We start from the raw sequence: 72089 nt of genomic DNA on the forward strand, positions 1-72089 counted from the left end.
CTTCAGACGAGATAAATCTGCAAAAAAATGTAAAACCGTTTTTGGGGTTAATTTTTCTAAGTCTTTAATTTGAACTTAAAGGAGCCTTGGAGGCACACTGGTTAAAGTGCTTGACTGCTAACCAAAAGGTTGATGGTTCAAAACCACCAAGGGCTCCTTGGGAGAAAGATGTGGCAGTCTGCTTCTGTAAAGATTACTGCATTGGAAAGCCTATGGGGTTGCTATGAGTTGGAATCAACTCATAGAAGTGGGTTTGGTTTGTTTTAGTTTGGAATTTGAACTTAGGATTTGCCCACCAATATGCCCCGGTACTGTCACTGGGATTAAGAATAGATCTAGTTCTAGGTTCTACGCCAGAGTCCACCACTTGTGAAGTCGCTTGGATTATCAGGGCTTTGCAGAAAGGTAGGCCCAAGTTCAAATCTAACCTTTCTCTCTAACTCTGTGATATTTGGAGGTAGTATCTGAGTCTCATTTCCTGGAAGTAGGGATGACAATGTATAACTTACAGTGTTACTGTGCTGACTAATAGAAACAGCTTGGATGAAGCTCCCAGCAAGGAGCCTTGCTTTAGTTTTGTAATAAATGCCTTTGTGCCATTGCAATAGTGCTGCCTTTAGAATGTTAGATATACATGAAGGCCCACCTACTCTTTTTCAGCTTTACTGAGGTATAACTAAAATATGATAAACTGCACATATTTTGAGTGTACAATTTGGTGAGTTTCAATATACGTGTACACTTGAGAAAACCACCTGTGTTTACAGGTCACACCTGTTTCCATCTATAATCCTTTCCTCAAATTGTCCTTAGCTGAATCTTTCTACCCCACCTGTCATCACTTCCACTTAAATGGCATCTAGTATGCATAGGATCACATCAGAACTTTGGAGACAAGCCTTTAATTTACTTTGCTGTAATGTTTAGCTTTCAGCTTTGTCTATTCTGGGCTCTTTGTTATAGCAACTGGTCTGTTGTCATTCTTCAGTTGTGCCTTGTACTGGTGTCTTATTTTCCTTGCTAGTCTAGTGCCCTGCCCCCTTGCCCACCTCACCTATGAAAATCTTGCCCTTCCTTCAAAGATCAGCTGAAATCTCACACCATTTATGAAGGAGTCTCACCCATGTGAATTTTCTATCTCTGATTATCCTGACCACTTTGTACCACTCCTACTGTGTGTACTGTACAATGAAATGGTGTGGGAAAAGCTCCCAGCATAGTGCCTGGTATTGAATAGACATTCAATAAATGTTATTTAAAAAATGATAACAGTGAATCATTTGACTTCCTATTTTTTTCATGCACTCATTCAATAAACACTTATTAGCAATTTAAAAGGGTATATATTTTGTAAGGAGACCCTGGCTGGTGCAAACTGTTAATGTGCTCAGCTGCTAGCCTAAAGGTTGGAGATTTGAGTCCACCCAGAGGTACCTCAAAAGAAAGGCCTGGCATTCTACTTCCAAAAATTCAGTCACTGAAAACCCTATGGAGCACAATTCTGCTCGGATACACATGAGGTCTCCCTGAGTCGGAATTGACTTGATGGCAACCGTATTACATATATAAACTGCTGTTAGTTAAAGATGGAGGTGAGGGGTTCAGATGTAAAAGAAACAGTCTCTCCCCACAGAGACCATCGGGGTAGAAAAGTGAGCAGGGACAAAGCGAGCCCGATACGATGTGCTTAATAAAGATGAACATGAGGGTGACAGGAAGGAGCACCTGAGTTTCAGCTCCAGCTGATTGTTGCTAAGTGGGAAGGTATATCCAATATCAGATTTCTGATTTTTCAAGAAAAACTAGAAATCCAAATTTTTTAATATACTCTCAATTTGCAGGGTTGACATAAGTCTCTTAAACATGATTTTGACCAAACAAAATTATTTGGAGGGGTGGGTCCAGCGTACAAGATATCAGTTTATGAATTCTGCTTTACTGCCTCATCCAGTGCCACGGCGTACCAGTTGCCAGGGAGTCTATTCCAACTCATGGTGACCCCATGTGTGTCGGAGTAGATCTGTGCTCCCCAGGGCTTTCGATGGTTGATTTTTCGGAATTAGATTGCCAGGTCTTTCTTACCTCTGGGTGAACTCGAATCTCCAACATTTTGGTTTGCAGCTGAGCATGTTAGCCCTTTGTACCACCCAGGGACTCCATGCAATGACATATTCACTGTTAAATGAAAGGATCCTACTGTGTACAAGAAAACACCCTGGCCCTGGGAAAGATGTTACGCTGTGTATGATGTAGTCTGGGCAATGACCTTTCATCTGCTTTCCCACATCCTCTTTTGCGCCCTTACCCTCTAATGGCAGAGCATCTCAGGGCTCCATTGCATGTTTTCCACGGTGTACACCGTGCCCTACACATGCCCCAAACTAAAGCCAAGGGTCAGATGCCATGTAACACCATGTTTACGCACTGTTCTCTTACAGTAGAAAAATAGCTTCGTTGATGTCTCTATTAAAAAAAAAGAGGAACAAGATACACCAAGAACACAATTTTTCAAGAAATGGTAGAGACCATACTGCTTTGCAAAAGTTAAAATTATTTCTAAGTGTTTAGTGGGCAGTATGAGGTCCTGTTGTTGGTGTCATTAGGTGCTGTTGAGTCAGTTCCAACTCATAGTGACCCTATGTACAAGAGAAGGAAACACTGCCCAGCACTGTACTGCGCCATCCTCACTATCATTGTTATGCTTGAGCCCATTGTTGCAGCCACAGTGTCAATCCATCTCACTGAGGATCTTCCTCTTTTTTTGTGACCCTCTACTTTACCAAGAATGATGTCCTTCTCCAAGGACTGGTCCCTCTAGATAACATGTCTAAAGTACCTGAGACAAAGTCTTGCTATCCTTGCTTTTAAGAAGCATTCTGGCTGTACTTCTTCCAAGACAGATTTGAAGTTATTTATGGCCTTTTCCCTGGTCCTTATATTCATCAACACTCAGCTGAAGATAACAGAAACTAGCATTTTAAGAAGGAAATGATTGAATACAGGGAATTTGATGTTACAAAATGACAGGATCAACTCCCAGAAAGTAGCACAGAGCTGGTTTGACGCAGGGGGTCAGTTGTACCCCCACTATACTCAGGAAGCCCATGCCGCTTCTGGTACCATGTAGTCTTTGCTGTGATCTGGGGACCAGGAAGCCTTTGCCAGACTTCCACAGGTACATACCATGTTAGCTGAGATCTGTGGGTAAGGTGGCTGCCACCAGTTCAGAGCCCAGCCATGCCTATGAGCTCCACATCAGTGAAATAGAGACTTTGCATGCCATTGACTTCCCTCTCGGCTTACCTCATTTCTGACTTCAGATTTACATGGGGGCATCTTATTGGTTAAACTTGAATAATACCTGGAAACTTAGCTGCAAGGGATTCTGGGAAGTCTAGCTTTTTAGAATGCAATCTCATTTTTCATTCTTAAGTTTTTAGAAAATTATTTTTTTATTATTTAAATGTATATGTTTATAGTAAAATATAATTTAATATAATAAATATATATTTTTACTTACCAAATAATACACGGCTCCTGTATTGAAAAAGCAGGTTTTGAGTGAACCTACTTTCCGGGGCACTTAACATCCATAAAAATCCTTCTTTCCATGTTGTAAGCTTCAAAACAGCGACAAGAACAACAACTGCTTATTGGGATAGGAAAAAATCACATTCATCTATGCTGAAATAGTGCCGATTTGCTCCACTAAAGAGACCATCCTTGGGACAGCAGTGATAATTGGTGTCACCATTCAATTAAACTATGTTAAGCTATTTTCATAGATTCAACTTTTTTTTAGATAAAGACTTCTATTTTAGAATAGTTTTTGATTTGCAGAAAAATTATGAAGATAGTATAGAGAATTCTCCTTTACCTCACACTCAGTTGCCCCTATTATTAACCTCTGACGTTTGTATGGTACATTTGTTATAATTAATGAACCGATGATGGTACATTATTAATATCTAAAGGCCATCCTTTATTCAGATTTCTTTAGTTATTTACCTCTTGCCCTTTTTCTGCTCCAGCATCTGATCCGGGATACTGCATTTTATTTAATCATCACATCTCCTCAGGCTTCTCTTTTCTGTATCAGTTTTCAGACTTCCCTTGTTTTTAGTGACCTTGACAGTTTTGCAGTGTGTTGGTCAGTTATTTTTAGAATGTTCCTGAATTGAAATTTGTCTGATGTTTTTTCTATGATCAGATTGGGGTTATGGGATTTTGGGAAGGAAACTGCAGAGATGAAGTACCATTCTCATCCCATCATATCAGGTGGCCTGTACTGTCAACATGACTTATCACTGCTGTTGTTAACCTCCATCTCCTGCCTGAGGTAGTTCTTCTGTCTATTGCCCAAGCCAAACAGATTAGTTAAATAGGGATGCAGTGGTTAAGAGCTCAGCTGCTAGCCAAAAGGTCAGCAGTTCAAATCCACTAGCCACAGTTCTATTCTGGGTCACTTTGAGTTGGAATCAACTCAATGGGAATGTGTTTGGTTTTTGGTTTATAAGGATGAACACTCCCACATCACTCAGATTTTTCATGGTGAAACTCATCTCTGAGATCCCCCTGTACACAGTATTGCTCTTGGCTTCCTATATTGGTGGAGGGGAGCTTGGTCCTTTCTGCAAGAGAGCCCATAGTCCATAAGTCAGGAAACCAATGTGGGGCCTGAGAGTTTCTGAGTACATCTGTTCTCACTATGTACTCAAGAACTGAGAGAGAATCTCCCAGTGGATTTAGGGACCAACTGATTCCACTGTGAGACAAACTCAGGTCAAAACTCCCCTTATCGCAAAGCCCCCAGAAACCCCCACTATGACTAGTGGGCCACAGTGGTATTTAGTGGGCCACAGTGGTATTCTGTTCTAAGATCCTGGAAATTAACATTAGCTCAGATCCAATGTTTAACAATCTCCCAAATCTGGGTATTTCTGGGCATTTCCCTTTTTACCAATGTACTGTCACAGAAACAGAAGTTTTTAGGGTTCCGTGTCACCTAATCCCAGCTTTCTGCTGATCTCAGCCTGCGTAGGTAGTTCTATGCACACTCAGTGTCCCACTTGAAGTGCCTGCTATGTGTTTCTTTGCTATTCTGTCTCTGAATTTCTCTGAAGTCCCAAGAGCCCACACAGGCTTGGTGCAGGGGCATTCTGGAAATAGAAGTTATTGCCCCAGAAGCAACCCCCAACCAACTAATGGCAAATGGGAGACAGTGGATAAATGTCCCAGTCTCCCGTTCTGTGGAGATACAATTATGGAAGGCATCTATACACATCTCAGAGTTCCTGGCAAAGCTGAGCCCACATTGCTACATTGGAGATCTTGATAACTTACCCATTAGCTACTTTTCCTCTTTGCCATTCTCACTTTCCCCACCCCCTTATAGGAAGTGTTTCTAGGGATCACTTCTCAAATAAATTACCTCCTCTCTTGCAGACTTTGATATGAAGAGAACCTAGTAAATGGTCCCAAGTCCCTCTGGGGATTTCCACAAGGAAGATTAGACACGTGCTTGTGGTGTTACCTCAGTGCTCTTCTCTTAGGATACCCAAGCTCTTCCCCCCGCCACAGGGCTCTAATCTGTGAACTGCCTCAAATCTGAGAACTGAGTGAGATGCTATTACTCTCTAGAGTTTACTTTAAGTCTGTCTCTGTACACCAGAATGTGGAGTTTGGGTTATGTAGATCAAGAAGGACCTTGGTGGGATGCCTATTTATTTTGGTCCTAAGGGTCTCTTGATCAAACAACTACTGTCAAACATCCTTATAGTTCCATAAATCCCAACCACCACTCCATTCCTATTGGGTAGCAGACTGTCTATGCTCATGTCACCTCTGGCTATTATGTTCTGCTCCCTGGTCTTTGCCACTCCAGGGTCTCATCATCCCCAAAGAAATCAGGGAGTTCATTTCAATGGCAGCAACCTGAGAGCTCAACGACTAAATCACTTTGTAAGGAGGCTTACATTCTCCCTGTTGATGTATTTCTCAGAGTTGGGGACAGGTTAGTTGGTAGCTCTTGATAAGTTTATTTCAAACTTCTTACCCGCCTAAATCTTTGAGTTTCTTACTTTTTTTTTTACTCTACAAAGGGGTATCTGGTATCTCAATTTAGTAGATCGCCAGCGAGCTCAATCAAGTTTTATCTACTCTCCAGAACAAACAACTAGAACACTCTCAGTCACTTAAGGAAGCACACTGAACCCAGAATCTCTATTGGATTCCTACTGAAAAATTCAGACAAATATAAAATTGTGTGCTTTTTCTCCCCGGCTTGGCAAGTTCACAACCCATTCCCACCCATATTTACCTGGTACATGTCAATGTAATTAGGCCAATTTTATGTTTTTTTTTTTTCTTTTCTTTTCATGTAATCTTTCTCCTGGGATTTGGCTTTTAATCAGTTCTCATGGAATGATGAAACTTGATATTGGTTAAGGTTTGGTGACACAGGACATGAGGTTTGGCATCTCCTTGCAACATTATCACTTCAGGTCTGGCCATTACGGCAGGGCAGAACAGACCTGTTGGACAGGGAAGAAGCGCCTTCTTTTCAGTCTGGGAGGCTTAGGGAATTTTGGAGTTTGACGTACTTGGAGTATTTCGCATTTTCTTGGATACTACCAATCCAATTCTTAGAGTCCTATTTTTCCCAATAAGTACCTCCTGATTCATGGAATTTATCTGTGAAGCCACAAATTAAATTTATATAGTACGTTAGCAACAAATATGAGCAGTGTGTGCTTCTGTTAAGGCACTCAGAGAAACCTCTTGATTGTCTATCTGCCAGCACCGGGGGCTGAGAATTTAAAGTCCTCTCGCATTCTATTTTTAAGCTCTACTGTAGTTAGAATGGGAGCTCTGATGGTGCAGTGGTTGAGAGCTTGGTTGCTAACCAAAAGGTTGGCAATTTGAATCCACCAGCTGCTCCTTGGAAACCCTGTGGGGAAGCTCTGCTCTGTCCTACAGGGCCACTATGGGTCAGAATCAACTCCAAGGCAAGTTTTTTTTTCTTTTTATGGGTAGTTGGAATCAGTCAGTCATGGTTTCTGTATTTCTCATGTTTATCTTAATGTTTTGTGGTGGCTGCCACATTGTCCACCAAAGGCATGACTTTAATATTTACTTTACTCCAGATGACCACAGTTGATGATTGAAGGATATGTTTCCTCCCTCTAGACTGCTAGTGTCCTATCCTCTAACTGTAACCACTCCCTGAAACAGGTCCACTGAGCAATCCAGGATTCTCAGCCTTGAGTGCCTGTTGCTTATAACCACCGTTGGTACCACATACTATAGTGGTAAGGGTTTACTTTCAGATAACAGAAGCAACTCCATTTTAAACAGAAAGGGATTTAAATCAGGAATCAAATGATTATCATGTCATTCCAAGGGCTAGAGGAGCAGGGTTTAGGCTGGGCTTCCATAAACAACTCCTAGAAAAACGCTTCAAAATCGACCCACCTTTGTTATAATTAGGAAGCTGGTGAGTCAGGAAGCCATTGTGATAAATTCTGGGTGCCGGATATCATCATTGCAGTCATTACTTGGGAATCAGGAAGGTGAGGCTAGAACATGCATGCCTGTGATAATGGATTCCTTCCATCTACTGACTCCATCCTCCTTTAACTTATATTCTGAATCCGTTTCTTCACCAAGTGAATCTGATTGAAGGTACCAGAGTCAAATCTGGATGTTAGCTGCAGGGTAGTTTTGGAAATGCAAGTTTTATAGTCTTTCATGCTTTGCAATAGAGGAGCGAACACTGCGAGGAGGATAGTATCCATCCACTGTACCTACCTCTTCTGTCTTCTAGAACTCATTTATGTCTACTAGTCCACTCTCCTTACCAAAAGAGAGCAGATTTGCTGCAAACACTATTTGGTCTTTTTATAAACTTGATATCAGAGTCATCAGAGGTTTGATGAGAGTTTATTTATAAATGATCCTTTCTTTCAGTAGAAAAATCCTTTTTCTTAATTACAATTAGTTCAATAGCCAGGTGAGTGGTCTAGGGATCACGGATTTGATTTATGTTAGGAAAAATAACTAGCTAAAAAGAAGAAAATTAAAGCACTCATATTTCCATCCCAGGGAAAAGCACTTCATAATATTAATTTTTTTCTTCTTGCCATAACTTAAAAAAATTTTGTTCATAATTTGATTTTTTTTTCTTTTCACTAAACAATATACATTCAATGTCATAGTATGTCTGTAGTACAATATATGGATTAGAGGCCTAGGCTAGATTTGTATCTTAGATATATCATTTATTCAGTATATAATCTTGAACTTAGACTTTTTGTGCCTCAGTTTTCTTATCTGTAAAGTGGGAAGAATAAAAGTATAGAATGCAAAGAATTGTGAGAATTCAGTAAGAGACTACGGAAAGCACATAGTCCAGTCAGTATCTGGAATATAACACAATGCGGCACAATGCAATATATACACATATATATGATAAGTTTAATTATTGTCCTTATCCCATGTCAATAAATATTTATCTTTATTAGCCTTTTTAATGACTTAATGATCATTTGAGTTATATACCTTAATTTACATAACTAATAGGTATTTTGATTATTTCTCTGTTTTGGTTATAATGAGTATGAATTTGGTGACAACCTCCCTGAAGGGTACAAAGCAAATAGTAGGCCCCAATGCATACTATGTATATATGAATAAATTAATGCTTAATTAATAAATTGTGAAAATGCGTAATGAATAAATATTTGTGAACCCCTTTCAGTTGTACGTTATGATGAATTTTTAGAAATAGAACCTATGCACATTATCAGGTTTATTTATATCAATTGCTAGATTGTCACGGAAAGATTTTACCAATTTCCACTCCTTCTAGCCAGCCAAGATCCTCTCTGCTTCCCTGCCCAGAAGATAAGATTTCCTTACTCTCTCAAACAGACCATGTGTTAGCTGCAATAACCATGACACATTATTAAAGCTGACAACTTAAAGATTCTCCCTTTGATTTTCATCATATTGTTTCATTACTGCCAGAAAGAGCCAGCAGAATTTCTAATCTGTTGGGTTTTTTAGAGAGTTGTGTGACTCAGGGGAAATTAGTTGTATTTTCAGGTGTATATCTTCTCTAGGATCACAAGGTCTCTGATGGGTAAAATTAGGACTCTCATGAATTTCATTAACACAAAACCAAACTTGTAAAAAATGGATGCCAATAGTTGTGGCGTCTGAGGGAGCTATGTTCACCTACTGAGAGGTAAAATGATGAGTGTACTCTGACTTTTTGAATTATATGAGGAGTTTATAAGTATTTAAATTCACAAAAACATACAGCATTTACCTGTTTTTCCAAGTTGGATCTATGAATGATGGTAGCTTCATTGAGGTTCTAAACATTGGCATTTTGTTGGCATTTTTGTAATCATGGTGGTGGTGGTTGGGGGGTGGGGAGACTAGTTAATCTGAACAAGTTATCGTGTTCCCTCTAAAGGTGAGCCATAGGGCAGAGAGAAACACAATTGTTTTCATACTTCTCAACTAAAGCCGAAACCAAATCTCATGATGTTGAGTCGATTCCGACTCATAATGACTCTATAGAGCAGAGCAGGAATGCCCTATAGGGTTTCCAAGAGGGCTGGTGGATTCGAACTGTGAACCTTTGTGATTAGCAGGTGAACTCTTCACCACTGCACCAGGATTCCATACAAAAAAACCACCATGAAAATAATCTTTGCTATTGTCTGCAGATCAGCTGTGTCAGTATCCCCTAAATTCTTGTTAGAATTGCAGAATCTCAGGCCTACAGAATCTGAATCAGGATTTTAATACGACCTTCAGGAAATTCTTTGCACATCAATTTTGAGAAGCATTGTTTTAAGCTACTTACCAACAAATCTGTTTGACTTTACTAGTTGTCTTCTCTGTAACTTGGTAAATTACCATATACCTTTAAGCCTCCGTTTTGTCATCTGTGAAATGGAATTAATGGTATTTCTTTATAGGGCTGTTTACATAATTAAATAATGTTTAATGCAAGTTAAGTGCTCAGCTTGGAGGATAGCAGTACTATTATCTTGTATTATATATCTGGCACCATAGTACTCACAGCTACCACTAAGTGAAGAGCTACCTACACCCAATGCATTCTTTGCATTATTTCCCTGTAAAGTAAGTATGAAGGATTTCCATTTTACTGATAAGAACTGAGAGGCCAGAAGTGTTCAGTGACTTGTCCAAAGCCAGAAGCAACTAAATGAGGAACTGGGATTTAAACCCAAGTTTATAAGGCTCGAATCTCCACCCTCTTTTCTATTTCAGACTGAAAATTGCTCATTTTCTTTTATTATGGGGAGGATTCCTGCAATATCATTGAAGAATTTGCAATATCGTTAAAGAAAAACCACGATTCATATCCTCAGAGTGATGTTTCCTCCCTAGTCGTTGCTGTTTATCATGTAAACAACTAAAATTGGTTTCACTTGAAATACTGTTTATTTCCTCACCAGGGTTATTCAGGGTTGATGTCATACTCAACTCATTTGTGAATAACCTTAAAATTTGCAAATGAGTTACTGCAATCTGGCAATGCAATTAAAAGAACTAAGGAATGCTGCGGGCCTCTCATTACCAAAAAACCCACTGCTGTTGAGTGGATTCCGACTTATAGTGACCCTATAGAACAGAGTAGAACTGCTCTATAGAGTTTCCAAAGAGTGCCTCGTGGATTCGAACAGGTGACCTTTCGGTCAGCAGCCACAGCGCTTAACCACTACGGCACAAGATAGAGGGGCCTTTATATCAATAAAAAGAGATGTCTTATCAAGCGGAGAAGCAGGTAACATCATTTCATATAAGAAACTTAACAAAATTAAGTTTTTCATTCTGTTATAGCCTGGGAGCTAAAGGGATAGACAAGAAACAGAGTGCCAAGAAATAAAAAGGTGAGAGAAGGGACAAGGAGGTAAGAAAACCTGACCAGGCTAGTTGTGCTTTTATGAAAAGACCACTGTACATGGAAAAACAAACAAACAAACAAAAAACAGACTCTCAAATACCAACGGAAAGTATTTTATTTAACTAATATATAAATACTGTAGAAGAAAGACCATTGGAAGACCAACAAAACCAAAATCAAACCCAGTGCTGTCGAGTCGATTCCGACTCATAGCGACCCTATAGGACAGAGTAGAACTGCCCCATAGAGTTTCCAAGGAGCGCCTGGTGGATTCGAACTGCAGACCCTTTGGTTAGCAGCCGTAGCACTTAACCACTCTGCTACCAAGGTTTCCTTTGGCCAAGAGGCACAGAATAATTCTGTTCCTGAGGAACAGACAATGTAAGAAAGCAGACAAGATAAACACGGCAACACTAAATTTCGGTAAGGGTTGAAAAGAGGACTTAATTACACGGGTATTCTTGATAAAATATTCATCCTCTTCTTTTTGGGAAGATGATCTTTTAACTCAGTGTAGCATTTAATGAATGGAAGTAGGTGGAGTGCAGAAAAGAATGAGGAAGATAAAACTGCCTGTTATATACTACAACATGTGTTTTTAAATGAAACTATTAGAGGGTCATATTATGGAAACTCTATGGGGGCAGTTCTACTCTATCCTGTAGGGTCGCTATGAGTCGGAATCGACTCGACGGTACTGGGTTGGTTTTATTAGGAATATTAGGAGGTAAAACGTACGTGGCCAAGGTCTGAGCTTCTAGAGGGCTTTGAAGATAAGGAAAGTGTAAGAGGAAAAATTTCCTTCCGGCATTGTATAGGGTTGTGTTTGGAAGGAAAGAAAGAGAAGAGCCTTACAAACTAAGGAAGTGGTGGTGTGTAGGTTTTTACTCCCGTTTCTGAAATACCATAGATTATAAAATGCCCATCAATTTAATAACTTCTTTTGGGGAGTGAGTTAATAGGGAAGAGACATTAAAACTTATATGAAAGTAACGTTCATATAAGTTTTTAATACCATCCCCAAGTTTGGAAACGTTAAATTGAAGAAAAAGAAACAATCCAAAAAAAAAAAAACAAAAAAACCCCAACCCAACCCATTGCCTTGGAGTGGGCTGTGACTCACAGTGACCCTACAGAACAGAGTAGAACTGCCCCCATAGGGTTTCCAAGGAGCAGCTGGTGGATTCCAACCACTGACCTTTTGGTTAGCACCTGTAGCTTTGAACCACTGCACCACCAGGGCTCCACCGTATTGGTAAGTATGAAAATTAGAACTTCATGAGTAGAAAAGTTACAGCGAAAGCGGTGTTTTTGGTGAATCTACTTTTCACTTTGTCACCTTCCTTAAGATTTTACCAGTTGAAGATTCACTAGGTTTAATGTGGTCATTCTTAAAATGTGAATTCCTTAGAGGGCAAAGCAAACTATTAGCAATTAGGCCTTAGTTTGGCTTGGTTTTATTATATTGCTCTTCCTCTGATACCTAGTTTACTTGAGCTCTGTGGGCGATGGATATTTTGACTGGTGGATACAGAATGACAGAGTTAATTTGGGAACAAGCAGTACCTTATGGCAATGCAGGCAGAAAAGGGCAGAGCCGTGGAAGCCTGGAATTGCATGAGGGTCCTGTGAAATTATTGTATACAGGAACGTGGAACACAAACAAAAATGAGATGCTGTCAAGACATACTGTGCTTCTGGCCAGCCTTGAACCTGACTTGCAAAACTCCAAAAGCACAGGACTGGTAATTTAGGGGGAACCAACCCTGGCGGGTCGCTACGAGTCAGAACCCACTGGACAGCAATGGGTTTGGTTTTGGTTTTAACCCTGGAGGCATAGTGGTTAAGAGGCTGCTAACCAAAAGGTCCGCAGTTAGAATCCACCAGGCGCTCCTTGGAAATCCTATGGAGCAGTTCTACTCGGTCCTATACAGTCACTGTGAGTCAGAATTGACTCCACTGCAGCGGGATTGGTTTGGTTTTTTGTAAAGTGTGCCTGAGATCCCTGCTCGGTGGTTAAAAGTTCGGCTGCTAATCAAAAAGTTAGCAGTTCCAATCCACTAGCTGCTCTTTGGATGCCATAAAGGGCAGTTCTACTCTGTCGAGGGTCGCTATGAGTCAGAATTGACTTGATGGCAACTTTTTTTTTTTTTTTTTTTTATCTTAAGGAGCGCCTGACCCAACTCAAAACCCAAACTACTGCCAACAAAAAAATTCCGACTCATAGTGACCCCACTGGGTTTCCAAGGCTGTAAATCTCTATGGAAGCAGACTGCCACATCTTTCTTCTGTGGAGTGGTTGGTGGTTTCCAATTACCGACCTTTTGGCTAGCAGTTGATGGCGTTAACCACTGTGCCACCAGCCTGTTGTACCTAACCCAAGCCATGGTATTTTCAATCACCTCATATGCATCCAAAAGCTGGACAATGAATAAGGAAGACCAAAAAAGTATTACGGTGTTGGTGAAGAATGCTGAACGTTTCTGGACTGCCAGAAAAACAAACAAATCTGTCTTGGAAGAAGGACAGCCAAAGTGCTCCTTGGAAGAGAGGATGGCAAGACTTCGTCTCATGTACTTGGGACATGTTACCAGGATGGACCAGTCCCTGGAGAAGGACATAATGCTTGGCATGAGAAACGGTCAGGTAAAAAAGAGAAAGACCCTCGGTGAGATGGATTGACACAGTGACTGCAACAGTGGGCTCAAACATAGCAACAATTGTGAGCATGGCGCAGGACTGGAGAGTGTTTCATTCTGTTGTATGTAGGGTCACTGTGAATGGGAATCAACTCAACGGCACCTAACAACAAGATGATTTTCCAAGGTATTTTCAATACTCATTTAAAATGCTGACGTAAGCGCTTTTACAGGGTTTCTTCTTACTTATAACTTTATTGAAGAACTTGCTTCTTACTGTGTTTTTTTCTCTGCTTAGTGGGTTTACACAGAAGTTGTTTGATTATAGTTCTACTTGGAAGAGATTGGGAAATGGTTCCATTTGGTGTTAAGAACCCATTCTAGAATTTGGATTTAAAAAACAAACTGGGCTCAAATCTTAATTTATGTTTCAGTAGCCTTGTAATTGTTAATAAATTATTTAAACTCTTCAAAATTGTTATATTATTTATGAAATAGAGACAGTAATAATAAAGATGCCAACCATATAGGATTATTATGAGGTTTTCTTAGTTTCCTAGCGCTGCTGTAACAGAATTACCACAAGTGGGTGGTTTTAAGGAACAGAAATTTACTGTCTCATGGTTCAGGAGGCTAGAAATAGGAATTCATGGCACTGGCTCTAAGGGAAGGCTCTGTCTCTGCTGGCTCTGGGGAAAATACTTGTCTCAGCTTCTGTAACGCCAGGGCTCCTCAGGCTTTTGGCAATCTCCATGTGGCATGTATCTTTCCTGCATTTGTGCTTGTTTGCTTCTGTGCCTGGTCTACTCTTTTTATACCTCAAAAGTGATTAGGTTTAAGACATGCCCTACATTGATATGGCCTCATTAACCTAACAAGGGAAACCCTATTCCCAATAAAATTATATCCTTATGTACAGGGGTACAGAGGTTAGGACTCCAACAGTTATTTTTGGGACCATAATTCAGTCCCTAACAAAGCTCAAATAAAGAGCTTCATATAATCACCTTATAAATGCATTATAAAACCCTCATGATAATTATTATTGTTATTAAAAATTATATCCGTGCTTCTTTTTCTTTATACATTTAATATAAATTTATAAAAATATATAAATTTATATTTTTTATATAAATTTACATACTATAATTCACCAATTTTAAGAGCATAATTTGATGAGTTTTTACAAATGCATGTAACTATGTAACTACCACCATGAGCAATACTTAGGACATTTCCATCACCTCGAAAAGTTCTCTTGGGCCTCTTGAATGTCATCTCGTAAACCCAAACCTGGGTCTACCAACCACTGATGTTGGTCTATCAACCACTGATGTGCTCTTGGCCAATGCAGATTAGTTTTGCTGGTCTAGAATTTTAGAATTTCATATAAATGGAATCATCAGTAGGTTCTTATTTGAGCCTGGTCTCATTTGCTCAGCATGATGTTTTTGAAATTTATTTATATTATGGCATATTTCCATGATTCATTTCTTCTCTCTCTCTCTTTTTTTTAATTGCTCAGTACTATTCCATTCTATGAATAGAACACAATTTGTTAAACCATTCAGCAGTTGAATAATATTGGGAGAATTTCTAGTGTTGAGTTTGTAGGAATAAAGTTGCTCTTAGCTTTGGAAAATGTACATTTAGCTTTATAAGAAACTGCCAAAATGTATGCCAAAGTAGCTGTACTGTTTTATAAGAGAGTACCAGTTACTTAAAATCTGAGATACTTGTATCATTTTCTCTTTTTAATTGTAGCCGTTCTAGTGGGATTGAAAATGCATCTCACTGTGATTTTAATTTGCATTTCCCTGATGAAACTTGGGCTTGTTTGCCCTTTCTATATCTTCTTTTATGAAATGTCTATGAAATCTTTTGCCCATTTCTTTTTCATGTGTTTTGTGTCTACTTATTATTGAGTTGTAAGAATTCTTTATATAGTCTGGCTATAAGTTATTGGTCAAATACATGTATTGCAAATATTTTTTCCAAGTCTGTGATTTACTTTTCATTTTCATAGAAGAGTTTTAAATTTTGATAAAATCGAAGTTATCATTTTATTTTTTATTTTATGGTTTATACTTTTTGTGTTCTCTCTAAGATCTAAGAAATCTCCACCACCCATCTGTCAGTTTGTCATACTTCCGTGGCTTGTGTGTTGCTATGATGCTGGAGTTATGCCACCGGTATTTCAGATACCAGTACGGTAACCCATGATGGACAGGTTTTAATGGATTTTCCAGACTAAGACTACAAAGAAAGCCCTGGCAATCTATTTTTGAAAATTAGCCAGTGAAAACCCTTTGGCACAGCACAGAGCAATGTTTTGTTCTGTTATACACATGGTCCCTGTGAGTCAGAGCTGACTTGATGGCAGCTAACAACAACACTAAGAAATCTTTGCGTTTCCTAGGTTACAAAGATTTCTTCTATTTTTTTCTAGGTGTTTTATATTTTTAACTTTTATATTCAAGCTTGTGACCCATTTCTACTGAATCTTTGTGAAATAAAGCTTGAGGTTCATTTTTTCCAGTTGTTTGAGCTGGGGTTTGGAAGCAGTTCCTTTGAATTCAAACCCCTGCAGAGAATTTGCATTTCTAACAAGTTCCCAGGCACTGCTAATGCTGGTTAGGCACCAGTTCTAAGGACCACCAGGAGGGCAGTGATTCTCAAAATTTTTTATAAATAAGAATCACCTGGGGGATCTTGTTAAAACATAGGTTCTGATTCTGCAAATTTTGCAAATGTAGGTTTTGAAACGCAAATTCTCAGCAGGAGGACCAAACCAGTACAGATCCCTGGTTCCAGCATATTTATTGAAAAGACTGTCTTTTCTTCATTGAATTATCTTGACACCTTTGTTGAAAATCAATTATCTTTCTATCTATCTATCATCTATCTACTTATCTATCTATCATCTATCTATCTACCTCTGTCTTTCTCTCTCTCTCATTATCTATCTTTCTGGGTTGTATTCTTTTTCACTGAGCTATAAGTTTTTGGGTTTTTTATGCCAATACCACATACTTTTCGTTACTGTAGCTTTATATTAAGTCTTAAAAAAAGCTAATGCAAATCCTTAAACTTTGTTCTTCTTTAACAAAATTGATTTGAAGGGGATATTAAGATTAATGATTTCTGAGGTCACTTTCACTGTTAAAGTCAAAATAATTAATTGCCATAAGATGGAAAATGTAAACTTTTAAATTAGTTAAAGTAACCTCTAGTAGGACTGGATTATCAGTGGGAAAAAAGAAATAAAAGACCTTTTTTTTTTTTTTTTTTAGGAAAGATAATAAATAAGGCTATAAATACAGAGGTGTAATCAGAAAAAAGATCAACCATACTTATGACAACAATTCTAAATGATGTAAATTTAACTACTCAAATAATGCATTTAGATAGAATAAAAAACAGACATATATTTATATGGTGTTTATAAGAGATGCATGAGGGAAAATGGTGATACAAAGAAGTTAAAAATTAAAACATGAGTCAAAATACACCAGAAAATGCCAATTAAAGAGATTGTAATTTAAGTATCAGAAAAATATGGATGCAAGTTGAGGCTGCATTAAGTGAAACTAATGATTAAAAGCACAATCCGTAATAAGAACACTTATCTTATACATTAAAAACTCCTTTCTAAAGAATTTTTGAGCCAAATAGAAAATCATCATGTGAAGAAAATAGTATTGAGAAAATCTATATATCTGAACTATAGTATTCAGCCAAATCTGTAGCCAGAGGAAAATTTATAGCTATAATCATATTCCTTAAGAATGCAATAAAATAATTACCTTGTCAATTTAAACTAGAGAATTAATAAAATGAAAATAAGTGAAGAAAAGATGGACAACAATAGAAATTATAACACGAGCCATTGAGTAACGCCATCCTCACTATTGGGATCACTGTGGCTTTCCCTGTATTTGTCACACATCTTTAAAGAGCCTCTGTATACATAGTGCGGTCTTCATTGTGGTGCTGTATGAAAGAAACTGGATTATTCTGTATTATCTGGAAACTCAGACTTGATCAATAATACTGTCATTAATATAGACACATTAAGGGCAACTTTTCTGCATAAGGTACTATCATATAAGTATAAAAAAAAACCATATGATAAAATTTTATATTAAAAATAGAATAATGAAAAGGACACTTATTTTGATATTAAAAGCCTAGTTTTGAGTCTGCCAATGACTAACTGGTGAGTCTAGAGTGGCCACTTAACATCTCTGATATTTAGTTTATGTATAGGCCAAATTAAGATAAAATGTAAGCCTCTACTCACCTATTGTGGGAATTAAAGAAAAAAAAGATGCATGGGAAAGCATTTGTTAAACTCTAAGGGATTACACTACAGTAAGGTATTGATGAACGTCACATTGTGAACCTACCTGATTTTAGGAACACAGATACAGTCTTAGAATGTTTGGGGATATTGATCTTCCTTTAGAAAAGGAGACAGAATACTTCCTGTGCGTTACTAGAACTCTGGTGAGTAGTATGCAGAGCATAAATGGTTTGCAGAAGTAAATTTACTCTCTCTCTCTCTCTATATATATCTAGGAACTCAAACTTGATAAATAATATCATCATTAACATAGACACATTGGGGGCAATTTTCCTGGAATGGGTACTATTATATGCAATATATAAATATATCATATACTAAAATAATGTATTAAAACATAGATTAGAATAATGAAAAGAACACTTATTTTGATATTAAAAGCCTAGATTTGAGTCTGCTAATGTATCTAAATACATACATATATATGTATACGTGTGTGTATATATATATGGTGTATATATATTTATATATATGTATATATGGTATGTATATATATTTATATATATGGTACATATATATTTATATATATGGAGTGAATATATATTTATGTATATATGGTGTGTATTTATATTTATATATACGGTGTATGTGTGTGTATATATAGTGTGTATATATAAAGGAAACCCTGGTGGCGTAGTGGTTAAGTGCTACGGCTGCTAACCAAAGGGTCGGCAGTTTGAATCCACCAGGTGCTCCTTGGAAACTCTATGGGGCAGTTCTACTCTGTCCTATAGGGTCGCTATGAGTCGGAATCGCCTTGACGGCACTGGGTTTATAGTGTGTACATATATTTATATATAGTGTATATATACTGTGTATATGTATTTATATATATGTACTGTATTTATATATATATACATATATATTTATGTATATGTATTGCCTTTAGATGTTTACAAGCATTTGCTTCTTCCCATCTCCTTTTTACTTGGTTGCTCTGTAATATGACTGAACGATGCCCTGAGGACAAGCGTTAATTTCAGTGGACTGAAGTCAGCATATCCCTTTTGGCACGTGCATATAAACATGTGTCCATACAATCATTTCCTTTCTTAGTCTCTACGGAGAGTGCAATCACAGGATACACAGTGACAGATGTGAGCATAATGAATGGTATGCACACATTCTCTCTGTGACTCCAGTATTACTCCCCCCAGCCCAGTGTTGACAAATTGGGGGTTTAGTGTAAATCATTCATTTTATCTCACACTATAAAGCACTCTGTCACCTTCCAAGAACTGATAGGTTGTAACATAACATTTTCAGCATCCTTGCCTTGAGCATGACTCTCCCAGCTCCCTCCATTCTGCTCCTCAAAATACAAGAAGATTGTAGGTCATCTCTTGCTTAAACAAGTCTGGCTTATCCAAGGGTATTTCCTGAGCTCTTACCTGTAAGTGTGCTATCATTTTATAAGGGTCTTGGGTGCTAAGGTGTGGACAGTTATATAATAATAGCAAATGGCTCTAAAGTCAAATTTATATCAGTTGCTATGAGTCAGAATCAACTTCAGGGCAATGGGTTTGGTTTTTTTGTGTGTGTGTGTGTGTGATAAAAAGTAAGAACATTAATGGTAACCTAAAGGATAGAGGTTCGAGTCCACCCAGTAGCACCTTGGAAGAAAGGTCTTGTGATCTACTTCCGAAAAATTATTCACTGAAAACCCCTTGAAGCACAGTTCTCCTCTGACATACATAGGGTCATCGTGTATGGTAACTGACTCAAGGGCAGCTGTTTATTTATTCATTTATTTATTTTTCTTAAGCTAGATTCAAGGATACAAGCTTGTATCCTTCCTACCTTTTCTTTTGGAAGACTGTTATACTCCCTCAGGTATACAAAGTGGACCAAACCTCACCAGTGCTCAAAGGAATCACTTTGGAATTCCAGCTATTTTTCTTTAACACCGCTTCACTCTCATTTAAACCCACCTTTCCAAACCTGTTTCTTTCTGACTCTATGACCCTTTTCTTTTTTTTTTTCAGTTTATTTTTTTAATTTTTCTTTTTTTAACTTTTATTGTGTTTTCAGAGAAAGTTCACAAATCAAGATGGTCTTTCACACAAAAATTTATATACACCTTGCTATATACTCCTAATTGCTCTCCCCCTAATGAGACAGCACACTCCTTCCCTCCACTCTCTCTTTTCATGTCCATTTGGTCAGCTTCTGACCCCCTCTGCCCTCTCATCACCCCTCCAGACAGGAGATGCCCATGTAGTCCATGACCTTTTTCTTGACTTTTGCCCCTCATTCCTGGCTCCAGTAATGAGACCACATCTTTTGGTTTTTAAATGTTGCATAACCCCAATTTTTAGTCATTCCTTTGGATTTCTGTGCTTCCAATTGTCTCTAGTCAGAAACTTCTTAATTTCAAATATTTTTCCAGTATCTTAACTAGAACAATCACATTCACCGACAATTTTCCTGAAAGATACAAAGTACTGAATATATTTCCTGAATATTTGATTTTTGTGTATCCTGGAAACTTGAGTGATAAGAAAGAGAGAGAGAGAAGAAGATTTCAGAGAGTCTCAATAAGTGCTAAGAAGAATTCTACAGCTGGCTCCAGAGGAAAAGACTGGTTGCTTGTCAGCTGGTACTGATGTCTGCAGCACACGTCGCAGAGGCACACCCTATAGTTGCAGGGTTAATTACTGACCTGTATGTGTGAATCAGACCTGGCCAATGAGTGAAGGAGAAAGTAAAAGCCAAATAATGTATGCAAGCCTCATATGTTGGCTATGGTGGTCAAGTGGGATTTCTATAGAATTGATACCTATCTACTGAACGTGAGCTGTGAGATCAGGGGTCTTGTCTTTATGTTTATGGCGCAGCCCCAGTACTTAGTAGGCACCCAATAAATATTTGTTCAATTACTTCCCTTACTAATATTAACTGTAGCTGGAAGGGTATTACAGCAACCTCATTGTGATGGGGAACACTGGTGGCCCAGTGATTAAGAACTCAGCTGCTAACCAAAAGGTCAGCAGTTCAAATCCACGAGCCACTACTTGGAAACCCTATGGGGCAGTTCTGCTCTGTCATATGGGGTCATTATGAGTCAGAATAGACTCGACGGCAACGGGTTTGGTTTGGTTTTGGTTCATTGTGACATGGGAAAGCTACTTCCTAAGTTTGGGTTGGGATGTCCAATTCATGACAACCATCTTTTGAGAAAATCAAATAAAAATTATTATTCAAATGAGGAATGTGGAAGGGAAGTCCTGAGACAAGCTCTCCAGGAAGGGGGATTCTGGTACACAGACAGTGAACAGGAAGTGCACAGGTGTTTTAAAAAGGAAAAATTTTACCAGCAGGAGATTTGAAAGAAGCTCTTGCTAGGCTTGAAATTTAAGTCAGCAAGTCTGTGTGTGTGTGTGTTTGTGTGTGTGGTAGAGAGACAGTTGTATTTTATTCTTGTGGAAGGAAGGATAACTTCTGATTGGCATCTGAGATAAACAAATTCTCCCTATTTGACCATTCTACAACACTTTTAAACTTCTCCATTCCCCTTCCCACAGCTCATGTGCTGTTCTTAAACACCATGGTCCTCAGTCTTTTTCACCCCAGGTTCCCTTTTGATAGCTAAAACTGTCACAGCATGCCTTAATATTTAAAAATAAAGTAAATAATGACTAAGAGCAAATTGAATCAATTACGGAAAACAGGCTGTCTTAGTCATCTAGTGCTGTTATAACAGGAATAACACAAGTGGATGGCTTTAACAAAGAGGAATTTATTCTCTCACAGTCCAGTAGGCTACAAATATGAATTCAGAGCGTCAGCTCCAAGGAAAGGCTTTCTTTTTTCTGTCAACTCTGGAGGAAGGTCCTTGTCATCGGTCTTCCCTTGGTATGGGAGCATCTCAGCGCAGGAAGCTCAGACCCAAAGGCAGTGCTCTGCTCTCAGCACTGCTTTCTTGGTGCTATGAGGTCCCCATGTCTCTCTGCTCACTTCTCTCTTTTATATCTTGAAAGAGATTGGCTTAATACACTACCTAGTCTTGTAGACCTCACCAATATAACTGCCACTAATCCATCTTATTACGTCATAGTGATAGGATTTACAACATATAGGGCAATCACATAAAATGGTGGACAATCACACAGTATACTCATATTGAGGTATTAATGAATGACAGGGGAATAAAATGTGACTACTTTCCCAAGGGACCAAAGTGTTGAAGTTCCAAATAGTGAAATTCTAGACATCAGTGACCTGACAGGAAAGGGTTTTCCTCAGCCGGAAGCTCTTTTCTGTATCTCAGATGTCACATAACATGGGAGGCCCTTACTTTTGTTCAGGACTGGAGATATAGTTCTCAGCCCTTCCCAAAGTTCCCCAGTCCTTCCGCTCTATCAACCACCTCCACCTCTGGCTTCCTCCACAAATAGACCTATTTTGAGGGTCTGTTAAAACTCTCTGATCCAGATTCCAGGCGGAGTTATGAAAGTTTCTTGGTACCCTACCCACTTTTTGTCTTCACACAGCTCTACCAGTTGGGTCCTCTGGCACCAGAAAAAATAATATGTGAGGTAGTCATGACTTCAATCCCCACCGTGTGAGAATTTTTAAATGACCGATGATTATAGAGCCCCATGATTTGATTCCAGTCTCCTCAAATGCTTTCTGTCAATATGCTAAATATTCAATTAGGAGACATGAAAGCCAGTTAAGATATGCTGTGAAAAGGCACCAGTATCCAGTTACAAAAACTAAAACCTCCTTGAGGCCAACTTCTAGGAAACTTCATATTTGCATTTTGTTTTTAATATATTTTTTGGCTTATTCTTTTGATTTGTTTTTTGTTACAGGAATAAAAATTTTATCTATCAATATATAGCAATATCTTCTTATTAGTAAAGACACTTACCCGCCAGAGTGGGAACCAAGGCAAGGCTGGCTCTGCAGGCTGCAAGGGGTAAAATAAACCTTGAGGTGGATTCTAGCTCTGCAGGCCAGTGTTCTGTTTTCCTGAACTAACCTGAGAGTTGTTGCCTCAATACTTTTGCACATGCCATTCCCTCTGCCTAGAATGCCCTTGCCATCACCATCTCTGTCTATTGGGCTCCTATTCATCCTTCAAAACCCAAACCAATTGTCATTTTCTCCATGAAGCCTTAAGGCATGAGCCAGGTCCATTACAACCATATGTCTGTTCTCTCCTCTTTGATCGGCTGACCTTTTTTTTTTTTTCCTCTCATTTTTCATTACCTCCTTATCAAAATCCGCTTTGGAGTATAGTTATTCGCAAACATGTCTTCTCTCCTCTATTAGTTCTTGAATTCCTTGGGAGTAGATATTATTTCTTTTTTATCCATATAAATTCTGTTGAATTTAAAACCCATAGAAAGGTTATTAGCATTTGTAGCCTCACAGTCATTGTGGATTTCCTTTTTTTTTTTTTTGTCAACAGACCTACTGTTTTTTTTTTTTAATTTTTTTTTGATTTGTGCTTTAGATAAAGGTTTACAGAGCAAACGAGTTTCTCATTAAACAATTAATACACATATTATTTTGTGACATTGGTTGCCAACCCCACGACATGCCAACATTCTCCCATTCTTGACCTTGGGTTCCCCATTATCAGCTTTCCTGTCCCCTTCTGCCTTCTCCTCCTTGCCCCTGGGATGGTGTGCCCATTTAGTCTCATTTTGTTTTATGGGCCTGCCTAATCTTTGGCTGAAGGGTGAACCTTAGGAGTGACTTCATTACTAAGCTTTATGGGTATCCAGGAGCCATACTTTCAGGGTTTCTCCAGTCTCTGTCAGATTAGTAAGTGAATTTTGTTCTACATTTTTCCCCAGCTCTGTCTGAGACCTTCTGTTGTGATCCTTGTCAGAGTAGTCAGGGGTGGTAGCCAGACACCGCCTAGTTGTGCTGGACTCAGTTGTGGTCCATTAGTCCTTGGACTAATCTTTCCCTCGTGTCTTTGGTTTTTTCACTCTCCCTTGCTCCAGACGGGGTGAGAGCAGTGGAGTATCTTAGATGTCTGCTCACAAGCTTTTAAGATCCCAGACGCTACTCACCAAAGTAGGATGTAGAACATTTTCTTTATAAACTATGTTAGGCCAATTGAGCTAGATGTTCACAGAGACCAATATCATGGATTTCTTTGTTTCTTCATAGGACATACAATCACTCTGGTACAATCTTCGGAAGCTGTGGTTAGTATCTGAACTGGGGAGTAGAATAAAGAAAGGAAGACATTTATAGTTTACAGTATTGTTAGAAACTGAACAAGGTGAGTACCGGGTTGAGTATAGGAGAGTAGTGATAGCCAACGTTTGTGTAACACTTGCCATGTGCCAGGCTCTGTTCTAAGCACTTTGCCTGTATTTTTCAACCCTCATGGTTTAAGAAGAAACCAAGACATAAAAAGAAAACATACCTTGCAGGAGGTCATAAAGCTGGTAAATCCCAGAGATGCACTCTGAGGCCAGGTGGCTTCGAAGTGTTTGCTTTTAACCTCTGCAATGTGTCATCAAGACATGAAGAGTCCTCTCGCCTATCCTTCATCACAATGCTTTCTTTTGGGAAATTTCCCAAGCAAAGAATGCTTAACATAATAATCTACAGTCCTTTCCAAGTTCTCCTCCTCTCCTTTTTGGAAGAAAACCCACTTACAAAGAGAGATTTTTCATTAAAGCATAGAGTATCATTAATGGGTAGGTCCATCAGGAAGGTATCTTTCCCTCGTGAAAGAAATAAAGACAGATTCCCATACTCTGATTCTTAGTCTGGTTTCTGGACCAGGAGCATTAGTCTTACCTGGGAACTTGTTAGAAATTCAGATTCTGGGACCTAACGCCAGACTTACTGAATCAGAAACTTTGGAGGCAGTGCCCAGAATCTGTGTTTTAACAAGCCCTCCAGGAGATTCTGATGCACAATATAAAAACTGAGAACCACTGCTCTAGTCCCCTAGGCCTTGACTTCGACTGCACACTGGAATCACCTGGGTTTAGAGAAATAGTGATGTGTAGGTCCCACCCCCAGCAATTCAGATTTAATTGGTAGGGTGTGGTCGTGGCATTGAAATTTTCTGAAAGATACCCAGGTGATTCAAACGCTGTGCCCGTTTGAGGATCACTGCTCTGTTTTGATATTTTGGCGGTCTACTTCCATAAAGATTATAGCCTTGGAAACCCTATGGGGCAGTTCTTCTCTGTCCTATAGGGTCGCTAGGAATCAGAATCAACTTGATGGCAGTAGGCAAGCAGATAGCAGGCACACAGGATAAACCTAAGACTTATTCATGGCTGTAACCACAGTGCCTAGAACAGTGCCTGGTAGTCAGTAGGAGATATTGAATGAGTGCATGTTACTTAGTATCATCATGCTTCATAAAGTATATAAAAAGTAATCCTTTGTAGTATTATAGCATTTTACAGTCTTTGAAGAATATTTAAAAAGTTTGTCCCAAATGAACCTAACCTCTCCTGAACCATTCTTTTGAGGTTTTGCTAAACAATTCCTTCTGCCTATAAGGGACTCTCCTTCTCCCCATCCAAACATTTCCTGGCTAAAACTCCTACTCGCCATTCAAGGCCAATCTCTCAGACTCCTCACCTGGGAAGCCTGCCCTGACCTGGAAAAGGTGTGCAGCAAATTTTCTCCAGGTTCATTCTTGACCATTGCTTGTCTCTATTGCCTTTTTTAATCACATGAATCAATTGACCACTTAACTTGACTGTTAATCCTCTCTGGCCTGTGTATTCCTTAGTGGAACGCACTGCCTCGTAACTCACCTGGCATCTCCAGCCACTGAGGCAGCGCTTGGCACACAATAGTTACTCAATAAACATTTGTCCAAAGGTTGAATTATTTCTTTCTACAGGATAGTCACACATTAGACAGTCCCCATGTCACCAAATCAAGCCCCCTTTGTCAGATAATAAAACAGTCTGCTCTGCCCAGTGGAGACTAGCAGTGCTGAGAGGTGCCGTGTTTAGCCACTGGCCATTCTTGGGTCCAGTATCTAAGCTCCGGGAAATGGATTGGCTGAAGCTTTTTGGTTCTGTCTGATTCTGTTCTCGTACAGATGAGCTGAAGCTTGTTAGATCTGACCATCTGTTGGGGCGAACTTTTTTCAGATGAGAGCATCTTGGGTCCCCATTTATATTTGCTGAGGTTAATAGACCTGACAACCTTTCTCCCTTCTCAGCAGGGAGCTTATCCTGGAGACACTGGGGAGGAGGCAGTTGAACTTTTCCACAGTTGTTCTGAAATGCATTCTCCCTACCTTAAGGCTCTTTCTTCTTCCTTCTTAATACTCTTATTTCTTATGGTCACAGCTTTCTATGACTCAGCTGAGAAGCTGTCTCATCTAATATAAAACCGTGATAGGCTGTAATACAACCTGGTGAAAGAGAACCATACAGCCCTCGGGTCCAATCCCAGTCACTGACATTAAGTAGTTAGTTGGCTGAACTTGGTCAAAAAAAAAAAAAAAAAGGTGACCTCTCTGAGCCTCAGTCTTCTCATTTCAAACTAACAGAGAATAAAAATATCTATCTTGCAATTTGTTGTAAGAGTGAAATAACATTTACAAAGGCACCTAACACAGCGTTTAATAAATACTCAACACTTCAGAGATTCTACAAGACTTTCACAGGCGTTTGATTTGATTCCCATAGCCCTGCTGCAGGTTGGATTTCCCAGGAAGCAGACTCTGAGATCGTTCCGTGTTATAGTTGTTAATGGCCACCTACCCCTTCCGACTCATGGCAACCCCAGGTGTGTCAGAGTAAAACTGTGCTCCACAGGGTTTTCAAGGTTGTGACCTTTAGATAGCAGATAGCAGGCCTGTCTTTAGAGATGCTTTTCTGGGTGGGTTAACCTACAACCTTTTAACTAGTCGCCTAGTGCTTAACCATTTGCGCCATCTACCTCTAGTTAGATTTGCAGGATATTTATTCCAAAGTATTCTTGGGATCAACACCTAGGGAGGAGGGGGAAGAAAGCAGGATGGGGCAGAGGGAGAAGACAAACTGGGATGCAGGTCCAATGTCAGCCTTGGCTGACTCCACAGGGAGCTCTGGACCTAGAAATTTCTAGAGAGTTTTCCTGAGTTGGGGCCAGAAGGACCAGGTCTTTATACCCCTGTATTCGTCACTGAGCAAGGGTGGTCTCTGCTCCTGATGGTCAAGGAGTCTTGAACGAGGGCACTGTCTATAGCTCAGGCAAGCCTGGAAGTAGCTGATAGCTGGAGGCTGCCCACCAACAGCTGCACGATAGTCCTTCTTTGAAGGGAGTTCTTGTTGACAAGTATCCCAGGCTTGAAGTGTCTTTCTTAAATAAATGAGGACATACGGTTCTTTCAAACGAGATAGAAAGAGAGAATGGAACCCAACCCTATTTTCTAAATTGGAGGACTTTCAAGAGTAAAAGGAACTTGTTTTACGAAGTACAATTTCTTTAAGGAAGATCCTTTAGCGCTTTTGCCTAAGTGGTCACCCTCAGCTTCCCAAGGATATGAGCGAGTCAACTGAGAATCCCATTTCTCCTTGTTAAAAACTATTAAAAAAAAAAACCAAAAAACTATTACTGATCCATAAATATGGGGTGAGCCCTGGAGAGAGCAGGGAGGTTTTCCTTCAGTCAAATATTTTCAGAGGTGCTCAAGAGTTAATTCATGGTGCCTGGTTTTGACGAGGCAGACCAATTAAGTCCGCTCACAGCAAGCAGCACTTCTGGAAGACAGGTCCTTGCTGGACTGTCCTGAAATGGATAATCAAATGCTAGCTACTCAGAAAAAGTCTCTCTGAGTCGAGGTCCAACCAGGAAGTCAGAAAACACCAAGTATTCTATACAGAATGGATTATGGTATTTTCTTTCTAAAAGCCTTAGTAATAAAGAGGTACAGGCATACTCTTTGAGAAGATTCCAGAAGGTCCATACACAGTAATCACTGTTGACACCTTGCTGTGTTTTCAGTTGTTTTCTATGGAGAAATATCAATCTTCTAAGGTATCATCAGTCTAGAGGTAATATCAGGTCCTATTTATGGTTCTAATTCTATTGTCTATGCTTCCCAAGTATTGGGGGACCTTTACCATCTCTTCTTCCCTCCCCTTACAAACCTCACTCAGTGATTTCCAGAATCTCTGTTGGGGGAGGAGTTTCAGGTATCAAAAACGAGTTCACAAAGCATTCTCACCTCTAATTCCACTTCAGGTCCATAGCTACTTCCCATCCTGGAGAGGGTGGGCCTGGACTTGAGAGATGCCGCTGAGCCTCACTGGACCACATGGAAATCTGCATCTCACACAGTTCATCTCTAGTAGGTTAAGGTGTACATTATAATTTTCCTAAGAGCCTTTGCTGATCTGGGACTGTTTGCCCTCAAATCCAGTCTTGCTTGTCCCAGGCCAATCCCCCAGAATGTGTCTCCTAAATTGGCTGACTTTCATCTGGACTCAGCCAGCAGGAAGCTCTGGCAGACTGGAGGATGGGAGGAAGGAAGAAGCCAGAGACATTATCTCTCTCCATGGCTCCAACTCAGCCTAGACAAGCCCCCGTCTTAGTTATCTACTGCTGCTATAACAGAAATACCACAAGAAAATGGCTTTATTAAACAGAAATTTATTTTCTGACAGTTTAGGAGGCTGGAAATCTGAATTCAGGGTGCCAGTTCTAGGAGAAAACTTTCTCTGTCAGCTCTGGAGGAAGGTCCTTGTCTCTTCTGAGCTTCTGCTCCTGAGCCATCTTCATGTGGCTTGGCATCTCTCTTCCCCCATCCCTGCTCTGCTCTCTTGTTTAATCTCTTTTGTATCTCAAAAGAGATTGACTCAAGATACACCCTACACTAATCCTGCTTATTAACATAATAAAGATGCTCCATTCCTGCATGGGATTATAAACACAGGCATAGAGGTTAGGATTTACAACACATATTCTGAGGGGACATAACTCAATCCATAACACCCCCATAGCTCTAGTGTCCCTTGGGTGGCCCAGTCCTTAGGCGCTAGTGTTACCATTGTCCCGCTTTATCCCTCCAGCCTGTGGGTAGATGTGGCTCCCTGATCTTCCTAATCTCTGGGTTGTGTCATTGTCTTGTGTTTTCACCCAGATCTTTTATCCCCTGTGCCACCAATTCCATCAATTTAGTTCTCTCCATTTACATTATTTATAGTAATTTCTCTTTTCCCGGTTGGACCTTGACTGGTATATACCCTCTCTGGATAGCCAAAATGTAACCTAATATTATTTTAATCCTTCATGCTAGCTCTTAGTTTTCCTGGGGACTCATCATATCAGAAAACAAAACAAAACAAAGAACAAAGCCACAGCCCTTGAGTTGACTGACTCGTAGTGATCCTATAGCTCGGAGTAGAACTGCCCTATAGGGGTTCCAAGGAGCAGCTGGTGGATTTTAACTGCTGGCCTTTTGGTTAGCGGCCGAATGCTTATCCACTGAACCACCAGATAACATTGTGTTAGCTGAGGCCATATTCACCCCCAGCTTTTCCCAGCTAGGTTTGCAGCAGAGGCTTGGTGAAGGCAAAATGTGAGGTCATTTCTCAGTCCTCGGAGGTTTCCTTCTCTTTGTCTGTAGACAAAAAAAAGGGAGATAGAAATTTGGGGGATGAGGGGGAGGTCACAGGAAGACCTTTAAGCGACATCAAACTGCTTCAAGGGATTGCTTAAAGGAAAATATGAAGAAATAATTCTGCATCGCTTAATGCTATAAAAGCACGCATGGTTTGGTGTTTCACAAACACTTAAGACACCGGGGATATGCTTAAATGAGCAAATAGTTTGAATTTGGTGTTTGTGTGTGTACTATTTTTAGTTACTTCTTTCTCAGTAATTGTTCAAGGCAATCTGTGCTTACCTTTTCTCCATAATATAATGAATACATTAAATGCTGTTCAGTAAACAAATAAATTAGAGTTCAGTTACTGGAAACTGCAAGTAATTATTAATGCAAAAGGGTTCTCATTATCTGTGGAGAACTATGGAAAAATGGGATTCTAAGAAGCTTATATAAAGTATCTAGCATAGTAGCCTCTTGGTAAGCATTCATTTCCCTCTCACATCAACTAAAAACATATTTTCCTTGTTTTTGCTTTGCTTACACCAATATTAAAATTGTTTTTGTATGTTCTAAGCACCATGTTTTAAGCACCATGGTGATGCAGTGGTCAAGAGCTACAGCGACCTATGGCTGCTAACCAAAAGTTTGGCAGTTCGAATGTACCAGCTGCTCGTTGGAAATCCTATGGGGCAGTTCTACCCTGTCCTATAAGGTCACTGTGAGTCAGAATCGACTCAATGGCAACGAGTTTGTTTATTTTTTTGGTTTAAGTGTCCTTTAGGAGTCCTTGGGTGGTGTAAATGGTTAAAGCCCTTGGCTGCTAGTCAAAAGGTTGGAGGCTTGATTCCATCCTGAGGTGCCTGGGAAGAAAGGCCTGGCTATGTACTTCCGAAAAATCAACCGTTGAAAATCCCACAGAGTGCAGTTCTACTCTGACACACACAGGCTTGCCATGAGTCGGAATCGACTTGATGACAACTGGTGGTCAATCACCCTTTGCCATGGCCTTTCTCACACTCATCTCTCCAGTAAAGAACTTGGATGGATGTAACCAGTCATTACTTCTGTGACTGTCATTTTCCTATTTCCTGGTGCATTGTGGTCTGCTTTTCCAGGCCATCTCCTTTGTGTCTATCACTTTGCAATAATCCGTTCTCCCTTCGGTCATCAGAAAAATCCCCTATAGCCTTTAAATATAAAACCAGTTAATGCAAATTGATCATAATACGATAGCTTGAATTTAGACATAAATGTTATATTTGAAATATGAGTGTGATTGTATTTTAGTAATGCACTTTCAGATTGATTGGTTTTCTATGCCTGGCTACCTGAGTCCCTGAATCCCCAACCACTCATTCTAGAGTCAAGATCCTTAAACGGGAATGTCTAACTTCCATCTCTCTGGGACTTCCTGAGGTTACAGGACACATAGAGTCTTGGGGGCAGAATTGCTCTTCTTTACTGATGAGTTTCTTGAGAACAGGTGCCGTATCTTCCATTTACTTTGTGTCAGGTCCCTTAGAAATGGATATTGCACAGCTAGAGTTTTATGAATACTCGCTGTCTTTGTGAGCTGATTTATGATGGCACTGGAGTTTGCTAACTGTGGAGACAGCCTCTGTGGTGTTAGACCCAGGCTTGGGGATTGTTCTCCTGGAAAGGCCATCAGATCAGCAGGACCTAGAATTGAGCTCCAGCTCCAGAGCCTAATCTTGGGCAGATAATTTAAGCTGTTTGAGTCTTGGTGCCTTTATCTGAAAAAATGAGAATAATAATATAGTCGATTAAGGATCAAATCTGATAATTATATACGAAAGAGTTGTATAAGCTATAGAGTACAGAACACATATAATCTGGTAATATTAATTCTCAGAGAGATAACTGTGAGATAAAATATTGGAGAAAGGACATATTGGCCAATATCTACCTAAATATTTGCAAATTTTTCAGACCTACTGCCTTGTGTCTCAAATTAGTCTATCCTATCTTGTCCTTATCCTGATCGAATTTATTGCTGTTAAGCTCCTCAATGTGGATCTCCTTCCACTTTGACTTGTGGCCCATAACTGCAACTTACATATAAACATCAATGAGTTCAAGGAAAGAAGAAGGTGGGTATGAAGTTTCACCTCTTCTGGTGCTCATCTACTCAAAATCCATCTACTTCCCCTCCCTCTCTTGAGTCCCTAAGGTAAAATACACCTAAAACTAAGAGGAAGAATAATCATAAAGAAAAAAAAAAAAATCATGATGAAAGGAAATAAAATAAATTTACAAATAATACATTGTAAAGAAAATGAAAGTAAAGAAAAAGATCCCAATTTTCTGCTTATATAAGTTTTTAAGTCAAACATATTGATTAGTTTTTTTCTTTCAAAAGTATAATTGACACACTTGGAACTACCTTAGGGTTTATGTTGTTGTTAGGTGCTGTCAATTTGACTTTCAACTCATACCACCACCATGTGACAGAGTGGAACTGCCCCATAGGGTTTTTTTTTTTAATCTTTGTGGAACCCTTGTGGTGTAGTGGTTAAGTGCTATGGCTGCTAACCAAAGGGTTGGCAGTTCGAATCCACCAGGCGCTCCTTGGAAACTCTATGGGGCAGTTCTACTCTGTCCTATAGGGTCGCTATGGGTCGGAATCGACTCAATGGCACTGGGTTTGGTTTGTTTTTTTTTAAATCTTTGTGGGAGCAGATCACAAGGTCTTTCTTACCTGGAGCCTCTGGGTGGGTTCACACTGGCAACTTCTCAGTTAGCCGTTGTTACTCTTGTTTATCAGATAAAATAAAAATTCACAGAATGACTTGCATGGACTTATACCTTAATGGAAACCCTGGTGGCGTAGTGGTTAAATGCTATGGCTGTTAACTAGAAGGTCAGCAGTTCGAATCCACCAGGCGCTCCTTAGTAACTCTGTGGGGCAGTTCTACTCTGTCCTACAGGGTCGCTATGAGTCGGAATCAACTCAATGGCAGTGGGTGGGTTTATACTTTAATATCTTTGTTTAATCGGCCAGTTGGTTTTTTGGTTTATCACATAACAAAGTCCCTCTCCTTGAGGGTAAATTATATGCATGGTAGGGAAGAGGGGAAGAGTAGAGGGTTTTAACACCTTTTAGAGGACCAAAACAAAAAATCCCAAAACCCATTTCCATGAAGTTGATCCTGACTCCTAGGACCCTATAGGATAGAGTAGAACTACCCCATAGGGTTTCCAAAGAGCAGCCGGTGGATTTCAATTGCTGATCTTTTGGTTAGCAGCCAAATGTTTAACACCCTGCACCACCAGGGCTCCTTTTAGAAGACCCAAGCCCATTGCCAATGAGTCAATTCTGACCCATAGTGACCCCCATAGGACAGAGTAGAACTGCCCCATACAGTTTCCAAAGAGCGCCTGGTGGATTTAAACTTCTGACCTTTTGGTTAGCAGCTGTAGCTCTTAACCACAAGACCACCAGGATTTCCTTTTATTTGGAAAATGGAGCCGAGAACATGCAAAAGATGATTGAAATAAGCAAAAGTGAACTGAAATTTCACTGTAGTTTCAACATAGTTTGTGCAGAGTGTGTGGTTACCAATCTCCTAGAGAATGAGTGGGAAAGCATAAAAAATTACACCTGCAAAACTGGGAGCTCTTGGGGGTCCAAGCTGTGGGCAAGTGAGTAAGTGAAGTTCTCGGGTGTCTGGGAGCATGTGAACTCATTGTGTATAGCAGGAGGGAAGGGGGCTGCATGGGCATCACCATTTGTGGAAACCCCCATTACATTCACCAGCTGCAGAACACTCTGTGTATTCCTGAAGGGCCAAATTTACACTCCATTAAAATAAACTTAAGTGAATCAACCAGAGATCGTTTTCAAAGGAAGCTCCCTCCCATGTCAACAATCCATAAATCAAACCAATCTACCTGCAAACAAGGAAGAAAAATGTCTCAGCTGGTAATTACCAAGATAAATCAGGCCTAGAAACGATTGTGATCGATGAATTGGACAAACAAGATCCCTGAGAAGTTACCAGAAAATGCATTTATATTTGTTTCCCATTCTCCCTTTAACATGTATTCAGTGGGAAGAGTCCTTCCCCTACTCCTGGATGGAAACCCAGGTAGGCTCCAAGATTTTTCCTGTCCCTCTTAGGCAATGGAGCCCTGGTGGCACAGTGGTTAAGAGCTACAGCGAGTTACGGCTGTTAACCAAAAACGTTGGTAGTTGGAATCCACCAGCCATTCCTCGGAAACCCTATTCAGCAGTTCTGCTCTGGCCGATTGGATCACTATGAGTCGGGATCCACTTGATGGCAATGGATTTCTTAGGTAATAAAGTTTCACAGTACCTTAAAGTCAGGGCTGTTGTCTCATGTTAGGTGTTAAAAATAATCGGCTACAAATAGTGACCCAAGGTCAGAACTTGATCTAGTCTTAGATCATCTCCTACCTCAGGCGGAAGACTGCGGGGAGTGTAGGGCTCTTTCCAGCTTCGCCTTCTCCTGGGTTTGCTAGCTGCTGACTCATTTCACCACAACTCCCATCTCCAAAACCTAGAGAATGGACTAATCCATCCCTCCTCCTTAGTGACTTCTTCTTGCTAAAAGTCAGATATCTTGATGCCTGGTTTCTCTTGGTTACCATCTGGAGTTGGGATAAAGGCAACTAGGGTTTAAAGCACCTGCCAAGCGGCTTTGAACAAGACCCAGGTTTCTGGAAAATTATCTTGAGGATGGAGAGGGAAATACTAATTGGGAACCAGAGAATTCCCAGGATCAAGATTCTTTTAAAAACAACTGTGGGCCTATAATCCTTCATGGAATTCCATATCTGATCCCTGGGTATCGGGCACATTTGATCTATGGGCAGGTGGGACTTGAGTTAGCTGTCAGATTCAGCCCCCAACTGCCTATGATTGCTTTAGCCTTCTAAGACCTAAAGCCCTTTGTTCCCCAACTGCAGGAAAACATACCAAGCTCAACTGGGTGAAATTAAAGACCCCCTCACAAAGCATATGGTGCAGTGGTTAAGAACTACAGCTGGTAACCAAAGGGTTGGCAGTTTGAATCCGTCAGGTGCTCCTTAGAAACTCTATGGGGCAGTACTACTCTGTCCTATAGGGTCACTATAAGTCAGAATCTACTCGATAGCAAAGGGTTTTTTTTTTTTTTTTTTCTTGCAAGGCAGAGGCTTGCACACCCTCTTCCTTATTGGGACGTGGGAGGTGAGACAGAGTAAATTTCTGTCCAAATACATTATCTTCCTAAATCCACTCTCTCTGCTTTTCTATCCTCTTTGTGGGCCAGTTATCTAGTTGTTTCTCACTCAAGACTGTTTCACAACTCACTTTTCCAAGTGCCACGCATTCATTGTCTTCTTCCTTAGCTAGAGCTGAGTTACATTTTCTAAGTACTGTCTTAAGACTGACCAGCTTTCAGCTTTGCATTGGCTGTGACAAACCTTTTTAGTGTTGGTCAAGAGCAGGTTGGATTTTACTCAGTCTGCTTAAACTCCCTAAATATATAGCAAAGCAAGAATTTCTCAGACTCAGTAATTCCTACACTGTGTATCCAATTGGAATGGCTTATGTTTCTTTATCTCAGTGGCACATGGCAGAGTAAATCAATGGTCTTTCTTTCCCAAGACAGATGTTGTCACCAACAAAGTGAGGTGGGCTTCAGATCTATCTGTTCCTAGAGACAAAGCAACCTGACTTTATTGCATTATCTGGTTTCCCCACAGAGAAATCAGCTCGTGCCTGCTCTAACAGGAGCAGTGCTGGAGGCCCCAGAAATCATTCATCTCCCTGCCAGGGCTGAATTTACCCCCGAAAGGGCTTTTTAGCAATTGTATGAGCATTCAGGGAGCTCTTTGTTGACAAATTCTCCAAAAAAGAATGCCTGTGGCCCTCTAGACATTTTTCAGTATTTATTAATGTCTTGCCAAGTCACGGTGTCTAAATTTCTCCTAACTAGATCAATATCAGATGTTTCGAGGGGCTATCTGTAATGTTGTTAAGGGAAGGGATGGTATCAAAAGGGAATGGAGGCGGGGGGGCGGTTGGGGCTGGTATCGTGTGACTGGGCACCTGGCTCCCTGCTGATACTCTCTCAGATGTGTACCATCTCTAGACATCTCTATTTTATGGTAAAACATGACAGACCCAATTCATAGCATCTATGTAGGTCCATTCGGTCTATGCTTGATAGCTATTTTATATCATTTTAACACTCTCTCATGCAATTATCCTCCACCATCTTCCCCTCGCCCCCAATTTGGGATATATTTGATGGAACAGGAGAAACATTTTCTTCAACTAAACCATCTTTGGGTTTGGGTTCTTTTCTTTCCGTTATGGTGACTTAATGTATCTGAGACTCAGTTTCCCCATCTGTAAAATGGGGATAATATTAACTGTCTTGCAGGATTGGGAGTGTGAAAACCACATAACTGTTTGTTAAATTCTAGAATGTTGCTCAGTAAATATTTATTCAATGAATGGTAGATTAGGTTATGAGCTATTTCAGAACACATTTGCCAGGGTAGGCAGCCTCTGGCCAGGGGACTACGCATCATTGCTATAGTCCAGCCTTCTCCTTTTAGTGATGCTCAAAGAAAGCATGGCTTGCCAAGGTTAGTTACACAGCAAAATTGGGATAGATAAAAACTCCAAGCCATTTGGCCTTGCCCCATACTCACCACACACACCCCTTCTTCCATCACATCTTATCACTTGTTGAACACCATGAATTTAAAATGTCATTATTTTTCACCTTATCTCACTAATTAATAGGAACCCTATGGGAGATGTTCCAAATAATTCAATACGTTTAAAACCAATTATAAAACACATTTTACTAAAAGGTTGCTGAAGGGAAAAAATAGAATTTAAAAGTTCTGTGATTGTCGTGAATGCAAACAGTACCCGCTTAGACACATAGTCATTTCCAAGGCTAATCATTTGGGGGAGTTTTTAGAGGTGATAAGTTATTTCTCTCTTTAATAGGGCACAAAAGCTTCAAATTTGGAAATGATGCCATTCTTTGTACTCTAAGAGCCTAATAGTCCCCAACGACTATTAGGCAAATATGTCTCTCAGAGGAGTCATCCTGGAGATCTAAGCATTCTACTGACATAAATTTACAAATGTATCTCTCACCCGCTGACAGTCCTCATAGGCAGAATTCAAGAGGGAAAAATAAAACGGCAGTATGATGGTTGTTGCAGTAACAATGCTATTTTTCAGCTCTTCTTAGGACAAAGAACTCATAATAGATATCACTGAAAAGGAAAAAAAAAAATACAAAGCATCATGTTGTTGAAATGGAATATTTCTTTGGGAATTTTTGTTTTGATTTTCTACCTAGATTTTTTCTGGGCTATGGTAAACATATCCTGATTTAAAATAGTAAGAGTAACCTCAGGCATTTGTGTATATTTGACTAATGTGGCCCAAAATGTTTTTCCAACCAGAAACCCCCTCCCCCCCCCCCTTTTTTTTAATGCTTTGCTAGGCTAAACTGAGATTCTGTTGTTGTCAAGTCGATTCTGACTCACAGAGACTCTAGGACCGAGTAGAGCTGCCTCATAGGGTTTCCAAGGAGAAGCTGGAGGATTTGAGCTGCTGACCTTTTGGTTAGCAGTGGTAGCTCTTCACCACTACGTCAAGCTGAGATAGATAAGTTTGATTACACTCTCTTTAAAGATAAGGAAGCTGAGGGTTAAGGAGAGGAGTTAACTTTGGGATCCACTGAAGAGGTGAGTGTAAAGGCCTTGGATACAGGGAGGTCACCTATTCCTTAGAGATGGGAAAGAAAGGGAACCTAGGAAAGAAGGGATGCCTATAAAAGAGAAAGGTTATCTTTGAGAGTTGGAAAAGAACGTAGAGGAAATTCTTATCAGGCTTAATCTGTGATGTGAGAGGCAGTGCTATCTTTGGAGAGATGATGGAATAGTGTGGCTGGAAGGTGAGGAGAAAGCTGGGTTGTTTCAGGGCCCACAAAATCTAATTTGGAGCATCTGAGATAAAGGCAGGACTTTAGCTTCAGACAGGAATAAAATCCTCTCTGCCTAGGCACTTCCTGAAGTCAATTAAAACAAAACAAAACAAAACAAAAAAACCTGTTGCCGTCAAGTGGATTCCAACTTATAGTGACCCTATAGAACAGATTGGAGCTGTCTGGTAGAGTTTCCAAGGAGTGGCTAGTGGATTTGAACCACCAACCTTTTGGTTAGCAGCTGAGCCCTTAACCACTGTGCCATCGGGGCTCCTGAAGTCAACTACTGCCCTCAGAACAACATTCCTGGTTCCTCCACCTCTCTCCTAAAATCTTAGAACTAGGATATCATTGTAGTTAATTAATGTTTTGGCTTGCACGATAACCGTTTAGGCCATTGGAGTTATGACAGACCACAAACAATGCAGCAAGATTCAAGGAAGTTGACTACTCCTCACCAAACGAAGATTACACCTCTGAGGACCTCAATCGCTTCCATGGTCCCCTGGGGTCAGCAGCTATGGCAACACTGCGCCTTGTCATCTATCTCCCACCCTGCCAAGGATCCACTGAGAGTTCCAGTTTTGTTCCTTCAGAATGGCTGGTCCTTGCATTCCAAGTCTGGTCCCCTGTGCCTTAATTCAAAAGCTGGCTCAAAGGTCATAGCACTGAGAATCCAAGATTTGTAGAGATGGGAAATTAGACAGTGATGAGATAAGATAAAATGGAATGGGGGGATTTATTTAAAGGGATGCAGAGTCTGAATGTTACAACTGAAAGTCACATAAGGGGCAGCACGTATCCATATATGTTTCATGGATTCCAATGGAAGGATAATATTATAAGGTGGATATTTCTCTCCACTGAAAATATTCCTAAGGGCAAGATATTACTGTGAAAGGTACATGAGCATTAGAGCCAGACAATTGAGGCCCTCCCCTGCAAGATCCAAATGGGGTTGCTCTGCCAATTTGTATTGACAGAAAACTCAACTTTAGGTTGTTTATACAGTAAAAGGAATTAATTGGCAATTTTAAATAGAAGTCCAGGGACTGATTAGGCTTCAGAATTAGTTTGATCCAGCATCTCAACAATAACAGACTCTGTTTTCATTCCCACCTCCCATTCCTCCCCTCCCCCCACCTTCCATGGTGTCAGACTCACTCAAAGGCACTGGACGATTGGCTACAATTCCCACACTATGTTTCTTTATCCCTGTCCTGGTGATTGGCTAAGCTATCAGCACATTCCATTGCTCTGGGTGCTATCATTGTTTCAGAAGAGAATATGAATTCCATGCCGGCTAAACTAGGGTGGGTTTTAGAAACTTCTCTTGGATTCTGGAACAAGAGCCACTTATGCCATGAACCACTTGGTAGAGGCTAAGTGGTCACTACTGACCTCAGTGGGAACACCTAGAAGTCGATGAGAATGGCAGGCATTACAAGCCTGGTAGATAGGTTACGTTTAAGTCTCTGAGCCTTGGGTATCTCGTCTCTACATTCCGGAAAATAACAGGGCTGGTATGAGCATTGGAAAAGACTAACACATGAAAAACTCCTAGCCTAGTACCTGGCATGCATTTGGCAGTTTAGTTCCTTTCTCTTCCAATAAAAATCCAAAAATATATTGAATGACAAAGGTCAGATGGAGGCTTGGATGAAACAGTTTGAAAATTACCTTCCAGCTCTTATATTTTAGACATCTTTTTTTTCTGATAATTTATGCCACCCATCTGCATTTTGTTTCCTTAGAAAATTCCAAAGACTTTAGGGAAAATATCAATTATGGATAGAGGTTTCTTTTTTTCTTTCTTCCCTTATTATTACTTTTTTTTTTTAAATTTTATTGTGCTTTAGGTGAAAGTCATCCTGCAAATTAGTTTCTCATTCAAAAATGTATACACAAATTGTTTTGTGACATTGGTTGCAATCCCTGCATTGTGTCAGCACTCTCCCTCTTTCCCTTTCCACTCCCGGGCTCCCCGTGTCTGTTAGGCCAGTTTTCCTGTCCCTTCCTGCCATCTTGTCTTTGCTTTTGGGCAGGTGTTGCCCGTTTGGTTTTGAAGACTTGATTGAACTAAGAAGCACTTTCCTCACATGTGTTATTGTTTGTTTTATAGGCCCGTCTAACATTTGGCCTAAAGGTGGACTTCAGGAGTGGCTTCAGTTCTGAGTTATCAAGGGGTCTGATGGCCATAGTCTCGGGGGTTCCTCCAGTCTCTGTCATACCAGTAAGTCTGGACTTTTTTGTGTGAATTTGAATTTTGTTCTACATTTTTCTCCCGCTTTGTCCAGGACCCTCTATTGTGATCCCTGTCAGAGTGGGATCACAATATTTATTGTAAAATATCCATCAGAAAATTCTTGCTCCATTTTTAAGCATTAAACTTGAACAGTTTTTTTATAGACTGTCGGGAGAGTAGAAACAACCTGTTAATTGTATGTAAAGGTAAATTTCATCTTTGTCAGTAAAAAACCAAACCCATTGCTGTCAACTCCAACTCATAGTGACCCTATAGACAGAGTAGAACTGCTCTATAGAGTTTTTAAGGAGCGGCTGGTGGATTCAAACTGCCAACCTTTTGGTTAGCAGCTGAGCTCTTAACCACTATGCCCCCAGGGCTCCCTTGTCAGTAAAGTGGAATTCAATGCAATGTTTGGATCAGTTTCCTTTCTTGGTTATGAGAGTCATTTTTCATTTGTTACAGGATCTGGACACAACTGTTTGATGTAGTAAAAGAGGCAATGAAGCCAGTGACTTGCTCTGAGCACTTTGGAGAGTTTCCTTCACTAACCTGATCCGCCATCTTATGATTCACAAAATTAGAAAACAGAAAACCAGGGAAGCATGAATCTTGAGGTGTAAATAAGGAACGTGAAGAGTGGTCTCTGCCACCGTGACGTGATAAATAAATAATAGTTATAATCGCCACCTTTAAAATTTAACAAATTTGCTTTTAAACATTTTTTATAAATGTGTTTATTAAAATGAATCTATGTTGTTAGAAGTTAGGAAAGAGGTTACTTACCTTCAGGGAAGCAGTGACTGGAAAAAAAACATGAAGAGGGCTTCGGGAGCCATGTTCTGTGTCTTGATTTAGGTGCTGGTTACAAGGGTGTTCAGTTGCTGAAAATTCTTCCAAGGATACACCTATAATAACCAAAAATCCCAAACCAGTTTCCATTAAGTCAGCTCTGACTGACTCCTGGCAGCCACATGTGTATCAGAGTAGAACTGTGCTCCATAGATTTCAATGGCTGAAGTTAAGGAAATAGATCACCAGGCTTTTCTTCGGAGGCAGATCTGGGTGGACTTGAACTTCCAACCTTTCATTAGAAGCCTTTCTGCAAATACATTATACTTCAATAAAAAGCTTTAAAAATGTGTTTATTTGTTTTATCTACAACCTAAAGCAGGGATGACAGGGTATTTCTTCTTATGTAGATTTGCCAGGTGGCTGCCCAGCATACTGTGTAGAGAAGGATTCTGTAGTTACTTCCAGACTTGGTGGGTAATCGGTTAGCACTATTTCTCAGTAAACAAGCACAAGCAGCTAACATGCCCCCCATGTATTTACCATCTCATTAGCTACTACAGTTTCAAAATATGTAAGGATTCAATGAAGTCCTAAAATAGAGAAGGATTCTATAAAGTCACTGTGAATTTTTAGAATAATGATATTTGCTAATAGTCACCCCTAAGTACACTCTTTGCCGTTGAGTCGATTCTGACTCACAGTGACCCTGTAGGACAGAGTAGAACTGCCTCAGAGGGTTTCCAAGTCTGTAATCATTACGGGAGCAGACTGCCACATCTTTGTCCCAAAGAGCGTCTTGTAGGTTTGAACCACCAACATTTCTGTTAGCAACTAAGCACTTAACTACAGCACCACCAGGGCTCCTTTCCTGTAAATGTTAAAAAACCAAACTCATTGCTGTCTAGTCGATTCCTACTCATAGCAACCCTATAGGACAGAGTAGAACTGCCCCATACATTTCTAAGGAGTAGCTGGTGGATTTGGACTGCCAACCTTTTGATGAGCAGCCAAGCTCTTAACCACTGTGTCACCAGGGCTCCCTCTCTAAATATACTGGTGATTAATTTAACAAAATCTATCTTTTCATAAAAGACCTAACACAATTTCTCTATATTATAGATCTTCAGGTCTGCCTTTTCTCTTGTTCTCTTCATTAGCTACAAAAGATGAATAAAGTTCAGATGACTAAAGATATCCTATGCTTGGTAATCATTTCCTCAACCAAGATATGGTTGGAAAACCATACCATGAAAACATCTTTGACTAGGAGTTAGAAAACTTGACTTCTAGCCTGTGTCCTGAATTTCCTGGTTTTCTGCATCCTGACTTCAGCTCAGTCCTACTTAGAGAAGCAGCCTTATTATGGCCTGGATCCTTTCACTTTTCTTGGTGACAAAGGAAAGAAAAAAATGCAAGAGTGCAGTCTTTTGCCGACTCACCACAGTTGGCCCATTTTTGCTGAAGATCAGGTTGAAGTGGAAGGAAATTTCTGGGCTATGGCTGCTCATCTGTCTCTTCCAACCTGACAGAGGCTCCATTTTGTTAGCTAGCTTCTTTCTAATTGGTGTTTCAAGTGGGCTGTTGGCAGTGATTATGTTGGGGAAGGTGGCAGAGAAGTGAAAGCACAGGATGGCAGTTCCCTGCTGTGTGTCGTGCCAGATTGTTAATACGTTAACAGGGTACAAACGACATGCATGTCTCTGAGTGATTCATTTCCACCCACTCTGTTGACTGTAGGCAGAAGAACCTTTTCTACGCCAGATAATCCCTTTGCAAATGAATGCCCAGGACATGTTTTTATCTGGCATTGGATGGAAACGTTGAGGCTAGAGTGAGGTTTTTCAAGTGAGACACAAAATTTTAGGGTGCTCAAAAAATCTAGCAATCAAGATAAGTAATATTTGCATCACAATAGTATTTATATTGATCAATGAGGTTTTTATTATTATTATTTTTGTCGTTGTTGCTAGGTGCTATTGAGTCACGGTGACCCTATAGGACACAGTAGAGCTGCCCCACAAGGTTTCCAAGGAGCGGCTGGTGGTTCAAACTGCCGTCCTTTTGGTTAGCACTCAGGCTCTTAACCACTATGCCACCAGACCCCCCTCCCCTTTTTGGTGTCCCTTAATTATTGCACCCAAGGTGAGTTGGGTGGAACATAACTGAGATTTTTGGAACTCTTTTCTTTTTCCTTCTCATTCTTAACCCCAGGCTTTTGGAGTTTGCTTTTTCTCTTGAATATTTAGTTCTTCCATAAATGTTTTCACTTCAAATCTATCCAAGCTTAAAAATGCCCGCAGGAGAATAGCAGGCAAGGTTTTAAGGACAACAATCATAATTCAAAGGAAAAAAAGAGCTAAACGGGCAAAAACAAAACAAAAAGGAAACACTGGGGGAAAAAATGTAGAGGCTCTAGTTGCAAAAATAGTAAGTACTGAAATCCTATTGTTAAATTTAAAATTTTAAACTTCAGAAAATTATAAAGAAGAAAGAATATTATCTTTCAAACCGTCTTCATTGTTAACAGATATGAAGGGAATATCTTTTCATTCTTACTCTCTCCATCCTTCTTTCCCTCTCTCTCCATATACTTATTTTTTTATTTCTTTGACACATAATAATTTTGGAATATATACGTATGTTTGAATATTTCAAATTCAGGATTCTAATGGATGTCTATGTAATATGGTACTCTATTTCTATACTGGGAGTCCCTGGGTGGTGCAAAGGGTTGAGTGCTCGACTATTAGCCAAGAGGTTAGAGGTTTGAACTCACCAAGAGACACCTTGGAAAACAGAGTAATGATCTCTTTCCAAAGATCACAGCCTTGAAGACCCCACAAAACAGTCTACTCTGCATACATGGGGTCGCCATGAGTGGAAATTGACTTGACAGCAACCAACAACAACATTGCTACACTAAATTTTAGTTAATGATTTTCCTGTTACTATACTTTTCACTCTATTTATAATTTTTTGAGTATTAAAGTAATATTATGATAAATATTTCTAAACATATGTCTTTAATCATTGTCTAAGGAGACAGTCCTAGAAGTTAAGTTTTAGAATCAAATGCTATGGGCCTTTTTAAGGTTACTGATTCAAGTTGCCAAATTATTTTTTAGAAAATCTACTTACAGAATTATTGGCAGCATTGTGTCTTTTTCTATTGTCTTTAATTTTTAGGGAAACCCTGGTGGCATAGTGGTTAAGTGCTACAGCTGCTAACCAAAGGGTCAGCAGTTCGAATCCACCAGGCGCTCCTTGGAAACTCTATGCGGCAGTTCTACTCTGTCCTATAGGGTCACTATGAGTCGGAATCGACTCGATGGCACTGGGTTTGGTTTGGTTTTGGTTAATTTTTAGGAAGTCCTTTCCAAACCTAAGAGGTATTATTCACTTATGCTTCCTTTTTTTTTTTTTTTAATTAAATACTTCTATTTTTGATATTTAACAATTTAATTCGCTAGGATTTAATTTTGGGGTAAAGGGTGAGTGTTGCAGTTGCCCATATTACTCAGTACTCACAGTACTTTTGGAGTCTGTTTTTTTTTTTTTTTTGTAAAGAATGCAGAGCTCTAGGTATGTATGGCTAACTTGATCTGTGTAGTACAAAAACTTGCATGTATAATTTTGAGTTATGGATTATTCTTCTTCCACCCTACGGAAATGACCCACTTTGACCCATTCAGCAAAATTTGCTTTGCATTAAATTCATCTAATGTCAAGGAGCCCTGGTGGTGCAATGTTTAAGTGCTCAGCTGTTAATGGAACTGTTGGTGGTTCCAACCTACCCAGTGGCTCCGAGGGAGAAAGACCTAGCAATCTGCTCCTGTAAAGATGACGTTCAATAAAACCCTATGGGACAGTTCTACTGTTTCATAGGAGCTTGCCATGAGTCAAAATTGACTCAATGGCACCCAACAACAACAACAGTCTAATGTTAATCATTTCACTCATGGTTGGCTTTGGTTTGTTTGTGCTTAATATACCCGTGCCCATATTTTAGTTTTATTTTTCAGGGTCCGGGTTTTTATTTCTGCCTCTTACAGATAGCATGTAGTTAAGAATCTTCTCTTTTAACATGAATACTTTGCCTATTGACATTTATCCTAAATAACATTTGTTCTTTTTTCTGTCATATTTTTACGTTTTTTAAAATTTTGCCTATTGCTATGTGAGTTTCACTTTTCTTCTCAACAGATTTTTCTAGTGCTCTTAATGCTACAAATGGTTTTATTGGAATTATTTAAGAAGTATTGCTGTTTCCATATGTAATATGTTGATTATTAAGTTTCACAATTTCTTCTTCTAGTCAGTCAGTATGGAAGAGCAGCTCCTCTCCTGCCTGAAACCACCAAAAACCTGGACAAAATTATAGAAAAGAATGCTTTTCAAGGCAATAGGCAGGAGATAACAAAGTACGGCTGTGGCTGAGAAGCAAGATGGGGAAACAAACAAGATGAGCTCTCTGAGTGACCCACATTCATGCCTGGAGAGTTGCCAGTCTGTGGGGCAGAGAAGGAGAAACCAGAAGGAGCCCAGTGGACTCCATTTGTTAAGAAGTCAGAATTGGGAATTAGGGAGACAAAGGGAGCTAGAGTTCATAGGACAGACTATAAGACAGGAAGGAATTTCATGAACAGGGAACCCTGGAGATCTGCAGAGATTCTGTTCAAGTTTTCTGTAGATTATTGATCAGTGCACGCATATGAGAAAACAACTAGAGGCTGGGAAAAGAACTAGAAGAATGGAAGGAAGAATACTCAGTGTTCATAAACAGCCAGGAACAGAGCCTGTTCCTACAAGTCAGATTGGAAATCTCACAATTCATGGCATATTGGGTAGAGTAATCAGGATGGTCTTGTCTCAATAGTGGGGCAAAATTAGCTCTGGACGAAATGCTGTTCCAGTTCCATCCAACAAATCTTAAAAGTAAAACTTGAAAGGTTCAAACTACTTCCAAGTAATTCAACATTGTTCTAGAAGAAAACTCAATACTATGTTTGGGAATACAAAACTATCCTGCATCCAATAAGATCATATCCAATCAAAATTATTGTCATCCTTCGCTTTGCCTATTAAACAAGTCCTCACCTACCCGCATCAGGGACCTAAGGACTGGTAGCTCCACTCAGGTCACCCAGCCACCTGCAACAGGGGACCAAAGATAACTGGTACCTCCCAGTCCTTACAACCAAAAACTTTGGGTGCCCATGGTCCCTCTGCAGAACTCACCCACCAGCACGCTCTAGGGAACAGAGACACGTTTTCCTCAGAGACACTTGGGGGTCAGTTCTCAGCCCCCTGCCTTTTCAGAGCATGACCCCCTGCTGCAATCAGATACCAGTATATATGTCAATCACCCCTGATCCTCTAAGACTGTAGGACAGAGCCTGTACCACACACTTGGTATCAGCTACCTGGAAACCTCAGCTACCTGAAACTTGGTATCATACAAGAAAACTGAGTGGGCTCCTAGACTGATATACCTCATAACAGCTCTAGCCAGCTGGGGACAGTACAGCAGACCTCCAAAGGTGAAAATAATCAAGCTAGCTCACTCAAGCAACCCATAAGGGTATACCAAAACAAAACAAAGCAAGCAGCTATGACACAGTAAGGAAGCATAAACTAATACAATAACTTATAGATGGCTTGGAGACAACAGTCAATATCAAGTCATATAAAGAAACAGGCCATGATCAACAAGCTCTCAAAACAAAGAATCCAGGGATCTTCTAGATGAAAGTGCATTTCTGGAATTACCAGATGGAGAATACAAAAGTTTAATACACAGAACCCCTTAAGACATCAAGATGGAAATGAGGCAATATGCAGAACAAGCCAAGGAACACACAGATAAAGCAACTGAAGAAATTAGAAAGATTATTCAGGAATATAATGAAAAGTTTAATAAACTGGAAAAATCCATAGACAGCAATCAGAAATTCAGAAGATTAACAATAAAATTACAGAATTAGATAACTCAATAGAAAGTCAGAGGAGCAGAATTGAGCAAGTAGAAGCTAGGATTTCTGAACTTGAAGATAAATCACTTGGCACTAATATATTTGAAGAAAAATCAGATACAAGAATTAAAAAAAATGAAGAAACCTTAAGAACCATGTGGGACTCTATCAAGAGAAATAACCTATGAGTGATTGGAGTACCAGAACAGGGAGGGATAACAGAAAATATAGAGAAAATTATTGAAGATTTGTTGGCAGAAAACTTCCCTGATATTGTGGAAGATGAGACGATATCTATCCAAGATGCTCATTGAATTCCACATAAGGTAGATCTTAAAGGAAAGTCACCAAGACATATTATAATCAAGCTTGTCAAAACCAAAGATAAAGAGAGAATTATTAGAGCAGTGAGGGGTAAACGAAAATCACCTACAGAGGAGAGCCAATAAGACTAAGCTCGGACTACTCGGTAGAAACCATGCAGGCAAGAAGGTAATGGGATGGCATATTTAAAAATTGAAGGAAAAAAAATTGTCTGCCAAGAATCATATATCCATCAAAACTGTCTCTTAAATATGAAGGTGAAATTAAGACATTTCCAGATAAACACAAGTTGAGGGAATTCGTAAAAACCAAACCAAAACTACAAGAAATACTAAAGGGAGTTCTTTGGCTAGAAAATCAGTAATATCAGGTATCAACCCAAGATGAGAACACTGGGAAGAGCAACCAGAAGTCAACCCAGACAGGGAAATTCAAAAACACAAAGCAAGATTATATATATAAAAAAAAAAGCACAAAACAAGATAACAGCGATGTTATTATATAAAAGAAGACAACATTAAAATAATAAAGAAAGACTAAGAAATGTAATCATACACCTTCCATATGGAGAGGAAGATATGCCAATATAAAGAAATAAAAGCTGGTTTTAAATTTAGAAAAATAGGAGTAAATAATAAGGTAACCCCAAAGGAGACAAACTATCCTACTCATGAAAATAAAATATGAGGGAAAAATACAGACTGAGCAGAAACAAAATCAACAACAACAAATATGAGGAAAGGACAATATATAAAGAAAATCTACTCAGCACATAAAATCAAGTGGGAAAAAGAAACTGTCAACACACAAAAAAAGACATCAAAATGACAGCACTAAATTCATACTTATCCATAATTACCCTGAATGTAAATGGACTAAATGCACCAGTAAAGAGACAGAATGGCAGAATGGATTAAAAAACAAGATCCATCTGTATGCTGCCTACAAGAGACACACCTTAGACTTAGAGACACAAAAAAACTAAAACTCAAAGGATGGAAAAAAATATATCAAGCAAGCAACAATCAAAAAAGAGCAGGATTGGCAATACTAATTTCTGACAAAGTGGACTTTAAAGTTAAATCCATCAGAAAGGATAAGGAAGGACACTATATAATGATTAAAGGGACAATACACCAAGAAGATATACCCATATTAAATATTTATGCACCCAATGACAGGGCTGCAAGATACATAAAGCAAACTCTATCAGCATTGAAAAGTGAGATAGACAGCTCCATAATAATAGTAGGAGACTTCAACACACCACTTTTGGTGAAGGAAGGGACATCCAGAAAGAAGCTCAATAAAAACACGGAAGATCTAAATGCCACAATCAAACAACTTGACCTCATAGACATATACAGAGCACTCCACCCAACAACAACCAAGTATACTTTCTTTTCTAGTGCTCATGGAACATTCTCTAGAAAAAACCATGTATTAGGCATAAAGCAAGCCTTAGCAGAATCCAAAACATTGAAATATTACAAAGCATCTTCTCTGACCATAAGGCCATAAAAGTGGAAATCAATAACAGGAAAAGTAGGGAAAAGAAATCAAACACTTGGAAACAGAACAATACCCTACTCAAAAAAGACTGGATTATAGAAGACATTAAGGATGGAATAAAGAAATTCATAGAATCCAATGAGAATGAAAACACTTCCTATCAGAACCTTTGGGACACAGCAAAAGCGGTGCTCAGAGGCCAATTTATATCAATAAATGCACACATCCAAAAAGAAGAAAGGGCCAAAATCAAAGAATTGTCCCTACAACTTGAACAAATAGAAAGAGAGCAACAAAAGAAACCCAAAGGCACCAGAAGAAAACAAATAATAAAAATTAGAGCTGAACTAAATGAAATAGAAAACAGAAAAACAATTGAAAGAATTAACAAGACCAAAAGCTGTTTTTTTGAAAAAATCAACAAAATTGATAAACTACTGGCCAAACTGACAAAAGAAAAACAGGAGAGGAAGCAAATAACCCAATAAGAAATGGGATGGGTGATATTACAAGAGACCCAACTGAAATTAAAAGAATCATATCAGATTACTATGAAAAACTATACTTGAACAAATTTGATAACCTAGAAGAAATAGACAAATTCCTAGAAACACACTACCTGCCTAAACTAACACAAACAGAGGTAGAACAACTAAATAGACCCATAACAAAAGAAGAGATTCAAAAGGTAATCAAAAAACTCCCAACAAAAAAAAAGCCCTGGTCCGGACAGCTTCACTGCAGATTTCTACCAAACTTTCAGAGAAAAGATAACACCACTACTACGAAAGGTATTTCAGAGTATAGAGAAGGACAGAATACTGCCGAACTCATTTTACGAAGCCACCATATCCCTGATACCAAAACCAGGTAAAGACACCACAAGAAAAGAAAATTACAGACCTATATCCCTCCTGAATGTAGATGCAAAAATCCTCAACAAAATTCTAGCCAATAGAATTCAACAACATATCAAAAAAATAGTTCACCATGACCAAGTGGGATTCATACCAGGTATGCAGGGATGGTTCAACATTAGAAAAACAATTAATGTAATCCACCACATAAATAAAACAAAAGACAAGAGTCACATGATTTTATCAATTGATGCAGAAAAGGCATTTGACAAAGTTCAACACTCATTCATGATAAAAACTCTCAGCAAAATAGGAATAGAAGGAAAATTCCTCAACATAATAAAGGGCATTTATACAAAGCCAACAGCCAACATCACCCTAGATGGAGAGAGCTTGAAAACATTCCCACTGAGATAGGGAAACAGACAAGGATGCCCTTTATCACCACTCTTATTCAACATTGTGCTGGAAGTCCTAGCCAGAGCAATTAGGCTAGACAAAGAAATAAAGGGCAACCAGATTGGCAAGGAAGAAGTAAAAATATCTCTATTTGCAGATGACATGATCTTATACACAGAAAACCCTAAAGAAACCTCCAGAAAACTACTGAAACTAACAGAAGAGTTCAGCAGAGTATCGGGATACAAGATAAACATACAAAAATCAGTTGGATTCCTCTACAGCAACAAAGAGAACATTGAAGAGGAAATCACCACATCAATGCCATTTACAGTAGTCCCCAAGAAGATAAAATACTTAGGAATAAATCTTACCAGAGATGGAAAAGACTTTTACAAAGAAAACTACACTACACTTCTGTAAGAAACCAAAAGAGACTTACCTAAGTGGAAGAACAGACCTTGCTTGTGGATAGGAAGACTTAACATTGTAAAAATGTCTATTCTACCAAAAGCGATCTATACATTTAATGCAATTCTGATCCAAATCTCAAGAACATTCTTTAATGAGATGGAGAAACAAATCACCAACTTCATATGGAAGGGAAAGAGGCCCCGGATAAATAAGGCATTACTGAAAAAGAAGAACAAAGTGGGAGGCCTTACTTTACCTGATGTTAGAACCTTTTATACTGCCACAGTAGTCAAAACAGCCTGGTACTGGTACAACAACAGATACATGGACCAAAGGAACAGAACTGAGAATCCAGACATAAATCCATCCACATATGAGCAGCTGATATTTGACAAAGGCCCAAAACAGTTAAATGGGGGAAAAGATAGTCTTTTTAACAAATGGTACTGCCATAACTGGATATCCATCTGCAAAAAAATGAAACAAGACCCATACCCCACTCCATGCACAAAAACTAACTCAAAATGGATCAAAGACCTAAATATGAAATCTAAAATGATAAAGATCATGGAAGGAAAAATAGGGACAATGTTAGGAGCCCTAATACATGGCATAAACAGTATAGACAACATTATAAAGAATGTAGAAGAAAAACTAGATAACTGGGAGCTCCTAAAAGTCAAACACCTATGCTCATCCAAAGACTTCACCAAAAGAGTAAAAAGACTACCTACAGACTGATAAAAAGTTTTTAGCTATGACATTTCTGATCAGCACCTGATCTCTAAAATCTACATGATACTGCGAAAGCTTAACTGCAAAAAGACAAATAACCCAATTAAAAAATGGGCAAAAGATATGAATAGACACTTCACTAAAGAAGACATTCAGGTAGCTAACAGATATATGAGGAAATGTTCATGATCATTAGCCATTAGAGAAAGGCAAATCAAAACTACAATGAGATTTCATCTTACTCCAACAAGGCTGGCATTAATCCAAAAAACACAAAATAATAAATGTTGGAGAGGCTGTGGAGAGATTGGAACACTTCTACACTGCTGGTGGAAATGTCAGTGTTAGAAATCGATTTGGCACTTCCTTAAAAAGCTAGAAATAGAACTACCATACAACCCAGCAATCCCACTCCTTGGAATATATCCTAGAGAAATAAGAACCTTTACACAAACAGATATATGCACACCCATGTTTATTGCAGCACTGTTTACAATAGCAAAAAGATGGAAGCAACCAAGGTGCCCATCAACAGATGAATGGATAAATGAATTATGGTATAGTCACACAATGGAATACTACGCATAGGTAAAGAACAGTGAGGAATCTGTGAAACATTTCTTAATGTGGAGGAACCTGGAAGACATTACGCTGAGTGAAATTAGTCAGTTGCAAAAGGACAAATATTGTATAAGACCACTGTTATAAGAACTTGAGAAATAGTTTAAACCGAGAAGAAACATTCTTTTGTGGTTACGCGAGGGGGGAGGGAGGGAGGGTGGGAGGGACATTCACTAATTAGATAGTAGATAAGAACTACTTTAGGTGAAGGGAAAGATAGCACACAATACAGGGGAGGTCAGCACAATTGGACTAAACCAAAAGCAAAGAAGTTTCCTGAATAAACTGAATGCTTCGAAGGCCAGTGTAGCAGGGGCAGGGGTCTGGGGACCATAGTTTCAGGGGACATCTAAGTCAATTGGCATGATAAAATCTATTAAGAAAACATTCTGCATCCCACTTTGAAGAGTGGCGTCTGGGGTCTTAAACGCTAGCAAGCAGCCATCTAAGATGCATCAATTGGTCTCAACCCACCTGGATCAAAGGAGAATGATGAACACCAAGGACACAAGGCAATTACGAGCCCAAGAGACAGAAAGGGCCACATGAACCAGAGACTACGTCATCCTGAGACCAGAAGAACTAGTTGGTGCCTGGCCACAATCGATGACTGTCCTGACAGGGAACACAACAAAGAACCTCCGAGGGAGCAGGAAAGCAGTGGGATGTTGACCCCAAATTCTCATAAGACTAGACTTAATAATGGTCTGACTGAGACTGGAAGGACCCCGGTGGTCATGGCCCTCAGACCTTCTGTTGGCCCAGGACAGGAACCATTCCCGAAGCCAGCTCTTCAGACATGGATTGGACTGGACAATGGGTTGGAGAGGGATGCTGGTGAGGAGTGAGCTTCTTGGATCAGGTGGACACTTGAGACTATGTTGGCATCTCCTGCCTGGAGGGGAGGTGAGAGGGTGGAGGGGGTTAGAAGCTGGCGAAATGGACACAAAAAGAGATAGTGGGGGGAGAGAGTAATTGGGAGTGTGTAGCAAGGGGTATATGGTTTTTTGTGTGAGAGACTGACTTGATTTGTAAACTTTCACTTAAAGCGCAATAAAAATTACACGTAAAAAAATTATTGTCATCCTGTCAAAAATGACCCGATATGCAAAGAAGCAGAAAAACATGACCTATAATGTGGAAAAAAAAAATTCATTCAAACTTAACTAGAAATAACACATGTGTTTGAATTAATAGACTAGAGTATTAAAATAGTACAACTATAGTCCAAACACTCAACAAATTATTTAGGAAGAGAAGATATCCAAAAGACCTGAATTAATCTTCCAAAAATAATTATTATATCTGAGATAAACAAACTGTGGTATATCCATACAATGGACTATTACTCAGTGATAAAAACAAATGAACTACAATATCAAGAATAGACATGCAGAAAACTTAAATGCATATTGTTAAGTGAAAGAAGCCAAACTAAAGATGTTACATACTATATGATTCCAACTATATAACATTCCAGAAGGGAATAACTATGCTGTTGTTGTTGTTAGGTGCCGTCAAGTCGGCTCCGAATCATAGCGACCATAAGTACAACAGAACAAAACACTGCCCAGCCCTGCGCCATCCTCGCAATCGTTGCTACGTGTGAACCCACTGTTGCAGCCACTCTGTCAATTCAGCTCATTGAGGTCTTCTTCTTCTTCGCTGACTCTCTACTTTACCAAGCATGATGTCCTTCTCCAGAGACTTGTCCCTCCTGAAAACATTTCCAAAGTATGTGAGACGAGGTCTCACCATCCTCACTTCTAAGGAGCATTCTGGCTGTACTTCTTCCAAGACAGATTTATTCGTTCTTCTGGCAGTCCATGGTATACTCAATATTCTTCACCAACTCCATAATTCAAGGGCATCGATTCTCTTCGGTCTTCTTTATTCATTGTACAGCTTTCACATACCTATGAAGCCGCTGAAAATGCCAGGACTTGGGTCAGGGTCACCTTAGTCCTTAAAGTGACATTTTTGCTTTTTAACACTTCAAAGAGATCTTTTGTGGCAGATTTGACCAATGCAATGATTGCATCATTCGATTGCTTCACTGCTGCTTCTGTGGGTGTTGATTGTGGATCCAAGTAAAATGAAATCTTTGACAACTTCAATCTTTTCTCTGTTTATCAAGATGTTGCTTATTGGTCCAGTTGTGAGAATTTTTGTTTTATGTTGAGGTGTAATCCATACTGAAGGAGAGGAACAATTCAGAAAAGGTGAGTGAGAATGGTTATACAACTTGAAGAATGTAATCAATATCACTAAATGGTACTTGTAGAAACTATTGAATTGGTGTATGTTTTGCTGTGTGTATTCTCAACAACAAAATAAAGCTATATTAACAATAAAATTGGAAAATATTTGAACAAGCACTTCATTAAAATAATATATACATGACAAATATCACATCGAAAGATGCTCAATGTCATTAATCATTAGAGAAATACAAATTGAAACCACAATGATATTCTATTATGTACCTATTGGACTAGTTAAAATGAAAGACCTCATCAAGCGTTGCCAATGTTGTGGAAGAACTGGAATGCTCATACACTGTTGATGGGAATGTTAAACCATACGGCTACTTTGGAAAACAGTTTGGCAGTTTTTTCTAATAAAGTTAGACATAGCTACTGTATGGCCTAGACTTCCCATGTCTTAGTATTTATCCAAGAGAAATAATAAGAAATGTTCATATGAAGTCTTGTATATCGATATTTATAGCAGTTTTGTCTGTAAAGCCCCAAACAGGAAAATAACCCAAATTTTTATTAAAAGATTAATGGATTCACAAATCGCAGTGTATCTATACAATGGAATATTACCCAACAACAAAAAGCAATGAGTTATTGATGTATACTAAATGTGCAAGAGAGCCCTGGTGGTGTAACAGTTAACAGATCTGCTCCCATGGTCAGTAGACAGAGTAGAACTGCCCCATAGGGTTTCCAAGGTCATAAATCTTTACGGAAACAGACTGCCACACCTTTCTCCCTTGGCGTAGTTGGTGAGTTCAAACTGTTGACCTTTTGGTTGGCAGCTGCTTAACCACTGAACTGCCGGCACTCCCTCCCATAAATATTACAGTCTAGGATACACTACAGGGCAGTTACATGAGTTGAAATTGACTCGACAGCACGCGACAACAACCAACAGTGTGGAAGAACTTCAGAACACTTATGATAAGTGAAGGAAGCCACACAAAAAGAGTACATATGGCCTGGTTCCATTTATATAAAATTCTAAGAAATACAAACTAATCTATAGCAACAGAAAACAAAAGAGTGATTGCTTGGAGATGGAGGCAGAGGTCACATGGGAGGGAGGGATAACAAAGCTACACAAGGAAACTCTGTGGAGTGATGGCTTATTATCTTGATTGTCGTGATAATTTCAAAGGTGTATTCCGATGTCAAAACTTATCCATTTCTACCCTTAAAACATGTACTGTTTATTGTATTTCAATTATACCTCAATACAACCATTTAAGAATAAAATAGTTTACTTGACTTCCTCCAATGTAAAATTAAATCAATAGCTTTATTTTAATCCAATCACTTTCAGAGTTCCGTTGACATATTCTAGAATTTTAGATCCAGTTTATTACTGAATAGTTAGTTTGCATTCAACTTTTAAACCACGATTCAACAAGTTTTTAGACTTAATATTTTAAATGCTTTTATTGTTGATGATTACAACTTTCCGCCATGATTTCTTAATTCTTGAGCATCATTATTATTGTTCATCTGTTGTTTTATTGGATTACATTTTGAGCATTCAGGAAAGATTCAAAGTGATGTATTTTTTGAGACATTCCATAACTACACATTTGCTTTCTTAGATGAGACTTGCCTGAGTGAAAAATTGAGGCACACAACTTTTGCCTGCAATATCCATAAAATATCTCCAATGTCACTTGACATAGAACATTGAAAAAAAGAATTCGACAATCTGAATATTAACTTTTTGTAGATAACATTTTTCATAGTTGCATGAAATAATTTTCCTTCACTAAAAATATTAATTCACCCTAAAACATCTAAATATGGATCTCCATTCATTTAACTTTGGTATGAAGGGAACTCTTGATTTCAGGGCTTTTCATAGTTGGAGTGATTTTCTATTATATTTTTCTTTCTATTTTCTCTCTTGCATTGTTTACTTCCCATTTCATTTTTCCTTGTCTTTTCTTTAGGAAGGAACTACAGTTATTTATGGATTAAATCTCTATTTCATGTTCTCTACCTTCTCAACTAATATTTCCCTTTCTTCATTCCCTTCACTTTTTTCCTTGACATTTTGATTGGATTTCCTGTAGTATCGGTACTTTTTTTTACTACTCCTAAGGCAAAAATAAGGATCCCTGAAGGCACAATGGTTAAACACTCAGCTGCTAACCATCAGAATGGCTGATCAAACACACCCAGTGCCCCAGGGGAGAAAGATCTGCCAATCTGCTTCCATAAAGACTAAAAAAAAAAAAAGACTAAAGACTACAGCCTAGAAAACCCTGTGAGAGAAGTTCTACTCTGTCACAGGGGTTGCTATGAGTCAAAACTGATTCGAGGGCACCTAGCAACAATGTAAAATTACAGTCTGTATCAAAAGTAGAAAATACTTCCTTATTTCATTCACTTCCACTTTTCATCTCTTCCTGCATCTCCATCAGCTCCATTTTCACTCCTAGTTTTGTACAGTTCCTAATTTCTCAAATTTTATTCTTATTACAAAGCTGATAGTTAAATTTTTTTCTTTAGTTTCCTTTAGTATTTTTTAGAGTCTGATCTTTAAATCTAGAGTATAGGAATCTGATTCATAGTTCAGTATATTTTACCAATCATCATCTTATTGTTGATTTTTTTAGAATTTAATATCAATAATAGCTATTAATTATTTGGAGTTAAAATGGAGCAAGTACTGTCCTGAGCACTTGATATGCATTAATTTGAATTCTTACATTAATTCAATCCTGAATGAACGAAGTCTCTTCCAGCCTAGCATTTGCCAATAAACAGATTTTGACTGGTCTCCCACCTTGTCTAGCTCTTTTTATTAGATTCCTTTTCTGAGATTTTGAGCTGGAAAGCTGGCTGTAGTCAGTGCTCTTAGACCAATTTCTCATGTTTACCAGCCCATAGTGGCTCTACTGTACTGAGAAGTGAATATTATCTTTGGTTACCAGACTGTGAAATTCTTGATCACAAATTAGTCCTGGATATTTTGAAGTTACCCGTATTGTTTGACACTGTGGGATTGCTGCAGCCACAATCTCTGTTCTCTCAGTAAAAATTAATCCTTAGGTCTTGCCAATTACAGACCAATATTCTTATTTCCAGGTCCTTGTTTTCCTCCATGAATATTTTGATAGGCAGGCACAGAATGGAATCAGGCTCTGCTATCAAGTTCCCCAAAGTCTGAAACTATTTCGTAATGTATTCTTTTTTCTTTCTTTTCCTATTTTTTAATGTCATGCTGCCAGGGGCAGATTATCCAATAGGCAAGGTAAGCACAGTGCTTACCTTGCTTACCAGATCATCTGTAGTGAACAATTTCACCTTTTTTTTTTTTTTTTACCACATCTAAGATTTTACTTGTAGGTACGGCTGGCATCTATCTCTCTCCCAATCCCACAGAACCTTTCTACAGAGTCAAAGCCTCTTTTTAAATCTACGATCCCTGACAGAGGCAGATAACCCAGTAGACAAGGTAAGCATGGGCTTACTTGTGATTACTTCCTAATCCGTACTGAACAAGTTCACAGGGGTGATCTGGTAAGCAAGGCAAGCACCATGCTTACCTTACTTACTGGATAATCCTCTCCTGCATGTTGTTCACAGAATGATTGAAAAAGCTCCTAATTCTATTCCAAGTGCCACCACAGAGATAATATTGTAAAGGCTCCCTGACGGAGTTGTTTAAAAAGAGACCTATTTTTTACATTCTTATAATTAGTTGGAATCCTCACTGTGACAACCTAGAACTGTCAGAGGGGGATATGTATTTTCTCTGAAATGGAAGTTATAATAAAGACACAGGCTTCCAATTTCATTGCTGGGCTTCATTATTATGACTTGTAACAAGACAGGGTAGACATTCCAGACTGGCAAAGAGCTGACTACAAGTGCCTGGCTTATTTCCAACTGGCATGTCACACACACGCTAAAAACAAAGCCATCTTCATCCTCAGCACACACTCCTAATTTTCCCTTCCAAAGAGGCCAGGAAATAGTTCATTCTGAGTTATCATTTCATCCCAAAGATTTGAAACCTCATATCTTTGAATGACACTCAATAATCTCTCATAAGACTTCCAGTTTTTCTAACTCGTTCATTCACCAAATATTCACCTCTTACCCCTTATGTTTCAGGAGCAAATCTCATAGCAGGAGATTCAGGATGAAAAAGGCTGACAAAGCCACAGGTGGCACAATGGTTAAGCGCATGACTGCTGACCAAAATCTCGGCGATTAGAAACCACCAGCCACCTTGTGGGAGAAAAATGTGGCAGTCTGCTTCTGTAGGGATTACAGCCTTAGAAACCTTATGGGGCAGTTCCACTCTGTCCTATAGGGTTGTTATGAACCAGCCTCGACTCAATGGCAATGGGTGTGTTTCAGGAGTAAGTCCCATAGCAAGGAATTCAGTGATGAAAAAGACTGGCAAAGCCACTGCTTTCAAGGAGCTCACATTCTATTCAGGAACACAGACAGTAAAATGTAAATAAAATAATTTCACAAAATTTAAATGCTAAAAGATAGAGTGATGCAGTGACTTGGGGAGGGAAGACGCCATTACACGGGCTGTCATGTGATAGAGTAGGGAAGAGAAGCTACCATTACATAGGGTGTCATGTGACAGTGTGACTGGGTGACAGACAGCACCGTTAAATGGGGTGTCAAGCAATAGAGTGCCTGAGAGACAAGAGGCACCATTAGACGAGGCAGTCATGGAGGCCTCTCTAGGAGATCATGTGGGAATTGTGGGAAGGAGCCATTCAAATACCAATGAAAGAAGATACTTCCAGGTAGAGAAAACAGCAATACGAAAGTCATAAGGCAGGTAGGTACAAGCTTCGTTTGTTCAAGGAACAGAAAGAAGCCCGTAGAGCTGAAGTATCACAGGAGAGACAGCCATATGCAGTGGATGGAATCAGAGGGGTCAACAGAGATCAGACAGAGTATGTAGTGTCTTTCTCCTGTGATAAGAATTTGGATTTTATCTTAGATGGGATCAGAAGCCATTTGAGGACTTTAAAGAGAGGGTTGCCATGATCTTTTTCTCTATTTTAAAAGATCACTGTAGCTACTATGTAGGGAATGGATTAAACGGGGGGGAAAGTGGAATTTGGAGGTTGTGGTTTGTAGGCCATTCCAAAGCTCTGTGATTGCTGGCTTGTGTAGCATGTGAAATGGCAACAGTGGACAGATGGGAGATATATTTTGGAGGTAGAGCTGACAGCATCTGGCATTCAGAGAACTGCTGTTAGCTGAGAATAATAATCATGTTTCATTCTTTGGGCAATATTAAAAGAAACTTGTAAGGAAAACATCTGTCTGTTTTCCTCAACAATTTGTTTTCTTTTACGTACGCCGTTCCTGTCTCATAAAACTTTATTCTTTTCTTAGCATTTCCATACATACTGTTTAATTGGACCCTTACCACAACCCTGGGGACAAGCAATGACAATTCTCTTCTTTCAGCTTTACAGATCAAGAAATGGAGCTTCAGACAGGATGAAGTAACTTGCCCGACCCTGTCTGGAGAGTAAGGCTATAAATTGGTACTCAAATCCTAACCTGTCAGGTTGTTTTTCCTACAGTATAGTCCAGTTGAGCATGAAAGAGAGATGGATTAAACGAAAAGTCTCCATTTTGCCTCATTTTTGCAGTGCTTGAGAAGTACATCATTTCTGCTCATATCCCCACTTCCATTGGAATGGTTCTCTCTTCAGGTTCTACCCCTCAGTGCTGCTAACAAGTGGATGGAGCTTTCTCCTCGCTTCTTGATTCCACCATGATGTGGGCAGAGGTTGGTAGAACCAAGAAACAGAAGGAAGGAACAGAAGAGAGAACCATCAGAAAAGCCTTTACAGTAGTAAAAATATTCAACAGTGAGAATAAAAAAAAAGAGCAAACCTGTTGCAGTTGAATTGATTCTGACTCATAGCAACGGTATAGGACAGAGCAGAACAGCCCCATAAAGTTTCCAGGGATCGCCTGGTGGATTTGAACTGCGGATCTTGTGGTTAACAGGCGTAGTACTTAACCACTACGTGACCAGCGTTTCCAATCAGTGCCTACACATACCTTAATGTGCTCAAGAAGTGAGAGTTAAGGGGAGAAAATCAGAACAGTAAAAGTGACAATTTTTTTTTAACCTTCAAGGTTGCCCGAAAAGAAGTTAGATCTGATAATTTAACGTGATAAACAGACTGCCCACTCTCATCAAACCTGGTGCATAAAATTTCTCAAATTTCTCAGGTGAATGAATTACTTCATTTTGTAGGACACAAGTATTTCTTAATTTTCTGGATTAAATGAGATAAGTTTATAAATTGTAGTGTGTCCTGTCAAATTAATTACTTATTAATAATTACTTTTTACTGAAAAGATTATTTACTGAGTGCCTTCTATATGCCAGGCACAAGATAAACAAGATTCTACTCTTACTCCCCTTCCACTCCAAACTTGCTGGCCATCTTGCTCTTCCTTGAACATACCAGGAAGTCATTTGCCTCAGAGCCTTAGCCTTAGCACATACTGTTCCCCCTGCCTGAAATCTTTTCCTCCAGAATCTCATTTGACTCGTTCTCTCACTTCCTTCAGGTCTTCCTCAGTGGCCACTTTCCCAGTGAGGTCTGTCCTGGTCATCCATCTAAAATTCCATTCCTGCCCATCACTACAGCAACACGTCAACATTTTACATCCTCCTCTGTCTCTCTCAAATGAAAGCCTCTGGCGGTAGGCATATTTGTCTTTGTTGCATCTCCAGAGCCTAGGACAGTGCCTGGCACATAGTAGGCAACAAATATTTGTTAAGTGAATGAATGTATGCATGAATGAATGAAATTAATCCTTGTATTAAAGAACTTGCATCCAGACTGGAAATTTCTGTGCAACACGATCAGTGCTATGGTAAAGGTCAGCATGGGCTATAATCAAGCACAAAGGAAGAGTCTGTAACTTGGGGATAGGGGGGCCAGGGAAGATGCTGGGAATAGATGTTTCTAAATTGATATCCAAATATCGAAGTTAGCCAGGCAAAGACACACCGAATAAATTGCAAAAATTTGACTTAGAGTTTGTGTTTTCACGAGTATGTGCATAAAGCAAGGTAATACCACCCATTTATACACACAGCTAGAGCCATAGTTTGATAACTACACATCCGAAAAGTAAAACTAACTAAAAAGTACCATCCACATGGTCATGAAACATGACCATACTTAAATTTCTTGAATTGTTATATTTATACAGACGGGGTACTGACATAAACTCACTGCTAGGGTATTAGTTTATAAAATTGCCAATGAGCTTTACTCAGATTCGCAAGTTGATCCCTCGAGAAGGTTTTATTTCCCTCCTGCACATTATAATTTATGTGACCTAGAATATTAGCTGAATAGTCTGAAGAATGCGTTAGAAGTCGAGCTTCAGATCAAAACCATAGATTTCCCAAACCTTTCTGCTCTCAACCGTTTATCAGTAACCTCTTATTAAAACAAGTGAATCACAACACTGAAAGAACATAGGTATTGTAAAGGTGGTACACATTTAGAGGAAGATTGTAATGAAAACAAAAAAACTGGGTAGCAAAAACAAATCACCTATTTATTCTTATTGAATCTTTCCCTTTACCTAATTTGTGCTTGAGAGAGGAAACACAGATTCTATTCCCACTTCTTTTAGCATCTAAGTGGGAAGGGTGTCTTCCATCAGAGCAGAGAGCAGATCTATTATCTGAGTCTCAGCCCAGCTCAGTTCCCCAAGGAACTTCTCCGTGACGCACACTCCTTAAGTAAAAAGAACTGGAATGTTCCGTGGCTGAGGGACACCGGGGAGAAGTAAAGAATGACGACCTCTGATTTCTGGCTCTCACACCTCTGTAGGGACGACACTATTCTCTGTGACTGAGGCAGAAAATAGAGAAGTCTTAGTTACATAAGCCCATCTTCCAGCAAAGAGTGAAACTGCTCTTTTTCCGAAGGTGAGGGAATAATGCTCCAACTTCTGCTTAAAGAAACAAAGAGATTATGCCCTTCTAAAGACAGCAAAAAAAAAAAAAAAAATTTTTTTTTTTTTTTTTAAAGACAGCATTCTAGCTGTGGGCTGCTCTGCTTGCTCCAGGTTGTTCCACCACTCAGCGGGGCTCCCTGGTAAATTGGATTGCCCCTAGCAACCTCAACTTCTTCTCAAAGAGCTGGCGGTTAGAAATCCTAGTTCACATTGGAATAGAGCAGCATTTAAATAGAAACACGAGTGTATGAGCTGAAGTTTAGCATTGCGTCCCAAGCTTCAAGAGTTGTTTATTTATGTATTTATTTTGCCTCTGACCTTCAAACAGTAATTTTTTACAGCACTGGTTTTCAACTCTGCTCGCACCTTAGGGGCACTTAAGAAAAAAAAAAAAAAAAGCAATGCCTAGACCCCTCCCCAGAGATTCCTAGTAGATCTGGGGTATGACCTGTTGCCATGTTTTTTTTCTTCCTCTGATGTGCTCAGCCACCATCAGTATGATATGATGGAAACACAGTTCTGAGACATAACTCAGAGCACTTCCCTTTAAGTTGCAGATACTACCACTTTCTACCCAAATGGCTTTCGGCGAATTTCTTGACATCTCTGAGCCTGAGTTCTCTCACCCTAGAAGTAGGGATGCTCATATCTGCATGCTCTTTGAGTTTGATTGTGGAAATCAAATAAAACAACAACTTTTAAAATGCTTGAAAGGACGCTTTAAAATGTGCAGAGATGTTTTTTGGTGTTTTGGGTGTTTTTTGACTGCCCAATGTCTATTTCACATCTGGACTAGAATCATGAGGCCTGACCTCAGTTATCCCTTCGTGACCCAAACCAGGCCAATCAGCCTTTCTAGAAGGCTGGGGAATTTCAGAATTACACCAATGTAATTACAAAAAAAAAAAAAAAAAAGTTGCCATTGAGTCAGTTTTGACTCATAGCAACCCTGTAAGACAGAGTAGAACTCCCCCCATAGGGTTTCCAAGGCTGTAATCTTTATGGAAGCAGACTGCCACTTCTTTCTCCTGAACAGCGACTAGTGGATTCAAACCACCGACCTTTTGGTTAGCAGCTGAAGACTTAATGGCTGTGCCACCGTGGCTCCTTAATGTAATCACAGGGTCCTTGTCAGATGGAGGCAGATTACGCTGAGTAGTAGCAGATGTGACCATGGAAGCAAGAAGTTAGAGTGATGGCCAGTGCCTGTAAATTTCCTAGCTTCAATCTCTACCTTCTTTTTTGTCATTACATAACCCCAACTTCTCTCCTTCACACCAAACTAAAGTGATTCAGTCTTGACCTTTAACAAATAGCTCATTTCCTCTAAGCCCCAGGTTCCCTACAGAGCAGACTCGGGCCCTCTGACAGGGAAGGGGGCCGGTGCGTCTCTGCCCACCACAGCTGCTGTCGGACTGGACTTGTCCTCATTTCTTTATTCTTCATGGGCTCCCCTGAGCATGTGGTCCGGAACCCCACCCCCCATTTATTTTATTTTATTGAGGTAAGCGTATGTATAGCAAAATGTTTGCTATTTCAGCAAATTTCTACGTGTCCAACTCAGTAACGTTAGTTACGTTCATCGTGTTGCTCAACCATAACCACTATTCCTTTTCAAATTTTTCCATCGTGACCCTTTTCAAAGTGCTCTGTCCTCATTTTAAAATTTCCCAGGAAGAGAGAGAATGATCCCTTGGAAGCAGAGGTCAGGTAATAGCTGGAATTTTTTTTTTTTTTTACCTTTTTTTTTATTAACTTTTATTGAGCTTCAAGTGAACGTTTACAAATCAAGTCAGACTGTCACATATAAGTTTATATACACCTTACTCCGTGCTCCCACTTGCTCTCCCCCTAATGAGTCAACCCTTCCAGTCTCTCCTTTCGTGACAATTTTGCCAGCTTCCAACGCTCTCTATCCTCCCATCCCCCCTCCAGACAGGAAATGCCAACACAGTCTCAAGTGTCCACCTGATACAAATAGCTCACTCTTCATCAGCATCTCTCTCCTACCCACTGTCCAGTCCCTTTCATGTCTGATGAGTTGTCTTCGGGGATGGTTCCTGTCCTGTGCCAACAGAAGGTTTGGGGACCATGACCGCCGGGATTCCTCTAGTCTCAGTCAGACCATTAAGTATGGTCTTTTTGTGAGAATTTGGGGTCTGTATCCCACTGATCTCCTGCTCCCTCAGGGGTTCTCTGTTGTGCTCCCTGTCAGGGCAGTCATCGGTTGTGGCCGGGCACGAACTAGTTCTTCTGGTCTCAGGATGATGTAGTCTCTGGTTCATGTGGCCCTTTCTGTCTCTTGGGCTCTTAGTTGTCGTGTGACCTTGGTGTTCTTCATTCTCCTTTGATCCAGGTGGGTTGAGACCAATTGATGCATCTTACATGGCCGCTTGTTAGCATTTAAGACCCCAGACGCCACATTTCAAAGTGGGATGCAGAATGTTTTCAGAATAGAATTATTTTGCCAGTTGACTTAGAAGTCCCCTTAAACCATGGTCCCCAACCCCCCGCCCTTGCTCTGCTGACCTTTGAAGCATTCAGTTTATCCCGGAAACTTCTTTGCTTTTGGTCCAGTCCAGTTGAACTGACCTTCCATGTATTGAGTATTGTCCTTCCCTTCACCTAAAGCAGTTCTTATCTACTAACTAATCAGTAAAAACCCCTCTCCCACCCTCCCTCCCTCCCCCACTTGCAACCACAAAAGTATGTGTTCTTCTCAGTTTATACTATTTCTCAAGATCTTATAACAGTGGTCTTACACAATATTTGGAATTTTTTTGATGTACTAAATATTCCATCAAGGAAGAAAGGCTGCCGATGTGATAGATCCACCAGGGGGCTCCTGGTCCTGCGTTAGAGTCATCACTGTGTTGTTGTTAGTTGCCTACACGGCTGAGGGTGGCATGCATAGCCAACTCAGTCCTGTCCTAAGGAGGCCGAGGGGAGGCCTGACCCTAGGGAGTGGAGAGGAGGCCTGGTCTGAGGGGGCTGAGAGGAGGCCTGTCCCTAGGGAGTGGAGAGGAGGCCTGTTCTGAGGGGACCGAGAGAAGGCCTGTTCTGAGGGGGCCGAGAGGAGGCCTGTTCCGAGGGGGCTGAGAGGAGACCTGTTCCGAGGGGGCTGAGAGGAGACCTGTCCCTAGGGAGTGGAGAGGAGGCCTGTCCTGGGGGAGCTGACAGGAGCTGGCACTGAGAGAGCTGTCCTACAACCAAGAAGGGAGAGATGTGCTGTTACTTCAGAGGAGTCTTCCAGACTTTGCCTACGTGCTTCCTGACCCCAACCCTGAGTTGTAGCCTGTTTATTCTGATTCCACATTGTACTCTGTTACTTCCTCAAAAAACCACTTAACTCTAAGTGTGGTCTGCGAGTTCTTTGTAGCCACGGTAATGGATTATTAAATCCGAAAGTAGAGAATACAAAGGGAGGGATGGCTGGTGTTAGAATTGGTAAAAAGGATGGAGAATGGAGGTATGTCTGACCTCCACCTCACAGGAATCAGCTTTGTTATGTTGATCCTTCTTCTTATCCCTAAGGAATTTAGACAAGTTCTGGGCCTACTACTTCTAGTCCTAGATTAAAAAACAAAACAAAACAAAACCCATTGCTGTAAAGTCGATTCTGACTCATAGTGACCCTATAGGACAGAGTAGAACTGCCCCACAGAGTTTTCAAGGAACGCCTGGTGGATTTGAACTGCCAGCCCTTTGGTTAGCAGCTGTAGCTCTTACCGCTATGCCACCAGGGTTTCCAGGCCTAGATTACGCAAAGGAATTTATTTTGTAACAAAGAAGATTTACAGTTTGTTAATTAATGCCAAATCTGTCACCAGCACAAAAGACAGAAAGTGTCAGCACCTTCTATGCAAAAACTGCCCGGTGTTATCTGGCATAAGACACCATGGTGAACTATTCTCATACAAAAGCTTTATCTGCTCTGGAGCTTCATTGGAGAATATGAAAAGGACATGTCCTCCATTTTCAACTTCCACAAGTTACAACAGTTTCTTTCAATTCTGATGCCAGCCTGGAAAAATGCATCTTGTATCTTCCCTTGGGTAAGACATGCACTGAAGAAATCCATCTGAATTCGAATAAGAAGTGTGTGGTGGAGTTATTAGCCCTTCCCACCTTCCCTGATGTTTGACTGGGGTCAAACATTTATTGATTCTGGTTGCTGTTTGACAAGATGGTGTTACAGTTTCAGAAGAGACTGTTAGGAGTGCGGGTACTTTCACAGAGTGCTGAGAAAGTTCGTTTCTCTGAACTATAATTGGAGGGTAATGATCCGCTGCTATTTATAAGGTTTTCAGCTGCCCTCAACGAGATGGACTGACTGACACAGTGGCTGCAACAATGGGATCAAGCATAACAGTGACTGTACGGATGGCGCAGGACCAGGCAGTGTTTTGTTCTGTGGTACATAGGGTCGCTGTGAGTTGGAACTGACTCCATGGCGCCTAACAACAAAAACAGTATAATTGGAGGATAAGGCAGGGCAATCAGACATTTGGGGCATGTGTGTTTCTCTCAGGAGAAGGTTGGTATCTGAATGGTCCTAGTGAAGGAAAGACGGCTTAGGGGTTGAAGCTGAGAGGTCGTGTGGGATAAGCTTAACCAACATTATACAAACAGCTGAGAGTCGAGGAAGCCACAAAACAGGAGGACTCAGATTCTCAGATTTATCTTCCAAGTATGTCATGACTTTATGGAGACACAGTAGCTAATTTCTCTGCCAGATGAGTTTGACTTCTATTAGCTCGGAGACCTTGGACAAGTTAGCCATTTTAAAGCTTCAGTTTCAAAGGTGAGAATATAGTCCCTACGAGGTATGTATATTTTATGTACAGAGAGCGTTCCTAAAGATTTTAATTAAAATTGTACATAATTTAGGATTAATTCTGAAAAGAATGGCAGGCATATAGAGTAAGCCTGGAAACAGACTGCCTGAATTTAAATTCCACTTCTGCTACTCACTAGCTGCACAGCCTTTAGCAAATCACTTTATCTCTCTAAGCCTCAGTTTTCTCATCTGCAAAATGGGCATAAGAATCCTACCTCATAGGGTTTGTGTGTGTGTGTGTGTGCATTTGTGAGTGAAAAATAAGCAGGTTGATATCTGTGAAGTGCTTTGCTAGCATTCAGTAAGTATTAGCTTTTTTAATAATGATTATTATTTTCCAGTCAAAGTGATACACTCACATGTTGTCAAAGCCTAATACTCTTTAAAATTCTCTAGACTTGCCATTTAAATGAGGCAATTCTTCATAAAAAATTTTTTTAATTGAGAAACTTTTGCTGTATTTGAAAATTTGTAAATAAAGTGAGACTATGCTGATGTTTTTATCTTGTGCTATTTTAGATTTGCATAATTAAAATTTACATGATTCCAATTTGCCTAAAATGTGACTAGTGCTGTATCTCACAGGACTGTCAGGAGCATGAAATGTGACAGTGTACGCCATCCTTGTATCTTTGCTATGCTTGAGTCCGTTATTGCAGCCACTATGTCAATCCTTCTCATTGAGAGTCTTTCTCGCCAACCCTCTATTTCACCAAGCGTAGTGTCCTTCTCCAGGGACTGATCCCTCCTGACAACATGTCCAAAGTATGTGAGATGCCATCTCACCATCCTTGCTTCTAATGAGCATTCTGGCTGTACTTCTAAGACAGATTTTTCTGTTCTTCTGGCAGTCCATGGTATATTCAATATTCTTTGCCAGCACCATAATTCAAAGGCATCAATTCTTCTTTGGTCTTCCTTATTCATCATCCAGCTTTCACATGCATATGATGCGATTGAAAATACCATGGCTTGGATCAGGTGCACCTTAGTCCTCAAAGTGACATTTTTGCTTTTTAACACTTTAAAGAGATGTTTTGCAGCAGATTTGCCCAACGTGATGCGTCATTTGATTTCTTGACTGCTGCTTCTGTGGGCGTTGATTGTAGATCCAAGCAAAATTTAACCCTTTACAACTTATTGGGGGAAGGAGAGAACCGAAGTTCATTTAACAATCATTTTGTTCCTACTGGTAAGTGCAGCAAGGAGTTTAGCTAATCCCCTATAAGACAAAACATGGGAATTTAGAGGGCAGTGATTAAGCATTCAGCTGTTTACAGGAAGGTCAGTGGTTCGACCCCACCAGCTGCTCCGTGGGAGAAAGATATGGCAGTCTGCTTCCATAAAGAGTACAGCCTTGGAAACACTATGGGGCAGTTTTACTCTGCCCTAAAGGGTTGCTATGAGTTGCAATGGATTCAAAGGCAACGGGTTTGTTTTTGGCATCTGGCATGACAGCCTTGATGGTGTGGTAGTTAAATGCCCAGCTGCTAACCTAATGGTCAGTGGGTTCGAGAGAGAAAGACGTTGTAGTCTGCTTCCTTAAAGATTACAGCTTAGAAAACCCTATGGTGCAGTTCTGCTTTGTCGTATAGTATCACCATGCGTCGGAATTGATTCAATGGCAACGGGTTTTTTGCTGTCTGGCCTTGTCATAGGTAAACAGGGGACATCCTTGACTCATGCAGGCAAGGGTGGTTCTTTTCACCAAACCATTTTCTAGAAAACAAAAGATGTGTTTCCAGGATCACAGGGTCCAGGTAAGATTCAACATCGTCACCATGTTAAAGTTCAAATAGTGTTTTAAAAATAAGTAGTGGATAATCTGTGGGGAAAACCATTCCACCAAATGACAAAACCGAAAGTACAAAAGCAGTGAAAAAATGGATTAATTCAAAGCTAGTGGTACCTAGAAGATATTATGAAAATTAAGATCCGGTCTTTCCATAATTTTGAATTCACAACTTCGGAGACAAAGCAACTACCCTGGGATTATTTGTTCATTTACTTACTCGATAAATATTTTTTGTGTCTCTACTATGTTCCAGGTACTTTTGCTGGGCAGTAATCCATAAGGATATGCTCAGCTGCCAACCTAGGTTACCCAGGACCCCAAACCACTCACCATACTGTATGATACGAGGAGGTGGGTGAAGTTGCTTACTTTGGGTGTAGAAGCAAAGCACTGTAGGATAACTCAGGGCATGTATAGATAGCCCATGGGTGCATATCGAATAGAAAGCTGGCTGACTTCATTAAGGCTGTGTAATTGTGAATCAGGGTGAAGACATGATGTTGCAAGACTCTTGGATGCGTTAGCTTCCTATCAGAGCCATCTCAACAGGCGGCTGCTTAAATATTTTCTCTGTCCTTTCTACCCCTCAGGATGGATTGCTTCTCTCAGGGTGGAGAGTAGAACAAGGAGTCAACAAGGAAACATGCCAAAGAACTTCATCTTGATGCTAAACATCTTGCTTCTGAAACCATACCCTGAACAATGAGTTCCATTATCCAGATAACTTCCCTTTCTAAAGATTGGTCACCTCTCTATTAATTACTGACTTATTAATAAATAAGAACATCCTATTTAAAGACAGTTTGAGGCTTGGGATCCTATGGCAGAATATAACCCCCTGTATGGTTTTTATCTGAGGACAGCTGCATTTTATAACTGTTAAGTTTAGACCTCTATGAAAATGTTGACTTCCCAATCAGGAGACCAAACACTTGGTGTGACTTCCTGGCCACATTGAGGGTTTTCCTCCCTTCCTCCCTCCCTTCATTTCTTCCTTTTCCCTCCCCTCTTGTCACAGGGACCTAAAAAGGCATTTTCAGACCAAAGAGTATAATAGAAGACAACTTTGCAAGCAAAATTCTGGTGCCATGTTTCATGTTTCATTAATACCTTTCAGTGGCAGTGGAAGTGAATAGCGCCAGTGTAATTTCACTACAAAGCCAAGCAGAAAATGAATTTCTCATTGTGTGAGTCTGTATCAGTGAGCATGACTTCCGAAGCCAGCTTCTGAAGTTAGGGGAGTCAGTTCAGAGGAGCATTTAATTGCTACACGAAGGAAAATAATTTGCATTGTTGCTTTGTAATAGAAGTGGGGGAGAGTTTTACATGAAATCCAATCTTTTTAAAAGTTATTTTATGGAAGACAACTTTAAGACTATTATAATGCTACACTAATCCTAATTTCCTGGATCATCATAGTGTCCAATTAATTACAGCTCAGGTTTCTAAAAAGTATTTGATAAAATTTCCATTGGTGATGAGATGGTGCTTAATAATGATTGAAACATGGAAGAGACTCCTGATCCCACAAGGTCTCCTGAAAGGCCAGGTAGAACTTTACCCAAGATTCCTTTACAGCTGAAACTTGGTCTTCAGAACACGTGGTTCGTTCACATTTGAATCAACCATACTTTAGTGAATCTGGTAGAAAACTGGAGCTAGGTAGTAGTCTGATATTAAGGAAGATATTTACAAAATTTTTCATGAAGGTGACGTTAATGGGCAGATTAGCTATCACTAAAATCTCTAAGCATAACTATAGGCTTATATTATAGGAATTTCTTATAAATTTGCAAGGACCAGAATGGTACTTAAGTACCATCTTCCGCCTAGAGCAAGGGATCACGAGACCTCATGGATAACGTCTGTAACTTGCAATGTTGTAACTTAGAATCGTATTGCTTATATAGGGTATATACAAAAGTACTAGTTGACCAAAGCATTCTTTCTACTTCTTAGCTACATGCTCTATTATTGTATAGATAAAACCAAAAACCAGACAAGTTGATTCTAACTCAAAGCAACCCTTTAGGAGAGAGCAGAACTGCCCCATAGGATTTTCAAGGCTATAATCTTTATGGACCAGACTGTCACATCTTTCTCCCGTGGAGCACTGGTGGGTTTGAACCGCTGACCTTTTGGTTAGCATTCGAATGCTTAACCACTGCGTCACCAGGGCTCCTTATTATATAGATAGATCTATAAAAATATGAATAATTCTGATACATTCTGTAACGGTTCTAGTTTCACTTTTGCTGCGAAATACTTGTATACCCTTAGGCACTTTGGGCTGCTGAGATCTCATCTTTGAAATAATTCCAGAGACACCACAGATCCCCTGAATTTGCGACCCTGACTTTTCACTTTCTGAGACGGTAGGTACGGCACACAAGAACTCACTTACATAAACCTTGTAATTAAGTGGGACCAAATGACTAAAGACTTTCCCTGGCATATTTGCTGAAGTGATTTCTTCCTCATCCAGGTCTAAGCGTTTTCCCCTTTTCTGTGCATCCTCCATATTTTTTTAACTTTTCTAACCACCTCTCCCTCACTCCCCACCAACTGGGTCATGGTGGTAACATAGGGAATGGGGAATTAATGGCTTCAAAGGCAACTGGGTCCTTGAATTACCACATGGAGCAGAGCTATCTGCTAAGCTGGAAAGCCCATCTAAGACTCTTAAATAATAAAGAAATAAACCTCTTTTTACTTGAAGATACTAAATTCTTGGTTGTCCTTGCTGTAGTATTTGGGTCTTACTCTAACTAATATAACACAAATTTGTACTTGGCAGTGACGTACTTCTGAAACAAAAATCTAAAAAATGTAGCACTAGCTTAGCAGTAGGGCAGTGGCAAGGACCTATAGGCTTTAGGCTGCTGAAGCTGTGACAAAACAATTGGTATTACTGTCACTGGATACATTTTGGGCAGCCACGGGCCAACAAGCCTGTAGATTCTGGGGAAGAAGATGGCAAAAGCAAGAACGAGCGTATGTGTTAGCTGTGTCTTGAGTGCTGTAGTCAATTATGACAACAAAGATACCAACTCAGGAAAGTAGTCACTGGTTTGCAAGCAGAGGTGGAAGGGAAAAGACTGTTCACAAATTTGATGCCTTATAGTATTGGAAAAAGAAATAGCTTCTCTATCTGAAACAGTAGGATATATTGTTCACAGAGCTCTTTATAAAAGACCCCATTAAGACTTTTCAGCCAAACGAGAAGAGGCAGATTTGAGTTAAAATCAAATTAAGGTGTTTTCCATCTTATCCAAGTCTATTGTTCCAGAGAGAAAGAGAGAGAGAGATTTGTATCAACCAACGAAGAAAATAAATAAAGCAAACTTATAAACTATGCCTAGAAAATAATTCTGAATATGGCATATAAAACCGACTGCAAGAAAATAGATCAGTTATTGTTTGAGGGGATTACATTGCAAAAAAAAAAAAAAGAAAAAAAAAATCCCGTGAGCCTATACTCCAAAAACCTACTACAATTTATACCTTAGAGCAACTCTCAAATTTTTGAACTTGTATAGGCAGAAAGTGTATGGCCTTTGGGGATGATACAGTTCCCCAAAAGGGGGTAGTCTTTCACTTCAGATGTGACCATGGAGGTTAATGGACCATGAGGAAGCAGTCTGAGCGCAAAATGAAAGGCTTTGGGGTACAATGGGTAAAGGGGTTTCTCCTTGCTTATTTCCTACGTGGGAAGGGCATTGGGGTGGTGGTTCAGTGGTAGAATTCTCACCTTTCATGTGAGAGACCTGGGTTCGATCTTGGCCAATGCACCTCATGCGTGGCCAACACCCATCTGTCAGTGGAGGTCCACCCATCCATCAGTGGAGGCTGTGAT

This window comes from Elephas maximus, chromosome 27 (assembly GCF_024166365.1).
Source record: "Elephas maximus indicus isolate mEleMax1 chromosome 27, mEleMax1 primary haplotype, whole genome shotgun sequence".
Classification (NCBI taxonomy): Eukaryota; Metazoa; Chordata; class Mammalia; order Proboscidea; family Elephantidae; genus Elephas; species Elephas maximus.